Source organism: Cyprinus carpio, unplaced genomic scaffold, assembly GCF_018340385.1.
Source record: "Cyprinus carpio isolate SPL01 unplaced genomic scaffold, ASM1834038v1 S000006716, whole genome shotgun sequence".
Classification (NCBI taxonomy): Eukaryota; Metazoa; Chordata; class Actinopteri; order Cypriniformes; family Cyprinidae; genus Cyprinus; species Cyprinus carpio.
This window is the reverse complement of record NW_024879322.1, coordinates 54,028-126,116: the sequence shown is the minus strand read 5'-3', so window position 1 is coordinate 126,116 and position 72,089 is coordinate 54,028. Positions and strand designations below refer to the sequence as shown.

The window sequence follows — 72,089 nt, the reverse complement described above, 5'->3', positions numbered from 1 at the left end:
ACAAAATAAATGGACAATGTTTGAAACTCTTTCACTGTGTGCTTATGGAGCTGAATGTGTTTTTCTGGTCCTGCCATGTGTGGGGGAGATCGCATGTCTCAGAGTCTGGACCGCTAACCTCAGAGCAGCCTGACCATTTGGCATGCAGCACCACAGCCGTCCCTGCTAACCTCCGCTAACCCCCACCTCCAAGTGTGAAATCCGTGCAGCTCTTGCCAGTTTTTGGCCAGAACTTATCAGCTAAATGTGTAGGATCGATTTTCTGCGTGGTTTGGTTTGTGCAGAGAGTGATGTCAAAAGAGCCATCTGCTGCTGTGAGAGAGGCGTGAGGGGCTATGGGAGTTTGAGGACTCGTAAACATGGATGAGATCATGGATGGCCGTCTGTCGGCTCATGAGTGCAGTGAGTCGCTGCTCATGTTGTCTGGGTCATATGGGGATGGAGGTCTGCTAGACGGCAGAAAGACAGCCTGCTGGAGATGAAGCATCATCACTGGTGCTCTCTACCATCCAGACTGCTGTTACCTAACCAGCACAACACAGCAGGCCACCAAGGAGCGAGAAAATGTACTGTGGGGATAGTCTTTCCTTCCAATGTAGTGGTTAAATACTATCTGTGCATTTGTACATTCCTGCTTGAAGTGTTGTTTTCTGTCACCAGTTACATCAAAACCAGTTCTGACTGCCTATAGTAACTGTCCACTTTGTTTTGTGAAAAAGAGCAGCTTTTACATTCTGCACAGCATTTATTATTATTATTATTTTTATTTTTTTTCATTGGGATTATACTGCATTCGAGACTAAGGCCCAATCCCAATTCTACCTATTAGCCCTTCCCCTTTCCCCTACTCCCCGTTTTGCGCGTTCATGTGAAGGGGTCAGGCTTTCTTGGTTCTCTTTTGGTTGGAGGGGGAAGGGCCAGATAGCCCTTCAAATGAAGATTTTTCAGGACCACACTTCAAATGAAGGGGGTATGAATTATCTCAGCGTAAACTGGCTTCAGCAGCAACATGGCTGCCCAATCAAACAAAATACACATAAATGTAAGCATTTTTGGCATTAATAAAGATTTTTTACAAAAAGTAATCATTTGTTTTGTTACATTCAATCGTGATTTCATATTTACAGTCATGTTGCTCAAAGAAATGTTTGCAAAAAATCGCTAAAGTTTGCTAACGTCATATCATTACAGATTGAACAATAGTGCCGCATCATACAGTAGGTAGACAACCAAAATGGGTAATACCGCCGCGTGTACCGCCGCCGCTGCCGCCACAGGGCACTGCCAGAGCCCTACAAAATGACCTCCAGCAGGCCACTGTTGTGAATGCCTCTGAGAAAACAATCAGAAACAGACTTCATGAGGGTGGCCTGAGGGCCTGACATCCTCTAGTGGGCTCTGTGCTCACTGCCTGGCACCATGTAGCTTGACTGGCATTTGCCATTGAACACCAGAATTGGCATGTCTGCCTCTGGTGCTCTGTGCTTTTCACAGATGAGAGCTGGTTCACCCTTAGCACGTGTGACAGATGTAAAAGGGTCTGGAAAAGCGGTGGAGAATGTTATGCTGCCTGTAACATTGTTCAGCATGACCGGTTTGGTGGTGGGTCAGTGATGGTCTGGGAAGGCATATCCATGGAGGAAGACAGAGACCTCTGCAGCCTAGACAATGGCACACTTACTGCCATTAGGTATCGGGATAGAATCCTTGGACCCGTTGTCAGACCCTACGCTGGTGCATTGGGTCCTTGTTCCTCCTGGTGCACGACAATGCCCGGCCTCATGTGGCGAGAGTATGCAGTCAGTTCCAGGAGGATGAAGGAATTGATACCACTGAATGTCCCCCACGCTCGCCTGACCTAAATCCAGTAGAACACCTCTGGGACATTATATTTCGGTCCATCTGACATCACCAGGTTGCACCTCAGACTGTCCAGGAGCTCAGTGATGCCCTGGTCCAGATCTGGGAGGGAATACCCCAGGACACCATCCTTTGTCTCTTTAGGAGCGTGCCCTGATGTTGTCAGGCATGCATACAAGCACGTGGGGGCCATACAAACTACTGAGTACCATTTTGAGTTGCTGCAATGAAAATTTCATCTTAATGGACTAGCCTGCTGCATCCTTTTTTCACTTTAATTTTGAGTGTCTTTGAATTCAGCCCTCTGTAGGTTGATAATTTTCATTTCCATTAAACAATGTGACATCTTTTCATTCCTAACAAATTACCCAGTCCATATCAGTATAGATATCCTGCATGATATTTTTCCCCATTGAGATCTGATGTGTATATATATATATATGGATTAAAAGCTAAATGTTTTCATTTCGGTTCATTCTTGGTAATATATATATATATATATATATATATATATATGTATATACATATATATATATATATATATGGATTAAAAGCTAAATGTTTTCATTTCGGTTCATTCTTGGTAAAAAAAAAATAATAATAATCTTCAGGTTCCATTTTCAGAGCGAAATGAGAACAGTCCAGCATTTACAAATAATTCTTATTAACTCTGTTATTATTGTTGATTTTTCAAAGTGCTAACACTTTGCATTTTTTAATTATGCCTTTACTGCGTGACCAAAAATTGTAAATTGACTTTGATCGCGCTGGTGCCTCACGGCACATATTCACTGGAAACAGCAGTCATTCACCGAGCCATGTGGCGCGAGCAGCGGTCCACTTTGGCATATTTTCTCACAATAATATTTTTCTTCCGTCGATACTGAAACACATGTGAAATCCAAAGCCTATTTTACCTAATGAATAAGAGTTTAGCTTCAAATGGGCAACATGTTTGGATTTGTCCCAAATGAGAGAGATAAGCCCAACCATACCTTATGTATCGCTTAAAATAATTTTTAATTATTATTATTATTTTTGTTTATAAGCCTATATTATTATATACTGCAATTATATTTATCCATTAGAATTATATATTTGTAATTCTTGTTCTGTTCTGATAAATTGTTAAATTTAAAGGATTTATTGTAAAGTGAAAGGAACTAAAAATATCCTGTTGGTACATTAGCCTATAGCATTATTAGGTCTGCCGTTATTATTTCTGAATGTAATAAAATGCAACTCTCACAAACTTATTTATTTATTTTTTTGCTTGTTTAAAAACAAACAAACAAACAAAAAACCGACATGCAGCAAACGAAAATAGGCGATTAATCAGTTAAAATGTGTAAGGCCTATTGTGGGTTAACAAATTTATATTATATACTTAGGAACACAGTATGGGCCTAATCTAGGCTATTAACTATTAACTGTTATTAACTATTTACAAGTTTCGTGTATGTTTTTATCCAGCTTTATTTTTCCATTGCATCTGAAAATTACTTAGTGCATCACATTCACTTCGCGCGCTCAATCTGCGTCTCGCGTTGCTCAGCTGTGGACGATTTCAAAATGTTTGATATAAAGCTTGCTGTCACTTTTTATATAGGAATTGTTCATTTAAAAAACAGTCAAAATATATTGTTAGTTTTATGCTAAAATGCAATCAAGGTCTTCGGATACTATACAAGATACAAGTTCATTTAGGCTATTTAACATGCACTGTGACATTTTACCGTTCCAACTTATAAACTCCTTAAGATTTTAAAGTCAGTTTAATAGTATTGAGATTCAAATTGAATCTAGTATAAAAAAAGGTTTTAATTACTTAAATTATTTCTATGAATTAATAAGTTAGCATGACTTTTTCATCATAGCATTTTTTACGAGCTGTATTCGTTTTCTGAAACCAAGCACCCACTTTTTTTCTTTTTTAAATCTACTAATTGCTTGCATATCTCCTACAACCTCTTTTTTTTTTAAGGAAGGTGCAGTGAGGGAGTCAAAAAATAATAATAATAATAATAACAATGATAATAATAGATTTTATTTGTAACACACTTTTCATTCACAGAATCTCAAAGTGCTACAATAGAATAACAAAATCTAAAAAACAACCACAGAATCTAAAATATCACAATCACTAAACATAATATCTCAGCAGTTGTATGCTTTCCTAAATAAAAAAGTCTTCAAGTTTGCTTTAAAAGAGTCCAGACTCTGTGTGACTCCTAGCTGGACAGGAAGATGGTTCCAAAGCTGTGGGGCTGCAGAACAAAAAGCTCGTCTCTCCATAGTACGAAGCTTGGTGGAGGGTACTTGAAGGAGCATGCTACCTGATGATCTGAGAGTACGATTTGAGAGTTGTAAGTTAATCAAATCTTTAAGATACAAAGGTGCCTGGCCAAAAATACATTTATAGGTTAACAGGAGGATTTTATATTCGATCCAGAAAGAAACAGGGAGCCAATGGAGTGATTTAAGGATGGGAGTGATATGTTCAAATTTCCTTACTTTCATCAGGATTCTAGCAGCGCTATTTTGGATGTATTGTAACTTTTGTTAATAATATTAATAATATCATTAATAACATCATCATTAGAGTTGCCAATTAACTTCAGAAATGGAAATTAAGGGCTAATAGAGGTTCTTTCTTTTATTATTTATTTATAATGTTTATTCTTGAAGAAAATAAGTATTTATTCTTTAACAAAATAAGGGACAGAAAAAGGGACAATCCAAATATTTGTAATGATAATATATTTTTAATAATATAGGCCTATATCTGCCTGCAGTTAAAAAGTTATATTTGTTTTGATTCACCCATTTATGTAGGCTACAATTATTCTAAAAATAAAAATAAATAATGTCATGAAAAATGCCATCGGCCTGAATAAAATTTACCATTATAGAATTGGGGTAGTAATTTAGGAGGTGAAAATACAGTGAAATTACAAATGGCATGGGATTTTAAAGCATAACAACTGAAGGTCTATGAAACATTTCTATAACAATGGCACTTAAAGTTTTCAACTAAAATATTATTTCAACCATATAGCCTGTGAATAAATAAAATCCATACTTTTCAATGAAAGAACACTGAGAGTGTAGGTTGCTTCTGGTGTTTGGATTTGCACTTCAATATAATGAGATCCAAGTTTAAGAATAGGCTACACTAGTTTTTTTTTTTTTTTACTCTCTATTTAACTCTCTATTTCACAGCATTAACTTAGAATGAAATACATCTTCCTTCAGGCAGACTGAATGTTTTCCTGGCTTGCTAAATGTTGGGCTCATTATCAGTAAGTTGTATTCGCTTAAACTGATTTTGCAAAATCAAAACTTGTTGGCATTGAAGCTGGGTCAGTTTGCACGCGTTGCTCTCGCTATGAAACAGGAGCAGCTGGCGGAGGATTCCGCTTGGTCTTAAAGCCTGCCTCAAACGCCTACGTTCACAAATAACAATGATTTTCGCAAAAATAATGATTAATTATGAATTGATAATTTGTTATTATTGTGGTCTAGTGAAAATAATAATATGGGCTGCGAGAAAATAATGAATAAAAAGAGTAGGGCTGCTGTGAGTGCAGGCATGTTTCAACCCAGTAACACATCATTCCTCGCAGCCAAAAAACAGACCGAATTCAGTTCAGCTGGAGGGGGTTGGGGGTTTTGGGGTAGTTCTGTATAGCTTGTGGGGGTCGAGATGAAGGTGTGAATTTCTTGCTCTTTCATATGGACAGTGTCTTATGAGGGTTTCAAACTTGCAGAACAGGTTTTAGGACATATTGGTTTTAGAACAACTTTGAAGAAAGGTTTGATCCACTTCAAATGTTGACTACTGTATAGCGCAATAAAGTTATAATAAAGTCAATAAAGACATAAAAGAAACAAAAACATAAAATATTGATTTTATTTCAATTTTCGTATTTGTGTTTAAAATCAGTGTTAAAACATCTCTCCATTACAGACCGTTCTGAAAGAAGCATTTATGCAAACGCGTATAAAATGTTTTAAAAACTTTAACAGAGAAGTCTAGAGGGTATTTAATAGATCTGCCCCCACGTAAGATTTTTCTAGTTACTAGTCGTACATTTGTCATTATTCAACTAATCGCAGGTTTATATTAAATTTACATCTATAATCCATAATGAGCCTTAATATATTCCGCACTCAAGCACATGCATTAAGTTTGCCACAAAGCACAGGCAGAAGTAGCCCAATAATTGTGATAAAGGAGACATTTTAATTATTTATTAACAAACAAATGTTTTCTTGTCGGCTGCAAGATGAAATTCACAGTGCTGGCTCTCTCCACATGGACACGCCTTTAGAGTGAAATGCAACCTTCACAGATGACATAATGCTTTCGTTTTGAATTGATTCATTTAAAAGACATTTCAAGCGTTCTGTAGATATATTTCTCATGTATGTGAGACACCCCAATTTTCAGTTATTTCATTATTAGGAAAAAAATCACGTGATCGAGAGGGCGCCTCCCTGTCATGCATGCACATTAATAATTTTCACACAAACACTTGAATATGAATAATAATTCACATTTTGCATATGCATTACAAAGTAAATATTTTTTTTTACATGCAATTATCAAAAATAAAACCAAACAAGATTTGTAATGAAGATAAAATATGTAGACAAATAAGATCATGCGCGCTGAGCAAATCTTGCACTGATATTTTACGGAATATTATACAAACCTGCATTTAAATGCGGGTGCAATTTATTAATTTTTTTATTTTTAATTTTTTTACTTTACTGAAATTATATGAAAGCAAATAAAGAAGACTCACTGAAGTTGTCGATTAATGAAGTTCTTTTTTACATCGTGTGCATTTTGTTGATTATAATGAGAGAGCTTGAGTTTATACATGAAGACGTTTTATTAATCAGTCCATTCTTTAGATTTTCAATGATTTAGTTAAATCGTGCAGGTTTAATTTATTAAACCACAATTTCAATAAAACCTAAATAATGGGAGCGAAATTATACAGTGCCTCACGTTTTATTAAAAAAAAGAAAATAATTTATAAAACACGCAAGCCTAGCTCACAATAGGCTACCACTTTTAATGCTCCGATGCCAAGTAAACCACAATTTCTTTTGAATAATATAACACATAATTCATATTATAAATAATACTGCACACTATTTACATATGTCAAATCTAAAATATGGTGTAGAGAAAATATAAGCACAGGCTCATAGGCATGACATTTATCCTGCTTGAATTCGTTCTAAGAAATGCACATATCTTCATAAGGACTAAACTTTCATCTGTGAATATTAAATATTTTAACTAGCCTACAGTGTTTTTCTTTCATTTTCCCTGATTGCAGTCAAATATAACACATCGGTGAGGCAAAGCTGCCGGCTATTTGTGAAAATGTGCTTTGATGCGCTTGTTTGAAAACTTGTGATTAAAGTGCCACTCAGTGGTCAAAAGCTGCAAATGCACTTTGCAGATGCAGCAGCGGTGGTACGTGCGGCGGTAGAACCACCGTTTTGGATGGTCACCTAAAAAGACGCGTTTCTGTGCGTTTCTCTTTTAAGAGTGAGTTTACTTTAAAAACAGTGATTTTATCCTCTCTTTGCTGGAAAATATAATGTAGCGATTCGGTATTCAAACTGTTATTAATAAAAGTCATGGGGCAGCACCAACAAGTTTCTTTGCTTCTGGATGTGTGAGCTGCGTTAAATAAACCTAATGTTAAAGCAAAGGTTTTAGCATCAACATATTTCTACCTAGGTAAGTTTGAGTTATTGGCTCAGACACACATAGTTGTTTAGGTCATTAGTTAAATAAACCTAAGGTTACAGCACCCAGGTTCACATTAACTTATTTGGGCTCCATTAGCCCAGAAACACATTTAACCCAGGTCACTAGTTTAAGCTATCTGGTCAACCGATCAGGTACACAAAGCAATAGTTCACCAGTGTTAAGTCATTCGGCAAAGCCGGCCCAGGCTCACATAGATAGAAAACACATGGTCTCATGGCTCTCAGGAGCAGCAGCAGTACATTTGGGGGACTAGTGGGACATTTCAACTCAGATATTCTCACATCTGAAAGCGTGCCACTTTGCTGGCACGCTTCCATGGCAAGTCCAACTTTGCCGTGGCGCGATCCATAACCTCTAACAGCTCCACATATGGAGGGCAGGAGGATTGAGAAGGCTCAGCCTCAGCTTCTTCATCACCCTCAGACATCTCCTGCTCTTCCTGGGCAGAACCCAGCAGAGCACTAACTTCAGTATCAGAAAGTATTAATGACAACACATCTTCCTCCTGAAGTTCACTCTCGTCTGCCGCTGAAGAGCGCGAAAGGGAAAGTCCCGTTCTAAACTCCTCAGCGAGATCCATCTGCGATCCCCACGAGCTCACTCTCCTCCGTGCCTCAGCAGCGGCGGGTCCTGAACCGCGGGAAGCAGATGGCTGTCCCTCTTTCCTCGAAAAGAGAGTCAGACGAGAGCAGAGCTTTTTCATAGAAAAATGCTCGACATGCACGCAGATCGCCCCCTCAAGGACACTGCGTGCGTGCTCTTCACCCAAACAAGAGACGCAAAGACTGTGTATGTCATCAGGTGTCAAATAACACCGACACGGATGTACACACTGTCTAAACGCCTTGCTAGTGGATGCCATGATAAACAGAGAAAGATCGCTCTTACCGTGGTTGTTTCTCAGATGCACGAACAAACAAAAACAGACAATGAAGAAGAAGAAGAGAATGACGTATTCTCCTGGTGCTTATTTATAGTCGCACCGGTAGTGACGTTAGAGGCTGTAGCCGGCCAACTCGGTGGTGTTTTTTCAATGTATGCTTCAGACACGGGTCACGGCGAGGTGTTCCCCACAGCAGCCCCTAGAAGACACAGTTCGAAGTTCCCTTGAAAGGGAACTAGTGATAACAAGGTGCTCTGATTGTTTTTGTTGTAGAATACAATAGAGGATATATAGAAACGAAAATGATGGTGTATAAAATAGATTTTAAAATAAAAAATAGACGATAAAGAATTAACGTGACGGAGCTCAAACTCAAGACACATGGCAGCAACAAACAGGAAGTGATGGGTTTCTTCCTCTGTTCTGCCCGTTTGGGATTATTCTCACCACACCGAAGCTGAAGACTCCTACTGACAACGAAAACTGCTTTTATTAGCCGATCATTCCATTTCATTTGCCATCCTGTATTATCTTAGACAGTCTACCGCCCTGTTGTGCTTTCAGAAAGAAACATGAGAGCATTCAGAGGATGTTCATTTGGAAAAACATCAGCACATCAACTAATTTGACAACTTAAAAACCTTTTATAAGGAGTGAGGCAACCAAAATTAATTTTCAGCTGAACAGTTTTGGAGGGCCAAAATCATTGACTGAAACGGTGACATTGAATTAGCGCTTCTTCAGTGACCTGATAAACTACTACAGAAAAAAATGTCAGCTGTGTGGATATTAGGGCTGAGTTAACGATATAAATATCACGATTTTAAATAAAGTTAAATAAATCTGTGACAAAGTTATTTATTATATCATAAAGTTATTATTTGACTCCTAACCCTAAGGTTGTGGGTTCGAGTCTCGGGCTGGCAATACCACGACTGTGATGCCCTTGAGCAAGGCACCAAACCCCCAACTGCTCCCGGGGCGCCGGAGCATAAATGGCTGCCCACTGCTCCGAGTGTGTGTTCACGGTGTGTGTATACACTTTGGATGGTTTAAATGCAGAGCACAAATTCTGAGTATGGGTTACCATACTTGGCTGTATGTCACTTCATTTCACTTCACTGACAGCCATTGTGTAGCCTAAATGTTTATATTTCAATGACGATTTGGAGTAGAAACAAAAATAATAAGAGCTGATTTAAAACTACCTTTTATGTAATATCCAATATCAGTTTTTGTTTGTGTTGATTTATTACATTTGACTAATTGATCATTAAATAAACTTTATTTTTGTTTTAGAATATATCCGAATCACATAACTCTTACTCTACTTTTTTGTAAATATTCTTGAATGCTTGTAGGTTACAAGACTCTGTATCTCTATATAATTTTTATCTGAAAATGCACATATATTGATTTTTATTCTGTTTTATCCTGTTTTGTTCATGAGCTTTATCTTCTTAAGATAAATCTTTTTAGTGTGTGCTTGGCTGTGTTTGAAGTGTGATTAGTTTCTCCTCAGCAGACGCCTGAGACACAGCTCTCAGTGCACTCCAGTTTCAAACGCTCACATGATGGGGCTAAAGTGCTTTCAACTGTGCTTCAGATGAATATTCAGATTTTAATCATTTATTATTTATAATATAAATGTTAGATCTTTCTGTTGAATTCCTTTCCCTTTTAAAGACACAAGCACATGGGGAATCAAGTGATCCATATTTCATTACTGTTTTTCTCTAGATTTTGATCTGCTAATTGTTTTTTCCCTCCCACTGAAATTAGCTTCTGCACTCCATGATCTAGACATCCAATTTATGTAGCTCTCTCTGTCTCCAGGTCCATTAAAGCAGCACACATTTACACCTGTACAGACACTGAGTTTAGTATTTTATGCCCTACAGGTCAGATGGAGTGGTTTGTTTGCAAGCCTGTGCTAACAGGTCTTAAACCTTTACTCATGCATGGATCATGCACGTTTGTTGTGGTTTAGCAACCACTCTTAGCTGAGACATCAGCACTAATGAAACAGGGTGTTTGGCATTAGCAGCAAGGTCATTGTAAGATTTCACTTTCACTTCGCTTTGGATGAATCTGTTAGACAGGTAGATATCGTCTTGAAGTCATGTTCCTGGAGAGCTGCAGAGTTACGCTCCTACCCTGATCAAACACCACTGAAGAGATCTTATTCAGCAGCACTTGATAATTACAGACCGCTGTGTTTCAGCTGGATCTAAACTCTGCAGTAGGTGGATCTCCAGGAAGAGGACCAAACATTCCTGATATAAAAACAGGAGTGTTTTTCATGTAATCAGACTTTGATTAATTGGATGCCCACCTTTCATGTAATTGTGGTCCCATTGATCTCTATGGGTTTACTCTTCTGTTGGCTGCTTGAAAATGATTAGCCAAGGCTTGTGTGTTCAGAGCATGCAGGCATCTACATATCTGCTATCAGTACTTTATTTTATTCATTTATTTTTTATTTTTTTGCTTTCCCAGCACATCTCTTGATTGAGTTTCTGAGGTGGCAGCTGAGCTTTGTCCTGGCGGTGTAGTCACAGATACACAGTGTGCACTTCTCTTGTTCTGGGATTAAGGTAAAAAAAAAAAATAAATAAATGAGGGATCTGTAATTCAGAAGAAGCCAGCATTCACTGGGCTTTATTCGTTTCAAAATACTTTTATGCCTGCTCTTCCGGTCTCCTTTGTCAGTCCTGGAGTGTAGGTTGGATTTTCTGTTTGACCTTCATTCATAGAGTTCATTTACTCTTCTGTATGTAGTCATGCTCATGTAAGCTTTCAGTTCTTTGGTGTTTGCGGGCTCTCTTTATCAAGAAATGAATGCAGTGCTGGTATTTTCATGTGATTTGCATAAAACCCCTGGAGGCTGTTTGAAATGGCAAGAGGGCTAAATTCTGTTTATTACCCAGACCGTAACTAGTTTTTAGTTTTCTTGAATTTGCATCTCATTTGCATGGTGGGACCTGAGTATTAGGTGGTGACCTAAATTGTTTTAGTTTTTGAGAATAGGAAGTATTTTAATTTGATTTGACTTGAAGCAAACAGAAGGACACAGCTGGAACAGAACTGGGATGCATGTAGTTGTATGGCCCTATGAAATCTGTTGTGTATTACCATTTTTCTGGTAAATAATTTTACTGGTAAATATTACTTAAAAATAACGTTGTACTATGATTACATTAAGTAATATTTTTTCTGTTATTAGTTTATTCAAGTTAAAATTAACTTTTATTTTGATGGGTTGCTGTGAAGACATTTAAGTTTCTGTTTGTATATGATATGATGATATTTTTGCTCATGCTCATGAAGGGACTCTCAGAGCAGTTCTAGAGATGTACTCATTTTGGTGGCAGAGGCTGAAAACTCAGCCAGCATCATGTGCGCTTCAGTATGTGTGTAGTAAATGAAACTGTGTGTATGTGCCTTTCATTCTCACAGAGACATGCAGAACATGCAGGATTCATATTTAAATAGTATTTTTGCGGCTTAATATTCACAGACACTAGTCCATATTGTGTTTTTATTTGAGTGTACTGACATAGTTTTGATTTATTCATCCAAAATTGGGCAAATTCTGCAACATTCTGCATTATATTAAATTCCATTTTTATGACTGGATTCCGTGATTCAGTCTGCGATACTGCATCATGGAAATCATAGGGCCCTATAGATGTATTTCTGTGCATTCTTTCTGTAGTCTCGTTACAAGAAGTTGTGACAACTGTCAAGAAAATAGCTTTGGGCTTCGAGACTTTATTGTGACAGAAAACATCTTTGAGTAAGATTACCTTCCTTTACATGCAATTAATAGAGATTGACCGATTTTACCGATTATGGATTTTACCGATAGCTAGGTTTGACCACACTGGCCGATACTGATTAATCAACTGATTGTTTTTAAAATGGATACTGAACAAAAACGAAAAAAAAAAAAAAAATACTGAACCATACTTTGTAAATTAATAAAAATATTAATATTAAATTGTGCTGTCAAAATTAGTGCATTAACGTAGGTGATTAATTTTTTCAGCTTTTCTTTTTTTTTTCAGCAATTAACACAGAGGTGGAGCTTAGTTTGGCCACCCCACTCACAACTGCTGCCTCTGTCTCTTTTTTTTTGTTTGTTTTCTTGACAAGAATTGCATTTATTTAGACACAGAACATCTTTACGACCACATCCAATGGGACTCCAAATTCACTCCACTAGTCAAACAAGCTCAGAAAAGATATGGGTGACGAGGAGCTTCAGTAGAGCGACGATAAAATTTTTTCAGAACCGATACCAAAAATTCTGAGCATCGGACGATACTGGTACCAATCCGATATATATATATATATATATATATATATATATATATATATACACATACACTTTTTTTAATCAGTGTAGAATATCTATACCTCAGTGTGTGTGTTGACCTGATCATCACTCTTTTGTGTGTCTAATAAATATAAACTTCTCAGTAAAGAAAAATAACAAATTAAAAAATATATGATCACTAATCTATGAGAATAATACTATTATAAAACTTGTTTAGTGGATAATTCTGCAGCAAAGGTTACTCTTGAAAAAAGATGAGTGTACAATAATTTTATAAAATCTAAACATTTAGAAAAAAAATTATTTAGTGGGGGGGGATAAATAGGTGTAATCTGGTAAAATGTTACACATGTTGTAAAATACATTCATGAAAACAAGTAAATATATGCAACACATGATAGATAAGACAGAACAAGAAAGGCTATTAACAATCTTTCATTGCACGAAAGTATTATAATATGAAAGGCTCCAATACGGAGCGGCACAAAGTAACAGAGTCACAGCATGCAGATCCGCATAGAAAAGTTCAAAGCAAGGGAAGAGATATTGATGTGTGGTGTATTATATCGGTGCTATAGTCTTTTCTTTATCAACAGTTTTAAATTTCAGTTCCTGTACGTGTGAAGAATGATTCATGGTGCTCTCTACTCCAGTGTAGTGATCTAACAGACACCCTGTAGAAAGTAACATGATTTAGAAAAAGCTGATCTTTATCTACAGATCAAGTGTAATAATAGGAACATTGAATCATCTTGGAGAGTTTTTCATGTCTTGACTGTTGTAACTGAACGCGATGCACAGGAACTGGTGTTCAATCTCTGCTCTGTGAATTTTATAAATACAACAGCTAAAAGCTACATTATATTTCTCAGCAATGAGGTGACTTTTTGTAATTTAACCAACAAGCTTCACACTCGCTCACCTCTTCTTTCAAATTCATTTCAATAAATATCATCTTGGCGCTACTTTATTTCACTAAAGAATTCTAAAGAATTCTACCGAGCTGTAGATAAAATAGCCAAACAAACTAAAATTACCGTTATTTTCTGTTATATATCCGTTCAGTGAGATTTTGTGCTGCAAAACATCCATGACAGCCATGCTGGCAAGTAACAATGGCCACTCAACATGAATTTCGACATGAGAAATCAATAACTTTTGTAGCTTGAAGAATTAATCTTTATTTAAATTAGAATTTAGTGTTTGATAACTTTATTCAATTTCTGTAAATTTCCTACTTGCTGAAGGGCACAGCTAGATATGACTGTCAAACGATAAGTTTTCGTTTACGTAATATATGTGTGTGTACTGTGTATATTCATTATGTATATATAAATACACACATAAACAGTATATATTTTGAAAATAATTACATGTATTTACATTTATATATTTATATTCATATAATTTGTTATTTATTAATATATTTAGTATATGAACAACATATTTGTCTTATGTATTTGCATGTGTTTGCATTTATATATACATAATAAATATACACAGTAAACACACATATATATTACGTAAACAAAAACTTATTTTGGATGCGATTAATTGTTTGACAGCACTAATTATAATGGGTTTATGTGAAGATTGTTTTAAGTTCACTTAAATTAGAAGGTGTTATTTTTTAAGTCTAATAAATGTTAAAATCGATTGCTCTCAATTATACTGTAATGTTGAATGGCTATAATCAATGGTTAAATATTAGGAAAAAGAAAACAATTTAATATCAGTAGTAAAAAACATATTCACATAAATAGTGCTGGTGATACTTGCCTTCAGTGATAAAAAAAAGATGCCATTATTGCCATTAAAAGATGCCAATATTAAACAAATATTAAAAAATATATTTTCTTTGTTGTTTCTACATTAATTTGAAGATTGAATGTGACATTGCAATATAAAATTATATTTAAAAACTTTAATGTTAGGTGGGAATAATCACAATTAATATAAGAATTATTTTTTTTTAATTGAATGAAAGCACTAATATTAATTAGATATTGATAATTAAAGTTAGTTCATAGTTCATTAACTTATGTTAACAGAAGCAACTGTAAAATAAAAAAAGGATTAGTTAATGTTGAAATTAACACTACATGCTTTTATTAACTTTAATGTTACAAATGTACTCTTATTGTAAAGTGTTACCATTTCATTTGAACAGTCGTGATTAAAGATGGCTATTTTTAAAAGCCTACACAAGGCCATAGCATTAAAATTACATACATTTTGATATTGTATATATACTGTCACACTTTATTTGCTTCTATTCTACACCCTAAATTATCTAATCAAAATAACAAAATATGGCACACAGACAAAAAGTGCAGCGTCGCTTCTAGAACTCACAGCTATCAGGAATCACACAAACCAGATGGGTTCAGTTCAAGCAAAAAAAAATCTATAGATGAGTTTGAAGTTTGGTGTTTAAAAAAAAAAAAAAAAAAAAAAAAAAAAACACCACAGCAAACGGAAAGTGAAAGTGCAATCTATATTACAGCTCTCTATATAAATCGTTTCACTGAAAAATGCACAATACACAATTTTAGAGGCTAGGGTGAAGTCATTATTTAAAGGTAACAAGGATTTAGGACAAATATAATGTAATTTAATGTAAAACTATGTGAATGGCGGGATTTCTGTCACTGAAGTAACATGTCAGTCTGTTTTCCCATGTCACTGGTTTTAAATCTGCACCTTCACTGGCTAACAAATGCATTAATGTGAGCAGCTAGATATAAACTAATGCAAATAGTATTTTGGGTAAGACTGGGATGTGTTTTGGTCACACTGTTTTAACCATTTGAGGTGCTGCTAATGTTCGCGTCCTCTCAGCATTGATAGCAAACATACTGCTGTTCTTTCTCCACTAATGCAGCATCTAGTCAACAAATTAATTACTTTATAATGGCATGAAAACATGCACTACAGTATAATGTGTACACACTGTTTCATTGTCTGTTTGAAATCCGCATCTGCAGTGTCACGTGTTAAAACAAACCGTGCGTGCTGTCAGTGATTCTCCTCTAGAGGTCGCTCTCGCTCTCGTGCTGTATAATGACAGTGGAGCTTCAGCTGCTACAGCAATGAACGCAGCCCGGAAAAAACTATAGGCATGGATTTTTGGTGATAGCCAATAGCTCCAGCAATTGACATTCGGTGACGATTAATTGGCAAAACTGATCAATCAGTTGACCTCTAGCAATTAATTTTATTTACTGAGCATTTCATTATTCCCTTTTAAGTGGGGAAATGTGAATGTGGGTAAGATTAGTCTGACTGTGACAAAAAAAAAAAAAGCCCTTTACACTGCAGAGTTGAAATCGAGTGCCAGGTAATACGCATGAAAAGACTATCAGAGTCGACAGAACAATAGGACCCTAAACTCCTAGAGCTGACAGCGGCGCAAGGGCCAGTGAGGACCTTTGGCCCTGTCTGCTGTGAAGCTGTGTCTTGGAATGGAAGCTCTCAACTGTGATAGAGCTGAAATGAGACCCAAATACAGTACTTACTTTCTGTCATTGTCGACAGCTAGACTTCACCCAGGATCATAATCGTTCCTGATGTTGTGAAGAGGACGGAATCTGGCTCTCACAGATGCCGTCTAGCACATGCATTCGGATGTCTGCTCTCTTTATGTCTTTCTTTTTTGTTGACGTTGTGTTGGTTGTATTTCCAGTTCCTTGACAGCTGACAAGAACTGTCTTTAACTCTTTGGGGTCTTAGGGGGTTTTGAGGCCCTGAAGAAGTTGTGACATGCCCTGACAGTTGTGCTTTTTCTTATGAATATATTAATGGCTAAAGTCTGATTGTATTCAATAATATGTAATCAGCATGTTTGTACAAATTTTTATTTCTGAGAAAAAAAGGTTTATGCGTTGTTAGTGAAAAAAGTACTTAAGTCACTGAAATAAGGCCATGAAACACATACTGAAGATTTATTGGCAAGACTTTTGAGAAATGGATGTGGTAGACTAGAGTTTTTGTTACAAAATGATGTGAAAATTCTGCTTACTCATTCACAGAAAACATTATATTGATCTAACTTTTGTAAGACATGTTTTGTGTTAGAAAGGCCATATGCGAGGGAGTGACAATGGCAATGGATGTTTAGTGATTCACATCTGAGAGAAAAAGGACCCTCCCCCCATGGGCCATCAGTGTGACTGTGAGGCAGCTAAGACAGAATGTGGGGGTTTTGATTATTTATATTTTATTTACAACACAGTGTTATCAAAATATACATAATAAAGGTCAAAGACACCTTGTTGAGCACACTGATCTAAACACAGTGACTTGAACCTCTGTGCCATTCCTGAAAACAGATTCTGTTCAACTGTTGAAACAAGTAAACCATACCTGGTATTTACAATCTGTTTGCTGCTTCTTTCCATGGATTCAAGAAAAAAAGAAAAACAGCCCCATCATCAGTAGTCATGGAGCTTCTTTTAGCATATTCATGTAGAACATCAGCACAGTGTAGCTGAACATCTGATGTTGGTGCAGCACTGTTTTAGAGGAAAAGAAAAAGGTTTGAAAAGACAAAAGAGAAAATCAAGTGGTGGCACCAATGTTGTGCCTAATTTCAACCTCCTGCCAAATTATTGCCCTCCTCATTGAAGTTGCTGCCTGATTCCCTAATCCAAACCACACACCTTCTCCTAATCCTACTAATACTGAGGGAGTAAAAATCTCCGTCGAACCCAGGAGGTTCAAGGTTGTTCAGTCAAATCCTGACAATGTTGTTGCAGAATAGTAACAAATCCATTTACATTTAATCATTTAGCAGACGATTTTATCCAAAGCGACTTACAAATGAGAACGATAGATGCAATCAGACCAGCGAGAGAACAACAACATTATACAAGTGCCATGACAAGTATCAGCTAGTCTAGCACAGAACACATAGCTATGTTTTTTTTTTCAAGAATAGAATAGAATAGAATAGAATAGAATAGAACAGAAAAAAGAAAAGGGTTTTCTTTCTAGGGTCCACGTCTAATTAAATGAAATGTTCATCTATAAGTGCAAAATAGAAACACATTTGACCCAATGATTTACACTCTTCTACTCTGTCCCAGTTTTGAGCAGCTGTAGGCACCTGTACACAAACCGATGCTCTCAAACAGGTCCTCCTCCTGTGACAGATGAGCCCATCTTGCACCTGCTGGTAATATTATCACCCATAGGGAAAGATATTCCTTCCACTTTGTCAAAGCCACAATTTTGTGTCGTCGGTAAGCTGGACATCGGAGAGCATGCTGAGAATGCAGAGGTCTGTGGGGACGCATGATTTACTGGTGTGTGAGGGTCTTCTCACTCAGGCCTGATGCTTTCTGTCCTACTAATAAAATCATCTTTCTGCTCTCCAGTGGACCCATGAGGAACAAACCAGGGCTTTTTCCAAACTCCAGGGTACAGTGAGCGACGTGAAAGCACCCAGAATGTGATGACAGAAACTGTTTTGGTTAAGCAGGATAAAGATTCATTTCGCTCAGTCAGTCTTTCTTTTGAAGATCTGTCAGAGCTTAGCTCTAAAGTAATTTGCCATCAACAGAGTTGATCATTTACTTACAAACACTCGTGACTGTGTATTATCTGTGGAACACAGAATATTGTCAATACAATAATAAAATAATAAAGTATAAAAATGAATGAAGACTGGGGCTTTTTTGAGGAACAGACCAAGTGTGAATAGCTATGTCTGATTTGTGTATGATTGGTTATTTTCATAGTGATTCAAGATAATCAACTGATCTATTGCAAAAATGCAGTTTATTTAATAAATGCTTAAAGGGGACCTCGGTTGTCCGCATTTTCCACAAGTTGGTATGATTCTAGGGATTCTAGGGTCTTCATGAAATGTCTGCAACATACTTTGCCTAAAATCTCTAAATGGTCATGTAAAACAACACCCTTTTACCTTATCAAAAACAGCTCTGTTCACTGCGAGCCATTTCGGTGCATGTGTCTTTAAATTATAATAAGCTTCTGCTCACTCTTTTCCATTTTTTTGTGGATTTGGTGGCACGTAACCATCAAAAACAAAACTAATCTGCTGCATCCTCAGCGGCTCTGCTGTCGGGAGAAAATCAAGACTTTTATGTTCACTTTAACATCCAACTACAAAACACCTGCATTGCTTACGAGACATTGTTGCTACAGTTGCACGAGCGCAGAGAAAACAGCGGACAGCGTACAACATGTTGAGGGCGGAGATATGCTAATACAAGACAGTCTGTCAGTTGCCGTGGGTGGGGCTTGAGCAGTATGAAATCATATTGCTCAGAAAATCAAAACGGCTTGATAATTGCGACTGTTTTGGTTTCTTGGGGATTAAAAAAAGAGAAGTGAATGGATTTCTATCATCATAGGGTGATTGTGTCCACAGTGCTAAGACATTTATATGCAAACACCATGTAAAAGTAAATTTTGCATCCGATGTCCCCTTTAAATTTCGGTCTGTTCCTTACACAGAGCTCTCATATGATTTCACAAGATTTACAGATATAATTTGAATTTATGTACAATATAATTATTTTAAAGACTGAAGGCTTCAATCCCTGTTCATTGTATTTCAAGAGAGCAACAGCTTTTTCGAAGTTTCTCCTTTTATGTTCCATAGCAAGAACACAAGTCAGACAGGTTAGTAAAGACATAAGGAATAGTTCTCCCAGTAATGTAAATTCTGTCATTATCAGTTCATCCTTAAGATGTGAACATCAGGAGATTCAGGCAAACCTAAGGATTGATGGGCTACTTGTTTGTTTGGATGGCTTCCAGAACGGAAATGTTAACTCTTGTGATTGACTCTGGCCACATTGCACTGAGTGCTCTGGCTCTGCTGAGATGATTAAACACAATGGGATGGTCCTGACCTATTCTAATGGTGCTGTGCTGTCCCACCCCTGGCAATCCCAACACTGGTTAAATTAGACAACAGCTGGCATCTTTATTTATTGCTTGGTCTGTTTACTGAGCAAACTGACAGGTGTACTTTTTTATTCAAATCTCTCCTTTTGTCTGAATACAACCTGTCAGCACTTAGCAAACAAAAACCTAATCGTATACGCAGTGGCTTTGAAATGGAATGTAAATATTTTCAGTAGCTGTTATTGTTCCCTTCCTTCAACAGCAGGATTGTCACAATATCAAAAGAAGAGAGAGAGAGAGAGAGAGAGAGAGAGAGAGAGAGAGACCCTAAAGTGCACAAAATGATCAGGAACAAGGTTTCGTCTTATGCAGTTGTAAAGCCCCTCCTGAAAAAGAGCAATCTTGATAACACCATTTTGAGCAATTATAGACCAATATCTAATCTTCCTTTTATAGGCAAAATTATAGAAAAGGTAGTTTTTAATCAGCTGAACAAATACTACTTAAACTCAAATGGATACCTGGACAATTTTCAATCTGGTTTCTGACTGCATCACAGCACAGAGACAGCGCTCATTAAGATAATAAATGATATTCGCCTAAATTCTGACTCTGGCAAATTATCAGTGCTGGTATTGCTAGATCTCAGTGCTGCATTTGACACTGTCAATTATAACATACTACTAGAGACTGGAAAACTGGGTCAGACTTTCTGGGATGGTACTCAAATGGTTCAGGTCATACTTAGAAGGTAGAAGTTATTATGTGAGTCTAGGAGAACATAAGTCTAAGTGGACGTCCATGACATGCGGAGTCCCACAAGGCTCAATTCTTGCACCGCTCTTGTTTAGCCTATATATGCTCCCACTAAGTCAGATAATGAGAAAGAACCAAATTGCCTATCACAGCTATGCTGATGATACACAGATTTACCTAGCCTTATCACCAAATGACTACAGCCCCATTGACTCTCTCTGCCAATGTATTGATGAAATTAATAGTTGGATGTGCCAGAACTTTCTTCAGTTAAACAAGGAAAAAAATGAAGTTATTGCATTTGGAAACAAAGACGAAGTTTTCAAGGTAAATGCATACCTTGACTCAAGGGGACAAACAACTAAAAATCAAAGTCAGGAATCTTGGTGTGATTCTGGAGACAGACCTTAGTTTCAGTAGTCATGTCAAAGCAGTAACTAAATCAGCATACTATCATCTAAAAAACATTGCAAGAATTAGATGTTTTGTTTCCAGTCAAGACTTAGAGAAACTTGTTCATGCCTTTATCACCAGTAGGATGGACTACTGTAATGGTCTCCTCACCGGCCTTCCCAAAAAGACCATTAGACAGCTGTAGCTCATCCAGAACGCTGCTGCCAGGATTCAGACTAGAACCAGAAAATCTGAGCACATCACACCAGTCCTCAGGTCCTTACACTGGCTTCCAGTTACCTTTAGGATTGATTTTAAAGTACTTTTACTCGTTTATAAATCACTCGATGACCTAGGACCAAAAATATATTGCAGATATGTTCACTGAATATAAACCTAACAGACCACTCAGATCATTAGGATCTAGAGACAGTTAGAAATACCAAGGGTACCACACAAAACAAGGGGAGTCCGCCTTTAGTTACTATGCCGCTCGCAGTTGGAATCAGCTTCTAGAAGAGATCAGATGTGCTAAAACATTAGTCACATTTAAATCTAGACTCAAAACTCATCTGTTTAGCTGTGCATTTATTGAATGAGCACTGCAATGTCAGAATTGATTGCACTGTATTTTAAGTATTCACTGTATTCTATGTAAAATCATTTTCTATTTTTAACTGTTTTTAATTCATTTTAAATAAGTCAATTTTTAAATCATTTCCAATGTTTTAAAATTGCTTGTTTTGTTTTAAAATTGCTTGTTTTATTTCTGTTATTATTTTTCTTCATGATTATTTTACTTTCTTTTATGTAAAGCACTTTGAATTACCATTGTGTACGAAATGTGCTATATAAATAAACTTGCCTTGCCTTGCCTGGCAATACCCAGGGTGAATTTTTGATGCAACATTGACATGAGCAGTAATTTTCGAGCTCAGACGTTGAAAGTTGTGCTGAATGAAGTGTTTCGTTGTTGGATAGTTAAAAAAGTCTGATGTTGGAAGTTTTTGGGCTAATATAATTATGGCTGATGTGTGTCTACAACTCAATTACAACTCCTGCGAGCTCCCACTGCGCCGCTCACGCCGCCCGTTCCCCCTACACCACCGGAAACCCCCTCCCCGCCGGGAACCACGCCTCCCGGTTCCGGAAACCTACTCTGGTGAGCCCAATTTCTGTAGAGCTTTCCTAACACGATGCTCAATGCACTTCTCCCTTCAACCCAGGACCTTCTCCAACGAACAAGCCAAGGTGGCGTTCATCTTAACGCTGCTCACTGGGAGGGTGGCATTATGGGGAACGGCGGTGTGGGAGAATCAAGCCGCGGAGATGAGGCGGGTGTTCGATCGGGCCGTCGCCGGGAGAGAGGCGGCTAGGAAGCTAGCCGAATTACGGCAAGGAGAGGGATCAGTATCGGATTTCTCTATCGAGTTCCGTACCTTGGCGGTGGAGTGTCAATGGAACGAGGAGGCGCAGTGGGACATGTTCCTGCATGGGCTGGCTGACCGCGTCCAGAAGGAGATCTACGCCCTGGACCTTCCGACCTTGCTCAATGGACTCATTGAGCTGGCACTACGGGTAGATGCACGACTGACACGAGTAGAACGACGTAACCTACCCAATCTCACACCGAGAGCTCCTACTGGTACCCAGATCAGCGGTGGGGACGCGGCCAGCCCCCTCTACGATCACGAGACCATGCAGGTAGGGCGAGCTCGGCTTTCCCGGGAGGAGAAGGAGAGGCGGAGATCCCTGGGCCTTTGCCTCTACTGTGGTGGAACCGGTCATCATGCCTACATCTGTCCGGTAAAAGGCCAAGCCCGGTAGTAAGTATGAGGCTACTATCGGGTGGGATCTCCGCCGAGAAGACAGAGAAAGCCAACCAAGATTTGGAAAGGGTGTTGCGATGTCTGGTCTCCAAGAATCCTTCCTCCTGGAGCCAACAACTGTCAATGGTGGAGTACGCCCACGGGCCTATCTCCGTTCGAGTGTAGTTTAGGATACCAGCCACTTATTTTTCCCAGTCTGGAATCCGAAGTCGCGGTCCCCTCTGTTCATGCCTTTGTCCAGAGGTGTCACCGCACTTGGACTACTCCAAGTCGGGGCGCGCACCAAGGCTAAAGCTGACCGCCACCGGTCTAAGCCTCCCATATACGTCGTGGGTCAAAAAGTGTGGCTTTCTACCAAGAACATTCCTCTCCGTTCCATCTCTAATAAGCTTGCTCCCAAATTTATTGGCCCGTTCACTGTCACCAAGATCATTAGTCCGGTGGCAGTCCGCCTTAAACTTCCTCCAGTGTACAGGAGAATTCATCCCGCCTTTCATGTATCTAAAATAAAGCCTGTATTTCATTCTTCGATTAATCCGCCTGCACCGGTTCCCCCCCTGCCGCGACTCGTAGATGGGGAAGCTACTTATTCGATCAATCGTATTCTGGACTCAATACGGAGGGGACGCGGATTTCAGTACTTGGTGGACTGGGAAGGTTACGGTCCGGAGGAGAGAAGTTGGGTGCCTGCTAGAGACATCCTGGATCACTCTCTTATCGATGATTACACTCAACAGGTAAGGGAGTCTGGGGACGCCAGGAGGCGTCTCTAGGAGGAGGGGTACTGTCACGGTTCATAAATGCACTGTTTCCTGCTCGTCTCATGTTACGTCATGTTGATTGTTTCATGTTGGCGTTACCGCTGATCATCTTGATCAGCAGCAGCTGCAGCTCATTACATCAGCCTATTTAATGCCCTGTCTTTCATCTCTTGTTTGTCAGATAGTTGTTTGAGGTCCTCCGTGATTCATGTCTGTGTCCCAGCTGCTCAGCATTCCTCCTTGTGTCTTATTCCTGTTCGGTCGCTGTGGATTACACCATCATCACCCGGATCCGTCATTATTACTCACCTGCGCACTCAATCACCTTCTCACCGATCTGTGCTGCCATCGAGGTCCCTGCGCCACCCACCACCAACCCAGCCTGAAGTTACGTCTCTAAATAAAGACTGTTACTTGCAACTTGCTTCCTGTCCTTTATAATCCGTGACAATGAGGGTGAATGTTGTCATCCTCACCTCATTCTCCTTTGTCCTGTCCTTTGTCTCTTAAGCGAGCTGCTTATTCTGGAACAATTGTCTTAATTACTTCCGAGATGAGCACTCTTCATTAAATTGACTTGCACTGTCAAACAGGCTCTGGAAAAACCACACAATAAAGACCTGTGATGCCAAACATAATGGTGGGTTTATAGCATGTCACTAAAATCCAGATCGCTCTGAGCAAAAGCTCAAACTGGAGAGTGTAAGAGGCTTGACTTTAGGGCATTCACAGTGGTTTTGTCATGATACTGGAATTTCTAACTTCAAAACAATACTTTGAAAAATACTGATTTTCAAATTCACTGGGAAAAATTGCCGTAACATTAAGGAAAAAAATTTAGATCTTTCTTTTGACCATAGTCAAATCATTTTCCTATCAGCTGAAACTCCTGAGAGTTAAACCCTCAAGCTTTTTGTTTGGGTAGAAAACTGCAGGAAGGTTCAACATATTTACAGACATTTCTGAAAATTGTTGAAATTTTAAAAGTTATGTAAATATGAAAATGATGCAGCAACTTAACTGGCACACATTGTTCCTCCAAATGCATGTTAAACTGGCAGCACATGCAGAGATCTGAGACACTGGAAACACTGGATCATGAGCTGCACACGTAAACACAGCGACGCGCTTCAGTTTAAAACAAGCAGTACAACACTCAGCACACACATGACCGGGTTTGGGCCCATGAATACGGCATGTTAAAATACTCCTGTCCTGTGAGCTTATGGGCTGTTGGTAAGACAGACTCTCATGTTCTTCTATCTTCTAGAGTAGCTTTATCCTTAGCGTGAGCATGAATTTGAAGGGTTCTGATGGAGTGGAAGCTTTTAGTCATGATCAGATGTTTCAGGACAGATGATTCTCTACGCAAGCTCCACTTTGGCTGAGATGGGATGTAGATATTTTTGTGCATTTTCACTACTGACGAAAGCTTGGCCACCCCACTCAAAACTGCAGCTTTTTTCCCTTTTTTACTTGACAAGAAATGCATTTATTAAGATGTGGAACTGCCGTATTTCTTTATGACTACATCAAATGGGAGAATTTTCAGACGCGCACTTCAGCTTCACCTCTGTGTCAGGTGCGAGTCAAATGAGCAGAAAAGCTACAACAGCCAAATGAGCTTCAGTAGAACAACTGTGAACTGCGGTCTGATGAGATGTTTTTAGACTATATATGTCAGTAAAACCCACTTTCCTGTCCCATCAGCCGTGCTCACGGTGCACTCTTCAACAGTATGCAAATATGTTGCGCACAATCTATATTACTTCATAAATAACCCGCACAAGAAACTATGAGTGTACATTTCTAGTTCTGTCGTCAGCTAAGTCATGAAATTACCAAAAAGTCGATTAAAGCTGCAAACTGTGCACACAAGAACGTGTATCAAATGCATGTACTAACATATATGCTGCAATTCAAGATCACAATATAAGGCACAAGCAGACATGTATTTTTTATTTGTAATTTAATGCACAAATAAATGTGAGCACAGTGCACTTATACTAGAAAATATGCAAAAATGAAACCATTTAAATCCATAAAATAACTTTTTATATTTTGGCATTTATGTCTACTGTTGACTTCTGGCCTTTTTCACATATTTATCACTATGCATGTCTCATCCATGAGTATGCAAGGTTGGAGAGCAAGCATTTGGGAGTTTTGAGAAGCTGACTGAACAATAAAGCTATAGTGAGCCCCTTTGTTAAAATACCTGGAGGTGAGGAATAATACAAAAATTGTCATATTCAATCAGAATTACTTGATCTAATTCACAAATATCTCAATTACAGTTAAGTAGAAATTGCATGTACCCAGTTGTGTTTTAGGCACCAAAACAGTCCAGTACATTACAGTCAAACACATTTTTATATTGAAATAATAAAGATTTCTGTGCCACCCCAGACTGGTTGCTGGCCCTCCAGCATCCAGTGAAAACATCCTGGCTCCGCCACTGCAAACAGGAGAAACACTGTATGCAACGAGACTGTAGTAACACTCACTGCACCATGGTATTGTGGCAGAAATTTGGGATATTCACATTGGATTTTATTACAGGAGTAATGGTATATAATTATAGTGTGTATTTGTGATTAAGCTATAGCATGTGTGTGCATTTATATAATTTAGACTACTGTTTTTCATAGAAATGGGCTACTTAAAAACCATATAGTTATATTTTTTACCATGGTACTAAGGTGCTATATTTGTGGTTTGAACTGTGTTTAGCAAGATTTAAATGTATGATACTATGGGAGACCAATGCTTAATTAAAAAAAAAAAAAAAAAAAAAAAAAAAAAAAACCTGCTCAGATTAAATTTAACCGTATAAATCTCAGATTGCTACAATTTTTACAGATGTTACTGATTTAGATAATGAATAAATATTTACCTCTGCATCCTAACTCAAGCTACTATCAAATGTGCATTATTATTAATATTATTAGGCAACCCAAACCTGTTTCTTGATTTGAAACAATATCACTCATACAAGATGCAGTAACAAAGAAAAAAAATTCTATTTAGATATTTATTTTGTAAATTAATGGTTTGGTTTCTACAACTTTCACTTTGGAGCAAAAATATGGCTTTAAACTTGAAAGAAATAAAGATTTGACATTATCATGATAATTATAGATATCGACTGATATGGAAAAGATTATTGTGATGTAATTTATATAATATAGCACACACATTCCACTGAGCACATTAATGTTGCTGTTGTTTATTTTTCATGTAAATGTAATATAACATTTTTTATAGCAGGTATTGAAAATTATTTCACAAAGCATTTTATTTGATATTTCTATTCTAACCTTAAAGCACTTATAGGTTCAAGTAAGAAATGAGATTGGTAACCAGACAGAAACGTGCACACGTGCATGCGCTGGAGTCACTGCAGGATACAGTTTATTTATTTTTTTTTCGTTATGGAGACTCCATTAAGCGATAGCACGATCAGAGGAATCGCCAGAATCACACCATTCAGAGCTATGAGAAGAATAGGAGAAAATACCATAAGAAGTGAATGCAGGCTGATGCTGTCAGATTCAACATTTATTGCTTTAATGACTTAAACTCTTTAGTGATCTTGTTTTAGGCATCATTGAGCTGTTGGGAAATGGTCATTATGGCTTATTATGGTTTATGGGGTGGAGGATCCTCTGACCGCCTGACCTAGCACTTTTTCTCCACTTAATCCCATATGCCTTGCTGTGATTCTAAAATAAAGAAAAAAGCCAGAACCAATGCTGTAAAAGGGTGTGTCATAGTGATCACGCACGTTATCGTGCAATTCTATTACCAGGTGTTTTGAAGGCAGATCCCTAACCCTAACATTCGAGACAAGAAAATATATGCCAACTGTAATGAAGCAGACATCAGGTAGCTCCTCACTATCCGCACTGAAGATGAGATCGTTCGCCAGCTTAAGTGAAAGTTTAATGTGCCTAGCGTTTTCGACTCGTACATTACACGTCACATCCTGATGTTTTGTTTCATTACGGGACCTTTACGGGTTGTGTGTGAATGTACGCACAGATCACTGGCAGTGTGAAAGGGGCAAAATCTAGCGACCCGGGAACAATTGCAAAAACATTACATGTTATCTACTAACATGTACAATATGTTCAAATAAAGATTTGACAAAAAAAAAAAAAAAAAAAATATGAAATGATAAACCTCACATTTCAGTCTTTAACTCATTTTTTATAAAAGGATCAAAATCATAAATTCTAGGCATCTGCTCCATAAATAACATAGGCTACCTTATTCTCCAGAGTTTTGAGATTTTTAGAATACACATTAGCTTATTTTTAATCTGCCAGGTAAGATTTACAACAACAATTCAATCCAAATTTCTTATTGCTCTGAACAAAAAAAGGCAGACGGGTTGAATGAAAATGTAACTCCAATGTTGGACAGCAGGTGGCGCTGACGAAACAGCAGAAATAAAGCACTTTCCCCATTAACTGCTGTAACAATTCTGCATCAGGCTGGGCTTTACACGGGGAGAAGATGAAAAACAAATCATGCCACCAAAACTTTTCTGAAGACAGTCAGTTCTCCCTTAAATCAGTCAGTTCTTCTTTTTTAAAAAAAAAAAAAAAAAAAAATGCCACTAATTTTATATCATTGTGACTTTGCTTTCCATACACTTTAAGTACTTCTTCATATGCCACAGCAAAAACTATAGTCTGAGAAAGCTTAAAAGGCAAGTGAACAGTCAGTAAAAAAAGAAAGAAAAAGGGGAAAAAAGAACAAATACACAATTTACAAGCAAAGATAAAATAAACAGTAATATTCACGTACAGAAATGTAATAATTAAGTGTAAAATAACACTGCATTGTGTTCACTGTATGAATTAAATTTTTAATAATCTTTGTTATAGCTGTTTTGTTATTTGATTAACATTAGTCACATATTCAGCAGCACGTATTTATAGGCTGCTGTCCCTTTAAATCCGACTGCACGGATCCAGTATAATGATACACATCCAATTTCTTTTTCAGCTGTTTACATTCATTTAAAACAGGGGTGCCCAAACTCAGTCCTGGGGGGCCGGTGTCCTGCAGAGTTTAGCTCCAACCCCAATTAGACACACCTGAACCAGCTAATCAAGCTCTTACTAGGCATCCTAGAAACTTCCCACCAGGTGTGTTGAAGCAAGTTGGAACTAGTTGGAACTAAACTCTGCAGGACACGGCCCTTCAGGACCGAGTCTGGGCACCCCTGATTTAAAACATAACTGACTGCGTTTACAAGAATGATCGTCGAGACTGGTACTATTGACATAATTCTATGTATATGTGAGATGCAAAAGACGAATCAACTCAGTGTTTGTGCGCCATCTGAAATGCTTATCTCTGTGTGTGTGTGTGTGTGTGTGTGTGTGTGTGTCTGTGTGTGTGTGTGTGTGTGTGTGTGCGCGCGCTTTGTACGTGTGCGGCAGAACTGAAGAGCCACTGTGCAAGATGCGGCTTGTGCGCGCACTTCAGGTGTGAGTCAGACAGCAAGACGAGACGGCAAAGAGTTGTTTTCCGAAACTTATTGCACCTATCTCTTTTTAACGTCAAGCAATTCTCTGCTATATGCATCAAACTAAAACTCTGACCTTTGGCAATGTTTTGATTTAAGTAGCCTATTATTAAAATGATTCAGATATCACATGCCATTGCGATATGCATATCACAATATTTACATTTGCGATATTTTGATAATTTCGATATCAAGGCATTGATGTTTGCCTACAAAACCAGCACTGGCTCTGCAAAATTCATTACTTCAGAGTTATGTGCCTCTAGAAGCTTGTGTTCTGCAAGTGAACATCGCTTTATTTTTCATCCCAAAGAAGCATAAAATCACTTTTATGGACTTTTTCATTAAATGTTCCCTCCTTGTGGAATGACCTGCACAAATCAATTCGAGCAGCTGAGTCCTTAACCATCTTCAAAAATTGTCTAAAAACAAAACTCTTCCATCTTTATTTGACCCTCTAACTCTAGCACTCTCTGTTCTAATTCTATTCTTAAAAAAAAAAAAACTTGTCACTTTTAGACTTGCACTCTATTCATTTCCTGCTTGTTTTCTTAAAAAAACAACAAACACTAGCTTTCTATTCTATCTGTTTCCTTTTTATTTATTACACAATTAACAAAAGCAAAAAGACCTCTGACACTAGCTTGCTCTATTTTTTCTATTCTATCTGTTTTCTTTTTATTTATTATATTATTAAAAAAAAAAAAAAACTTGCTATGTGTGCTGCTTTAAGTTAACTGAGACTTGTTATAGCACTTGCGTATCATTGCTCTTTTGTTGATTTTGATTGCTTCCATTGTCGTCATATGTAAGTTGCTTTGGATAAAAGCGTCTGCTAAATGACTAAATGTAATGTAAAAATCGTGCAGCCCTAGTCCCAAGCCACTAGAGGTGCAGCGCCCTGTTGTTTTGTTCAAAGGATAATTATTATTATTATTATTATTATTAAAGAAGAAGAAAAAAACTGAGCATTTCCAAGAGGGTCACTGCACCGTTGTGCTCTGCCCCTCTTGGAATTGCTCAGTTTTTTTCTTCTTCTTTGCATTAATAGCATGTTTTAGCACTTAGCTAAGTGTTGCTAGTATGTTTTTTAATTAGTTTCGTAGCATGTTGCTAGCCTATTTACCATTTGCTGATGCTTTTTGATATGTTGCTAGGAGTCCATAACAGTGTTAAAAGTCACTTCCTGTTGCCAGCAGGTGGCGCTATGGCTATAACTGAATATGGGCATGGACGTGTTCAGGACAGAACTCCTATCAAATGTGTGAAGTTTGGGGCAGATCGGACATTGTTTGCCTGAGTTACAGCAACTTCCTTTTTCATGGCGAAACATCAAAGTTTGTCAGGCCGCCAGGGACACGCCCCTGGACGAAAACTCAAGATCTTCACAATTTAGCATTGTAAAGTATGAAATAATAACACTAAGTCCCGCAGAAAACTTTCTGCAAGACAATGACCAAAAGCCTATTGCTTGTGCATGGAAGGATACAAACTCATCAGGAGTGAAAAAAGTGACAAAGGACTGAACCCCATTCCCCCCTTTTTTAATACCAAAAAAAGTGAAAAGTAAAAAAAGAAAAGTGTGACACTTAACATCCCCTTTAACTTATTAACACATTTTTTTTAATTCATTTTTATTTTCAAACACATGTAATATTGCTCACTTTTTAGTTTTTCATTTTAGTTTGGTAATATATAATATCTTCAATTCATACCACTGCTATGCTGACGACACTCAACTCTACCTTGCCAAGAAAGAACTGCTTGTGGTTCCAGCAAACCCATATTTTCATCACAATTTCACCATCAAGTTAGGCACATCAACCATAACTCCTTCAAAAACAGCCAGAAACCTTGGAGTTATGATTGATGATCAGCTAACTTTCTCAGACCACATTGCTAAAACTGTCCAGTCATGCAGATTTGCTTTATTCAACATCAAGAAGATCAGGCCCTTTCTTTCCGAACATGCTGCACAACTCCTTGTTCAAGCTCTTGTTCTGCCCAGGCTGGACAATTGCAATGCTCTCTTGGCAGGTCTTCCAACCAGTTGTATCAAACCTCTTCATTTAATCCAGAATGCGACAAAAAGATTAATCTTTAATGAGCCAAAAAGAATGCACGTCACACCTTTGTTTATCAATTTGCACTGGCTACCAACAGCTGCTCGCATAAAACTAGAAGCTTGCATTCTGCAAATGAACGTTGCTTGATTGTGCCATCCCAAAGAGGCACAAAATCACTTTCACAGACTTTTTCATTAAATGTTCCCTCCTGGTGGAATGACCTGCCCATCTTCAAGAATCGGCTAAAAACACATCTCTTCCATCTTTAAAAAAAAATTTTACTTTTAGACTTGCACTCTATTCATTTGCTGCTTGTTTTCTTAAAACACAACAACAACAACAAAAAACAACTAACACTAGCATTTTATTCTGTCAAGTCAAGTCATCTTTATTTATATAGCGCTTTAAACAAAAAAGATTGCGTCAAAGCAACTGAACAACATTAATTAGGAAAACGTGTGTGTCAATAATGCAAAATGACAGTTAAAGGCAGTTCATCATTGAATTCAGTGATGTCATCATGCAGCTCAATTCAGTTTAAATGGTATCTGTGCAATAATTTGCAATCAAGTCAACGATATCGCTGTAAATGAAGTGTCCCCAACTAAGCAAGCCAGAGGCGACAGCGGCAAGGAACCAAAACTCCATCAGTGAGAGAATGGAGAAAAAAAACCTTGGGAGAAACCAGGCTCAGTCGGGGGGCCAGTTCTCCTCTGACCAGACGAAACCAGCAGTTCAATTCCAGGCTGCAGCAAAGTCTGATTGTGCAGAAGAATCATCTGTTTCCTGTGGTCTTGTCCCGGTGGTCGTCTGAGACAAGGTCTTTACCGGGGATCTGTCTCTGGGGCTCTAGTCCTGGTCTCCGCTGTCTTTCAGGGCTGTAGAGGTCCTTTCTAGGTGCTGATCCACCATCTGGGATGGATACATACTGGATCCGGGAGACTGCAGTGACCCTCTGACTTGGATACAGACTGGATCTGGTGGCTACGGTGACCTCGGAATAAGAGAGAAACAGACTAATATGAGCGTAGATGCCATTCTTCTAATGATGTAGCAAGTACATCGGGTGTTATGGGAAGTGTTCCCGGTTCAGGTTTACCTAATTAATGCAGCCTAAAAATCCTTTAACGGATTTGGATATTAGAAGTGTATTAGTATGTTATGTGTAAGCCAGGTTAAAGAGATGGGTCTTTAATCTAGATTTAAACTGCAAGAGTGTGTCTGCCTCCCGAACAATGTAAGGTAGGTTATTCCAGAGTTTGGGCGCTAAATAGGAGAAGGATCTGCCGCCCGCAGTTGACTTTGATATTCTAGGTATTATCAAATTGCCAGAGTTTTGAGAACGGAGCGGACGTGGAGGACTATAATGTAACAAGAGCTCGTTCAAATACTGAGGTGCTAAACCATTCAGGGCTTTATAAGTAATAAGCAAGATTTTAAAATCTATACAATGTTTGATAGGGAGCCAGTGCAGTGTTGACAGAACCGAGCTAATATGATCATACTTCCTGGTTCTAGTAAGAACTCTAGCTGCTGCATTTTGGACTAACTAGAGTTTGTTTACTAAGCGTGCAGAACAACCACCCAATAGAGCATTACAATAGTCTAACCTTGAGGTCATAAACGCATGGATTAACATTTCTGCATTTGACATTGAGAGCATAGGCCGTAATTTAGATATATTTTTGAGATGGAAAAATGCAGTTTTACAAATGCTAGAAACGTGGCTTTCTAAGGAAAGGTTGCTATCAAATAGCACATCTAGGTTCCTAACTGATCACGAAGAATTGACAGAGCAGCCATCAAGGCTTAGACAGCGTTCTAGGTCATTACATGCAGAGTTTTTAGGCCCTATAATTAACACCTCTGTTTTTTCAGAATTTAGCAGTAAGAAATTACTCGTCATCCAGTTTTTTATATCGACTATGCATTCTGTTAGTTTTTCAAATTGGTATGTTTCGCCAGGCCGCGAAGAAATATAGAGCTGAGTATCATCAGCATAACAGTGAAAGCTAACACCGTGTTTCCTGATGATATCTCCCAAGGGTAACATGTAAAGCGTGAAGAGTAACGGCCCTAGTACTGAGCCTTGCGGTACTCCATACTGCACTTGTGAACGATATGATACCTCTTTATTCACTGCTACGAATTGATGGCGGTCATATAAGTATGATTTAAACCATGCTAAATAGTGTCAATAGTGTCGAACGCAGCACTAAGATCCAATAGCACTAATAGAGAGATACAACCACGATCAGATGATAAGAGCAGGTCATTTGTAACTCTAAGGAGAGCAGTCTCAGTACTATGATACAGTCTAAATCCTGACTGGAAATCCTCACAGATGCCATTTTTCTCTAAGAAGGAATATAATTGTGAGGATACTACCTTTTCTAGTATCTTTGAAAGAAAAGGGAGATTCGAGGTCGGTCTTTAATTAACAAGTTCTTTGGGGTCAAGTTGTGGTTTTTTGATGAGAGGCTTAATAAAAGCCAGTTTGAAGGATTTTGGGACATACCCTAATAACAATGAGGAATTAATAATAGTCAGAAGAGGATCTATGACTTCTGGAAGCACCTCTTTTAGGAGCTTAGATGGAATAGGGTCTAACATACATGTTGTTGGTTTAGATGATTTAACAAGTTTATACAATTCTTCCTCTCCTATAGTAGAGAATGAGTGGAACTGTTCCTCAGGGGATCTATAGTGCACTGTCTGATGCAATACCGTAGCTGAAGGCTGCATTGTTACAATTTTATCTCTAATAGTATCGACTTTAGAAGTAAAGTAGTTCATAAAGTCATTACTGCTGTGATGTTGAGAAATGTCAACACTTGTTGATGCTTTATTTTTCGTTAATTTAGCCACTGTATTGAATAAATACCTGGGGTTATGTTTGTTGTCTTCTAAAAGAGACGAAAAGTAATCAGATTTAGCAGTTTTTAATGCTTTTCTGTAAGATAGGTTACTTTCCCTCCAAGCAATACGGAATACTTCTAGTTTTGTTTTCCTCCAGCTGCGCTCCATTTTCCGGGCTGCTCTCTTTAGGGTGCGAGTGTGCTCATTACACCACGGTGTCAGAATGTTTTCCTTAACCTTCCTTAAGCGTAAAGGAGCAACTGTATTTAAAATGCTAGAAAAGAGAGAGTCCATAGTTTCTGTTACATCATCAAGTTGTTCTGAGTTTTTGGATATGCTAAGGAATTGGGATACATCAGGAAGATTACTTACAAAGCAGTCTTTTGTGGTAGAAGTGATTGTTCTACCATACTTGTAACAAGAAGTAGAATTTACAGTTTTAGCTATATGAAGTTTGCACAAAACTAAACAAAGATAAAATATACCACCTTTCCATCCCCGAACAGAAGGCCATGGAACATCAATTCCATGTGACAGTATTAAATCTAGAGTATGATTTCGAAAATTATTAATTACACAGACGTGTTGTCTAACCCCAATAGAGTTCAGAATGTCTATAAGTGCTGATCCCAATGCATCTTTTTCATTATCAACATGGATATTAAAATCACCAACAATTAAAACTTTATCTGCAGCCAGCACTAACTCGGATGTAAAATCAGCAAACTCTTTAATAAAGTCTGTATGGTGCCCTGGTGGCCTGTATACAGTAGCCAGTACAAACATCACAGGGGATTTATCATTAACATTTGTTTCTCTGGATAATGTTATATTATGCTTTCTTTTCATTTGTTACACAATTAACAAAAGCAAAAAAGGCCTCTAACCCTAGCATGCTCTATTCTATTTCTGTTCTGTTTTCTTTTAAGTTATTATATAATAATAAAAAAAAAACTTGCTACGTGTACTGCGTTTAAGCTAACTGAGACTTGTTATAGCACTTGTATATCATTGCTCTGTTGTTGATTTTGATTGCTTCCATTGTCCTCATTTGTAAGTTGCTTTGGATAAAAATAAATGTAAATAATTAATTTGTCTCAAGTAAAAAAAAAATTTTTCACATTTTTATAGAGTAAAATTTATTTTAAAGAATTTCTGAAATTTTTTTTTTTTTTTTTTTACTTATAATTCATGGAAAATTTGCCATGCTAAGTGGAAGAATTCTGCCAAGATTTCACCTGGTAGAAAAACAAATACTATTAAAATGAATGTCATGATTCCCACTATGACCACTAGATGGCAGCAGAAGAACATTTATTGTCTCATTTACCACTTTCACTCTGTGTAGTTCTTTTCATGTTTTGCTGATGGATTTATATTTAGACATTGTAATATCACTATTATAGCATTTAAAAATCTCTTTTTTGTCAAAGTTCAGCATTGTTTTGTATTGAAGTATGAAGTAGCAAGAGTTTACAACTCATTGGATCTACTGGAATCACACAGATGGCCTTTTGAATTCAGAACAGAAATTTTCAGTGAAAGGTGGCCAGTTTGTGTCCTTGTTTACAATCTTCTCAGTTTCTCTCAAGTGTAAATCAAATTCCCATTCACAAACATGTGTTTTTTCCCCCGAGCAATAGACATATTAGACTGACGGCTGAAGGTCTGGAATTCATGGCAGCTTTCACTGGCCAAGGACCAGACATGTCAAACAACCAATTATAATTCGTTTTGTTTAGCATCACGTTTCGAGGTGTGGAAATGTCGCCACAATAACAGACTGGTGTGTAAAACTCTCAGACATATTTGAAAGATTATATGCCGCGAACTTTAAATATTTCACATACTTTTGAAACTCCAGTGTTTAGTTGATCCTGATAAGCGCTTGTCGTCACAGTTGTAAACACTATGACTTTCTTCTTTCGTGAGGGGGTTTGGCATCACGGAATCTTTGTTTCCAGGTGGAACGTTAAAGAACGCGACACAGACATCTCCCGGAAATCCTGTATAATTCAACCAATCCGACGATGACTTCGATACTCCTGAAGTGTTTCCACTTTTGTGTCCCATATGCATCAGACATTTAGCCAACGGTCCGTGGGCGTGACGTCTGAGACTGAGACTAGGAAGGGGCCAGCAACCAATTTGGGGTGGCACAGAAATCTTCATTATTTCTATATAGAAATGGATTTGATTATAAAGTACTGGACAGTTTTAGGACCTAAAACACACTTGAATGCAATTAATTTGTACTTAATTGATCGAGATAGTTTTTACATTTGAGTTAGAATTACATCAAGTAATACTAAGTGAATGACAAATTTTGTGTTAATTTTGTATTACCTAGGCTCCAGGTATTTTAATAAAAGGGCTCACTATAGCTTTATTGTGCACTCAGATTGATTCTGGGTCTTAAAACCACCAAAATCTTGTTCTCCATCATTGCATAGGCCTACTCATTGATGAGACATGCAGATAACTATAGTCAACCTTCACTGAATTTTATATAGGCCTAATCAATGAACTCTAATCAAGTCAATGTTTAACATTCTATTAGTTGTCAAAATTCATTGCAGCACTTTTGTCATACCTAAATCGAGCTCTGTACAAAGGAAAAGAATGTAAGAATGTAAAGTTATGGTTATGATTTAAATGGTTTTATTTTCTTACTTTACAAATTAACGAAAAATTAGGGCATATTTTCTAGTACAACTGCACTGTGCTCACATTTGGCCTAATTCTTCATTAAATTATTAATAAAAAAAATTACATATCATCTTGCGCCCTATTGTGATCTTGAATTGCAGAATATTTCAGTAGATGCGCGTGCTGTGTGTCTGTGTGTGTGTGTACCATAGACTGTATAAAAACATGGACGTAGTGTCCGTGACGTCACCCGTAGACTCCCGAAGAGCAAATTCAAAGCTCAAACACTCCACACCGGGCCGTCGCCATCTTGGCAGCCCGTCACTACGCGACTCTCCCAGATAATCAAAAATGGGCAAAAAGGCGGAAGCTGGTTGCTGAAGCCACGCCCACCTAGCTCGATGGCAGTGTCAGCAGCAGCAATTCACCTGTCACTCAAGTGGCCACGCCCTTAATTATGCAGAACTTTAAGGCTTAATATAATTTAAACGGATTAGTTATAAAAAAAAAAAAAAATTAAAAATCACCCTCCTCACAGTTGTCATGAAGGGCAAAATAAGCAATATAGACCAAAATCATTTTTTGAACCAGGCCGTAAACGTTTTTTTTTTCTGTTGTAAAGTTGGGCATTTTAACATGAGGGGTCTATGGGACGGACTCCCTTTTGCAGCCAGCCTCTAGCGGCCAGTCGATGAATTGCAGTTTTAGTCACTTCCTTGATGGCTTCATGAGAGAGAGCGGAGGCTGCCACTCGGTGTGTACCACTGATCTATAATATAGAACTGGATTGCTCATGACGTCAAGAAAGTAAAGCCGCCGCGCCGCCATATTGGTAATCCCTAGTGTGCGTAAACATTCTATTGAATTAATAGGAAATTGTATGATTTTAATGAGAAAACATCACCTAACAAGTCAGCGTTTATAAATCTGAAGTATTTCTGTACATTATTACAATGCAAACACCCTAGGCATGTAAACGGTTATTTTTTAAATGTCGGGAATTTCCCCTACTTATTAATAACCTGCGTTCATTACAGTAGTGAACATCATGAACATGATAAACATCAGACGAACATGACCTCAGCATATAAAACAAACGACAAAGTGCTCATTCTGAAATCTGAATTTATTCAGAGAAATAACTGACTATATACAGTACGGATTTAAAGACAAAGCTTTATTTCCAAGATAGTAAGTTAAGCTTTTCATTTCATTATAGAGCAACATTAACAACATAATTGTATTATTCGTTGTAATATATTCAAATCCATAACATATACTAATACATTAATGCTCAACAAACACACAACAAAAACGTTCAAAAAAAAATACTCTATATTTTGTGTTGGATTGTTACCTGTGTCATCAGTGCGCAGCAGACACACACCTAAACGGTTTAAATATAACGCTTATACTGCCCAAAAAGACCGTAAACACTGCAGATAACATCTGAAGTAAACATTAATTTACATACACATAACATAAAAACTAGTCCCGTTTGACTGATTTGCTTCAAATCAGGTGATTTTAGGACAGCAGTTTGAATGTGACTCAATGGTGCTCTCTGTCGGTAGGGATTAGTAAGATGGGGGATCGAACACTTCCGGTGGCTTTACTGCCTGTTGGCAGTTTAGAACGCGATGAGTGATCCAGTCATATAGACCCCTTAATCGCCTACGTCACTGTGACGTCACCGTTCTAGCTGGAGGCAAAACATAAGGAAGAACTCATAGCAGGCGCGCTAAAAGTTTGAGGTTTTGACTTTAAAATGTCGTCTTGTTGTGTTTTTGGCTGCCAGAATAGAAGGAACAGCACTTTTTGTTCAAAACTAAAGTTTCACCAGGTCCCGGCCGACATTCCTTCACAGAAATCAAGAAGACAATTGTGGTTGAATGCAATAAGGCGTACGGACTAGACAGAGACGATCATAAATAATGCTCGTCCCTGCTGAAAAAACCATCTTAAACCAGCCTAAGCTGGTTGGCTGGTTTTAGCTGGAAATACCTGGAAATAGCTGGTTTTAGCTGGTCTCCCAGCCTGGCCAGGCTGGTTAAGCTGGTTTTAGCTGGTTGGTCAGCTGGTCTTCCAGCCTGGCCAGGCTGGTTTTAGCTGGTCTCCCAGCTTGGCCAGGCTGGTTAAGCTGGTTTTAGCTAGTCTCCCAGCCTGGCCAGGCTGGTTAAGTTGGTTTAGCCTGTTTTTAGCTGGTCTCCCAGCTTGGCCAGGCTGATCAGGATGGTTTTAGCTGGTCTCTAATTTTTACCATATTTTCTATCGCCCTACAACTAAGCCTACCCATTACAGGAAATATTCTGCTATTTCAGATTTTCAATACACTCCATTATGTGTGATTTATAAGCTTGTTTCCTCATGGGGACCTAAAAAATGTCCCTACAAGGTCAAAATGCACTGGTATTAGGCTTACTATACTATACTATAATTACTATATTTACATTTGATCCCCATAATGTGATAAATACACACACACACACACACACACACACACACACACACACACACACAAACAGTGATCACAAAATAAAACAACACAAAAAATAGAAAAAGAATAGATGATTTAATAATAATTTAGTTAAGTTATTTATGTTCTAATTTTAAATGTTTATTCATGTAAATTCTGCGTGACTGTGACGTGTTTAAATGAGCGTGCGTGCTGAACATTCGAGTCTCATTCAAACACTGGAGCGGAGGGAGTTGCCATAGAAACGGAGCGCCAACACAACAACTGACAAGCCGGGAATCACTGACTTTTGCTGCTGTTTTCAAAGCTTTCGGTAAGTTTAGTTCCTAAAATCACACAGATATTACATACAAGTGTTCCTGACATTTCTCTTGCTTGTTTCTGACTCGCTTCTGTTGAGTTTACTTCATATAAATGGTTAATTTCTTCGAATCAGTCCTTTAGCATCAGAGGAGGTAACATTAGGCTTACTCCATAGACGGAGCTCTTTATTAAAGTTTGGGATTCTTATTACATCTTTATGTGTAGATGACAGCATTTGACAGGTCTGTGAAAGGTTTGCTGTGTTTTATTAATTAATTTATTTTTAATGGGTGATTGGAAATTGGCTCATTTATTTAACCTCAAGTTAAACATAAACTATACCGTTAATCGGTGACGTCACTGACATCAGCGCGACAATGAACTGAATCATGTGTTTTGATCTCTCATGGTGAACAAATATTGACAAAAACTATTGATTTCAGGAGAGAAAGAAACCTCAGAAACAGGAGAAGCTCCAAGATTTCACAATTTCTGAAGGCAGAAGAACTGGGAAAGCTTCTTAAATTTTTAAGAGGGCTTTGACATCCGTAAGTATAGCAGTATGAGCAATATTAAATAAGAAAACCTAGAAACAAATTCTGTTACATTAAGAAATAGTTTTCTTTATTTTCTTCTTTTTCTTTTCCTCTCTCCTTTAGCTTGGTTCCTCGTAATAAAACTGGTATTTTACACTAAATATGGTTGTCTCTGTGAAAAATTGCTTATGTTCCTAGATTCTTCAGTGCTAATGGCCTGCTGCACCCCAGAGTCCTGTCAGACAACATCTACAAAGAACACTGAACCATATGGCTAATAACCTAACCTCAAATATACACTATTGTTCAAAATTCAGTAAGATATTTTATGTTTTAACACAATTCACACATAACACATCTCATTACCGTGCACTACAGTTATATGTGATGAAATAAATAATCTTTTATGTGAAATAATACGAACAGCAGCTATGCTAATCTTTCTCCTTTTGGTTTCCTGTTTCTATCCCGGGATGCCCATCTCAAAGTCACTAGAGATTACGCCAGTTCCAGTTTGGATCCAGCCTTCAGAAGACACCAACACTCACGATGACTTCAGATGATGACAACTGTAGATGAACATACAATCTGGCAAATATTATCCTTATATTGTGATCATTGTTATTGATGTCTTTTTCTCTACTTTAGGGAGAACTTCTCAACAAATTAACTTCACAGCGCATCAATGGAAGGCTTTCCTATGTAACAAACATGGTTTTCCACTCTTGTATTTATCCATATCAGGTTTGTAAATGTATGGGGGGTTTATACTGTATTTTGCATCATTAATCTTGTATGAAAATTATATGAAAAAGAAAACATGACAAGGTCACTGGGCTTCTCACAAAATCCCAGTATTATACCACAAATATTTTCTACTTAGCTAATCTTAAAATTAAACTTGGATTGATAGTTTATAATACCAGATGTGATACTTCATAATGCAGGGGTCCGGTTCCTGAAGTTCTACCTTTCAGCAAATTTCAGCTCCTCAGGAGCAGTTGACAATTACAGCCAGATCAGGGTTCGATCTGAATTTTGCAGGAAGGCAGATCTCCAGGAAAAGGATTGGGCAGCCATGTTATATTGGTTATGTATGACTGATTTTTAACTGTACTATTTTTATTGCAGGTTTTCTGGGATGACAGTTGAGGACATCAGCACATCAGATGTTGGCCTGGACAGCTGTACCTACAGTACACCACACTGACATCTGCTTTTGCATGTATAGCTGACTACTACCATGTTCTGTGAAGGTATTATTATAGCAAAACTGAGCACCTGTGACAGTGGAATCTGCAGGTGTAAAGAATAGTCGCACATGCATATCAGTAAACTGAAGTCACAAAAGTTTTTTTTAGGAGTTGCAAATGTTTTATTTACTCTTTCTTTTTCATAAACACAACACAACAGTAACACCATTTCAAATTCTGAGGTGCACAAATCCTATTCTACAAATCACAAAATAAAGAAACCCATATGCTCACAGTTTGGACAGAGCTGCTGTAGTGAATGTGGGGCAAAACACACTCTTACACCCCAATCAAAAATGTGAAATCATGAACAAATGTTGCACATTTGTATATACAGTCGTCTACATAATAACTCGCACCCATCATAAACAGTGAAGTAAACCAAAGACGAAACTGTCCACAGAACGATAAATGAAATCACGCAAACATCCTCAAGCCAGGGGTGTTCAAACTCGGTCCTGGAGGGCCGGTGTCCTGCAGAGTTTAAGCTCCAATTTGCCTCAACACACCTGCCTGTACGTTTCGAGTGGAAGTTGCCTAGTAAGACCTTGATTAGCTAGTTCAGTTGTGTTTAATTCGATTTGGAGCTAAACTCTGCAGGACAGTGGCCCTCCAGGACTGAATTTAGACACCCGAGCCTTAAGCAACTAAATAAACTGTAAAAATATTGTTTTCTAAAACATCATGGACAGAATATTCCTGAGAGCACTGTACAAACCCGCAGCGCCACCTGCAGGACCGTTAAAAGCATTCAAATGCTTCAAAGCGCCAAATGTGATTAAGTGCTGAAGCGTGTTACTCGCCCGGTAACTTATATGAATGGTGGGGAGAATATGAGATTGCTTAATACTATCATAAAATTTGCAACCGATGTGGTGTAATTATATAAATAGAGGCTATAGTCTGACGCGCTACATGTGTGCTGTAACAGTACTGTTCGATTTACTGTAAATGCTGTGTTAGTGTAACTTTAATTTGCATTTGGGAATTCAACATTCGTCATTAGAATCGTCTATAAATCTTTTGTTGTTTACAGAGAGAAGTTTCAGTGTCACATGATCATTCAGAAATCATTCTAATATGCTGATTTGCTAATCAAGAAGCATTAACTATTTATTATTAGCAATATTAAAAAGAGTTTTTGCTGTTTAACTTTTTTGTAGAAACAATGATACCACTCAAATATTTGTAGTAAGATTTAAAAAAGAGAGAGAAATTAATAATTTCATTCATCATACATTAAAGTGCTGAAAAGTGAGTGAAGACATTTAAAATGTTTCAAAATATTTATATTTAATAAATGCTTTAACAAATTTAATAAATATATTTGATACATGCAAATAAATGCTGTTCAATGAACTTTCTATTTATCAAAGAATCCTGAAAAATATAATGTATCACCATTTCCACACAAAATATGATGCAGCAAAACATACTCGGTTACTAACGTAACCTCGGTTCCCTGAAATACGGGAACGCGTACTGCGTCGAAGACATATGGGAAAAACTAATTTTTTTCCTGAACTGAAGCCTTGTTTCACGCAGTGAAACTGCACGGCCATTGGTTCGGGCAGTGTTATTAAAACAAACCAATGGCTCGGCTGGGGTGCTGCACAAACCTATGGCAGCAAAGCCCGCCAAAATGGGCGGGGGATCTGGCTATATATTGGCCGCTTCGCCACAGGAATTCAGGTTACTTCGACTGAAGCGACAGATCCCCCGCCCATTTTGGCGGGCTTCGCTGCCATAGGTTCGTGCAGCACCCCTGCCGAGCCATTGGTTTGTTATTTAATAACACCAATGGCCGTGCAGTTTCACTGCGTGATTGAATAAGGCTTGAAAAAGGAGTTTTTCCCATAGCATTTTCGACGCAGTATGAGTGAAGTATTGAAAGGGAACTGTTTTCTAACATTGATAATTATCAGAAATATTTCTTGAGCATGAAATTAAATTGTAATGGCTTCTAAAGGACCACGTAACACTGAAAACTGGCGTAATGATGCAGAAACTTCTGCTTTGCATCACAGGAATAACATTACATTTTATAATATAATAAAATAGAAAACTTTAACACATTTCCACTTTTTTATTTTTATTTGTAGTAATATTTTACAATATTTTGATCAAATAAATTGCGGCCTTGATGAGCAGAAGAGATTTATTTCAAAATAATTAATAATTTTAATGTTTCCAAACTTTTGGCGGGTACTTTAATAATAATTCATTTATATTTTATTATTGTTATATAATATTATTTTCATGATTATGAAATGCTGTTTTTTTTATTTTTACACGATAATAGTATGTATTATTACAATATAAGATATATCTTTTAATGTGCAAATATATATATATATATATATATATATATATATATACACATATACAGTGGATACGGAAAGTATTCAGACCCCCTTAAATTTTTCACTCTGTTATATTGCAGCCATTTGCTAAAATCATTTAAGTTAATTTTTTCCTCATTAATGTACACACAGCACCCCATATTGACAGAAAAACACAGAACTTTATTAAAAAAGAAAAACTGAACTATCACATGGTTATATATTTAATAAGTGCCAGGGGGCGTGGCTCAGGGAGTGGTCATATTTACCTGCTTTTTTTCTCTAGCTGATCACATATCTGTTTCATTATTTTTTTATTTATTGAAATGTTTGATTTTTGTGATTATTATTATTTATTTATTTTTTTATAAAATATAAAAATGTAAACAATACAGATTAATGTTTTACAGGCTTCTTTGATCATATTTACTAAGGGTGCTAATGATTCTGACCACAACTGTGTAAGGGAAACAGGTCAATTTAGCTCAAAGGGAATCATTTAAGATTTTAAAGGGAATTTGAACAGAATCACTGTTTCACGGCTGATCACTGAAACGGCCAGCGATTCACTGAACGAGCCGTTTAACATCAAATCTGCGCTGGATATTAATATCCAAAGTATAGTGAAAACACTATTAATTAGCACAGTAACAAGATCGGCAGTTTAAGACATTAACTTGTAAGCACAAAACACAAGATACTTCTCTTTTAAATATGAATAAGGCTTTATTATATAAATCTAAGACATATAAACTAATCTAACACATAAGCACACGCACTCACACATTCACACAAGTTGCAGGAGGATAGAAAGTTAGGAAAGGATGAGTTTAAGAGAATGAAAATGTGAAATCCCAAGTTTACAGCAATACGTGAAATTGCATAGACATGAACAACCATCAATCATTTAATTAACCCTCGGATTGAGTTCATCAATGAGGTTAAAATTATATTAGATAACACCAGTACAGATGTGAGTCTGGAGGTTACTTGCGTTGCCTGTTTAATGGGGTTCCCTTTGTTGTCGCTGAAAAGGGGGTTTCCCGAAGTTGCTGATTGGCTGGAAGTTCAGTAGTCGTTGAAGTGACGTCTTGGGAAGCCCGTGGTTGGGCGTTGGCTGACGTATTTAAACTGGCCTTTTGGCCACACCTCAAATGTTGTCTTGACCAATTAGAAATTGTCTTTTCTCGTGGTGTTGCGATGTTTGTCCCACCCATTCATAAATCATATGTTATCTTATCAAGCACGAGGTCCGAATTTTCCCGCTCTTGCAGGGTATAATTTGGACATGATTCCTATAACAAGAATATGATACATTTGACAAATAACTGATGGTTAGAAACCTTTCAAGCAAGAAGATTCGAACACACACATATTAAACATGAATATGATCACTTAAGCTATTCAAGAGTTATTTAAAAAGACATACACAATAAGTGACTAGAAACATGATAGTCAAATGTGTGGGTTACATGTATGATATGTAGGTAAGCAATGGACTGATATCCATTTAGAAGTCTTTTTTGAGTTCATTTTGGTGCATATATGCATTGGAAGGCATTCTCTGTGCCATTCTGGGGAGTAAGGATATGTCCTGTGGAGACCAGAGGGGTTAACAGGTCTCCTTAGGAATTTCAGTCTAGTTCTGCTAGGTGGGGGGAAGTCAATCCAACGATCTTGTTTAGTCTCATGGCTATACATGTGAGGGTCAGACTGTCCATCTCTTTGATTACTTGCCCCAAATTAGACAATCTCTTCTTCGAATTGAAATTGTCAATAATTGTTCTAATGGTGTTAATGTTGAAAGCTGTTCTCTGAAAGAGTTGGTTAGTTATCTTGCTTCAGACTGGGGTGCTAGGAGTTGATTTACAACATCCTGCCTTTCTGTGGAATTCGGCTCATGTTTCAACCAGGCTCCCGATCGAATCTTTAATTTGTCTGGTTCACGCTACAACTGTAAGAATGAGAACTGATATGTGAGACCACACATGCATTCTTGCACTCTATCCAGTGATAAACACAGCATGTGGCCCTTGACCCATTTTATTTGACACAGAAAAATGACATGATCATGTCATTATTAATCAGTCGACACAACATCACCCTGAAATTACTTTGCACTGTAGAAATATGGTTTTGGCAAGAAATGTACAGTGGATGTAATGAGTGCTACTATTTCATATTCAATATTCTAGGCTAAATTAGAGGGATATAGGTCACTTTTATGGATATTTCTTTACAAACTTCATTTTTTTTTTTTTTTTTTTAGAAGGATATGGCCATGGTGATGATGGGTTTTGCCTGTCCATGACCGAATCCACAAATACCACAGTTAAATTTTAAGAAAGTCTGTAAAAATTTGGAAAAAATAAAAATTACAATAAATAAAAATGAAATATAATATTACAGATTATTCTGGATAAAAATGAAATATATCCCTGCATAAATCTGGTATAACAGCCTGTAAAGTTTTTAATTTGTAATTTGTAGAATAGGATTTACACTCCTGCAATAAATATTTTGAGATGGTGTAACTGTTTTGTTGTTTTTGTGAGAGAGAGAGAAGGAAACAAAATACAAGATTGCAACTCCTAAAACATTTTCTTGATGATATATAAAAATAATTGAAATATTCTCTACAAATACTACTGTCAGGTGCTCACTTTTGCTACAATAATTCTAGATACAATAAATGTACTGTATGCAAATACAACAAATGGACATAAACAACTGAATATTCAGGGATGCAGACTTATCATATTTAAGTGAAAATTGTAATTTTGAATCTAAAATAGATAATTTGCGTGATTTATGTAAATCCAAAGAGTTTTTGAAAATGTGTGTAGTAAGTAGTGATTCAAAGTAGTATCAATTAAATCTAGGTACCTGCTGAAAATGACTTCTTTCAAACGCTCCTGTGCGTATATTTGTGGTTTGAAATTCATAAAATGTGCTTGGGAAAAAGAAATATGATCAGAATATTCACTGACTATCGACTATTATGCAATCACTGTATAATCCATTCAAAATTAGGAGAACAGTGACAACCAAATTTACCCAATTACAGGAGTGAATCTGATCAAATGTTCCGAGTCACTTCTTAAATTTCTATGATTGACCCCGCCCTACTTAGTTACTGTTGCTGTGTCCGATAAGCCATGCCGCTCTCACACTCAGTACCGTCTCAAAAGCTGTGCCAAGTGTGCAACTGCACAGGGCCTCGCGCCTCTAAAGGGCCACGCTCCTGGCCTGCATTTTATGTCTAATTTTTATTACTGTTTTTCCACCCATTTTGTACTTTGAAAGACTAAAATAGTCATAGTTTATAGACAGTATAAGACTCTGTGTACAAGAATGAGTAAAGCTTTTTGTTGTTAGGATGACAACGTTTTTTAAAAGTTAAACTTTTAGGCTGGTCTAGAGCCCTGCATTTCACCCCGACTTTTTTACGGCCCTTGGGCCGGGCTTCGGGCCAGAATGATGATTATAATGAAAGAGGTTTTGTTTTTGATTAGTTTTATTTTGTAACACAGTAATTTAAAGCTTTCTAATATATATATATATATATATATATATATATCTATATATATATATATATACATATATCTCATGTATGTGAGGCATGTAAGCTGTTCGGTGAGTTTCGGTTCATTTTGCATTTTAACAAACTAAAATGCTCCAAATGTTTTTCTTAACTTATTAATAAAAAATAAAAAAAAACTATAAAATATACATTCACTTTGCCATTACATACAAAACTGAACTATTTTAATAGCTGGAACAGTAGTATAAGCTTTTTGGGCGAGGGGGGGGAATATGCACTCAGGCCAGTAATTCTGATAAGCTGTCGGACACTGGCATATTTGGTACAAAATAACATAATAGTTTAATTCTTAAGTAAATTCTTTTAATTTGTAACTTGAGACTATTTATATTAGCCTATAATTTACGTTATACTTCTTTGTGTGTATTTGAGTGTAAAAGCATTTTCGATATTAGTCTTTTAGAAGCTTTGTATACAGAAGGTTTGTATGCTCTAAACATATTTGTAACTGTATATTTTGTATAAATAAAGAAATTTTGACTAAATGTGATGTGTTTAATAAATTATTACTAATATATCTATTAGTAAGTATGTGAGATTTTTTAAAACAAGCAGAAAATCAACATTGTTTCAGTGCCTCGAGAAACATCGATTCTATGTTGTTTCTATGTCAGTTTGCTATCCGGGTGGTCTCCCAGCCTGACCAGCTAAAACCATCTTAAACCAGCTAAGACCAGCCTGACCAGCTTAAACCAGCTAAGACCAGCCAGTCTGACCATCTAAAACCATCTAAGTCCAGCCTGACCAGCTAAAACCAGCTAAAACCAGCTTAAACCAGCTAAGACCAGCTTAAACCAGCTAAGACCAGCCTGACCAGCTAAAACCAGCCATCCTGACCAGCTAAGACCAGCTAAAACCAGCTAAGACCAGCTTAAACCAGCTAAAAAAGTGGACAAAACCCCTCTAAAACCAGCCTGATAAACCACCAACTAACACTCATTTATACAAGCTAAAACCAGCCTGACCAGCTTAGGCTGGTTTTAGCTGGTTTTTTCAGTAGGGGTGTTTGCAGTGCACACTTCATATTAGGTAAAATAATCTATGCATATGTACTGGTGTGTTGGTTTTATCTAGTACAAATCAGCAAGTTTATGTTTTATAGGTGAAAAGTCGCCAACCTTCAGCGCACTAGCTAGCTTAAATGTTAAACAAACATACAGCGATAGATGTGTGTGCCATCCTTTGAGCCTTGACAAAATTCCCCAAACCACCCGAAAGTAATTCATATGTTGTCTAGGAAATATCCAAAACCTGGTTAAAATGTTTCCAATGAGAACAAGATACAAGAACTACACCAGGCTTAGCTAAAATAAATAAATAAATAAATTAGGCTACTGTAATGTTATCCACTCGTCATTATATTTTGGTCAGATAACCAGTTTGGTCAGTGAACTGAGTGATCAACTGAATTAATTGATAAATGTATGCTAACTCCCACTTTTTTCATTATTATTTTTTTTTGTCACGGTCCCCGCAGAGTCAGTGACTGTACATATTCGGACAGTTCCGAACCTTCTTCTGCATCCATGTTTAATAAATCCCTCCTAAAACGTGCTAGTTTACGCTTGTCTACATTGCGTCCGCGCCTCTTTTTGCCTCCAGCTAAGCCCCGCCCACCCGAAGACGTTGCAATGTTTACAAACTTTTAAGGGGTCTATATAGATCAGTGGTGTGTACACATACACATACTACACATACGCAACAGTTTCGACTTTATCTTATGTGATGGTGAACTAGTGTGGTATAAAGATAGTTATGCTTTAGTTCGCGGACATTCGCTTTCGCTTGACACTGTTCTATACAGTCGACAGCCCTAAATACATAACTAGCACAGTTTTAACAGTATGCAACTGCTTTATATCGACAAAATAATAATAATAATAATAATAATCATCATCATCATCATCATAATAATAATTCGAAACCGCCTTCGTGTATAGCAGTACATTTAAACCGGATAAAGCTTTGAAGCGCTATCAAAGCGCTTGATGGGTAAGGGACCAAATAACAATTCCACCAAATTAGTAAAAACGTCCGATGTGTTTTAAATAAAATTGATTTTTAACATTTAAATAGAACAATTAAGTATAACACACTGGCAAACTGTAAAGCTTGTATTACTATTGTTTTTACTATAGCCCTGCAGTGCAAACATTAATATGAATGAATTATTGAACTTCGTTTTTTACTTTAAGGAAATTTTGCAGACGGTCCCTAAAGCAGCCTAGACGATTATGCAGCTAATATCAAACATAAACTGACTTTGTTAACAAATTTCCATGATAAATGCAGACAAATGACAGGACATCTGACATTGTGGTTGAAATGTAGTTTTTAAAATAAAAAAGTATTATATCAAATTATGTATTTGGCCAGCGAAGAAAGTCGCTGCTGCTGGAGATGCAGTCGGAAGTGTCGCTGCGAGATTCCGATGCCGCATTTTGCGCCAGCCCCTGATAACTTGGAGGAGAATTTCTTTCGCAGAAATCAGCTAAAGCTAACAAATCATCCACAGTCCCTCTCCAAACATGTTCAGACTCCTCTGACATTTTGTGTCGCTTGAATCCGTCTTCATACTCCCGCTGTAATGACGTAAAGATTATCTCAATGTCCAATGACAGCGCGTGTTATATTTACATGCGAGAGGTTTTTTTTTTTTTTTTAACTCGAATGACAAATGGATAGAAAAAGCGTTTGGCAAAAGGACAAAGAAAAGCAATTGGCAAATAGAGAGATAAAAGCAACTGCCAAATGCATTTTTAAAAAGCAATATAAAATTTGCATTTAAAAATATTTTTTTAATGTACTTTTTTATTGTTTTATTAATCCACGTTTTAAAACATGAACTAAATAAACAGTTTTAAATTTGGCTATTTATTTATACATTAAAAAAGTGGTTTATTTATATACATTTTTATGTTTGAATTATTAAATCAATAAATTGATTCTTCATTTTAGTTTTAAGCAGCACACTTTGTGCACAAAGATTTGGTTTTTAAAATTACAGAGCAATGGAAGACAGCCCTTAACCCTTTAAACTCTGAGGCCATTTTTTGCCTCAATGAAGTTGGTGTTTTTCCTGAGTGACATACACAAAAATAATGACTCATAACTCGAAGACTGTAGCAAGGAGTGTCAAAAGGTTGGTATTGTGATAAAAATGATATGTATATGAATTATATAACTAAAATTAAATAACTGTAATTACAGATTTAGGTTAAATAAAGATATCATTCTTTATTTTTCTTATTTTTAGGGCAGCAGTAGCAAATCAACCATCCACATCAGAAGCTGCAGGACAGCCCACAAATCAGCAAACATTTCCGAAACAAATCAAAGAAAAAATTAACAAATACTACTGTTCAAAATACTCTGTATGTTGCTAAAAATATATATAATATACTGTGTATAGTGGAATTTTTTTTTTTTTATTTTATTTTTTTACCCAGACAGTTAAAAATAACACATTTTAGAGCTGTAACAACAGTACCATTATATTGTGAAACCGTGATATTTTTGCTTAAGGTCATCATACTGTCAAAATCTCATACCGGCCCATGCCTAGTGCAGTTCAGCATCAGTCACCAAGAGCTCTGAACTGAGGTGTTTGTTATATAATATGGATAATATAATGATTCCTGTAACTGTGGCTGTAGAGAGTCAGCAGTGCGTAGCTGTTGTCACTTAGATTTGGTTTTATAGCACGTCACAGATTCATGAGGATCTTCATTTAATTCTTATCTAGATTTATTTGGATATATATCAGGAACAGTATATAATCTATATAGAGAACCTTGTCAGCTGGTACATTACTATAACATTAAAGGTTAACAAGTAACTTCAGTCCAAAACTATGAAAATCAGTTGGTACTTAGAATAATTGAGCTGTTTTGTCCATATTATGAAAATGAATAAAGTCATGAATCATGAATCCTATGACTTGAGTGATGTATTCAAAGCCTTCCAATGTGGCACAATCACTTGTTTGATGAATAGATTGAGATTTAACTCTTTATTCACTGTAGGCAGATGCAGGAACCATTTGATGATTTGATTTAGTCTGTGTGTGTGCCTGTGTCAATCAGTGTTTGGATTTGATTTGAGAGAGAATAAAGGTTAAACTCTGTTCATCATTCAAAGTTATTGTGTTAATTCAAAAGACAGAAAGTTACCGTAATATTGATACCGGATCAAATTTCCCCCAGCCAGTCCTTTTCATCAATCTCTTACCTGTCCACCTTTCTTTAATATGTGTGGGAGACCAGAGCGTGGGTTTATGGGTAAAGCCGTCTGGGACCAGCATCTTATATGTGTACATCCCACCATATGTGACTGATTTATGCAGGACCCCCGCAGCACTATATCACATAAACAAATTGAAATTGTGTAAGGGTCGAGTTTTGCTCAGCTACGGGTGCAGAGACACCTGGGGAGCAATAGAGGAAGAGGACTTGCAAATCAAACGGGGGACAAAGAGCATTCATAACACACAACTTTAATCCGATTTTATGATTTGCTGTAAATTATGTCTGTTGGCTGCCGCTGGCCTCTTCTAGAATTCATGAATGTTAAAAGCGAAGGCTGATGTGCTGCTTGTGGAGACGCTGATCTGGGCTTTGTCTCTCCTCTGGATGACCTCAGGATTGCTCACACAGAGACCTGGGTTTTCATGATGCCCATTGAATTCCTGCCAGTATGATATTTTGAACAGTTGCCTTCCTGAAAGAATTATGGCTCCACTGCAGCTCTGGTGTTCATTCTACAGGCGTGTGGTTCCCGAGCAGTTCACAATCATTGCATACCGCACCGTTCTGCTAAGTTACTGCTTATCATGCACTGTTGCTGAATTATGATGATGTTAATTTTATGGTGTTTCTGTCATAAGATGTTGGTTATATGCATCCTGCAATGTAAGGAAGTGTGTTTTATTTCTTTATTTTCTTTTTTTGAATGAGCAGCTTTGTGTAGAAACTCAAAGACATTTCAAAATAAGAGTTCTGTCATATTTTGGGGTTGTTTACAATTCAGTTGGTACAATAATCTGCGATTCTGTGAACATTATTATTATATCAGTTGACCTCTATTTAATATGTATTGATATTTTTATATATATACTCAAAATATGTTTTATTCAATGTAGACGTGCATTAAATACACTTCAAAAGTAACTATTTATTTCTATAATGTTTAATACTTTTATCCTGTTTCTAGCCATGAAAATAGCCTTGTGTAGCCTATGCTAAATTACGATTCTACAAACGTTGTGAAGTTGAGGGAGCGAACTGTACTCTAAACTGCGCTGTGTTTCTCCCGCTGTCTGTCTCTGTCTCTGTCTGTTGCTGCCGGTCAGAGGTGCTTTGGACAGCTGCAGATCTGCTTTCTGTCGTTGTAAGATCCGGTCTCACTTCTTAACCTCCTAAAGGTGTTCAGCATCACAAATAACCAGATCAGTATAATGAGTGCTGCTGCTGCAGGTCATGGTGTCTGTCTGGTCTGGCTTTAGTGCTCAGCGGGACGGTCTGGCGCTCCTCCAGACGCCCCTCACACCTGCTGTCGTCCACTTTGCCTTTTCTACATAAGAACATCACCTCACTGATTCACAGCATCTCTAATGCTCGACGACACATGGAGGATTCCTCTCCTCCCTCGGGCTCTACGTTTAACAAGTATGGTCTGTGAAGTCGTTTGCAGATGGAAACTGGGGCGAGCGCTGCAAACGGAGGAGCTCCTCTTTCACATGGCTAGTGTGGAGCTTCAGTCCCAGTTGGCCAGCGTTTATCGGTGTGTGTCCGCATGCAGAAGCTGCTCCCGTTATCTTGCGTGTTGTGTGTGTGTGTGGTTGTGATGGGTTAGGATTGGATCGTGACAGACTCCATCAGCTTCAGTGATGCCGTGCAGATGTGTATTGTTCAGTCATCCACTCTTTCTTGCACCTGTGCGTGGGCTCATGTGTGCTTCTGTACATGCTTTTGCTCTCAAACACACACAGACTAATGAAACATGATTGAAGTGTCAGACCGACTCTCAGCCATAATAAGCCACTTGTCTAGGGTTGGGTTACAGTCATTTCATTTAACAGTCACTTTTTATATGCAGCTTACATGTTAAGATCGTCATGACAGCAGTTGTTCTCATAAACTTTGTTTGTGTCATACTGTTCTCTCCAGAAGTGAAAAGCAAAAGCACAATATGGAGCTCACTGCTCATAAATAACCTTTAGAATATGTGTGTGGCTTTATGTGTGATGCTGGAAATCCTCACTCAGCCTCCTCCTGTGTCCCTTCACCTTCCAGCTTCTCTCTCTCTCTCTTACAGGAAGAATAGATTAATTTCACTTAATTTAGGGCTTTGTAGTGTAGGGCGTCTTCGTGACTAGATTGTAACTATAACATTCAGAGGTAGGAGGCTAGTTTCACCCTGCACGTGTTTTTGGCAGTTTTTCTGTGGACATGAGAAGCATTTCTGCAGAACTCTGCCCCTCACAACCATATGAGGCTGTGGAGATTTTGACACTGGCTAATATTTTTGTCCAACTTCTGATTGGAATTTCGAAATGGATTTCCGATCTGAATTTGAATTTCACACTGGTTCTCAAGTTCTACATCCAAGGTATTTTTTTTTTAAAAATTTCATTTAGGAGATGAATTTGTCCATGCAGAGTCTCCTGTTGTTTCTGGTAGTGACGTCAACCTCATCCTCATGGGTGACATTTATCTCTTTAGTTGGGAGGCATGAAAACAAATCTAAAAAATGCACAAAAATGTATTTATCAAAAAAAGTCTTTACTGAAGTGTGGATTAGCTTTGACTCTTGCTGCTGATTTGAATGGTGATGATTCCCGTTTTAAGTGTCAGTTGATGGCCTTCCATTTTTAACCAGAAATGTGCACGCTGCTTTTTTTTTTTTTTTTTTTTTTTTTTTTTTTTTTTTTTTATTTATTTCAACAGGGACAATGTGCAAAAACATTAATTAAAGATGTTTTGCAAACTGTCCACCCAACAAATGTGTTGGAGGAAATGTGGCACTGTTGGTGCTAACCAAACGCATGTTTTCTGGGACTGCATAGAGATAAGACCTTTCTGGACCTCTGTCCATCTTACTTTTTGCAAAGTACTGAAGTATTCTGTACCTTTAACTTCTACAACAATGTATCTGGGCCTTTTGTCCAATGTAAAGAAAGAGGATCAATATTTGGTTAAGATTTTATTGTCGGCAGTGAGGAAAGCGATAACAAGAAGATGGCTCAAACCTGAGCCACCCAGTCATAGTGGATAGACATTGTGCAGGAAATATTCACCATGGAAAGAATGACTTTTATTCTAAGATTGGAAGAAGCAGAATTTAAAGGAAAATGGGAAAAATGGATAGCTTATAAAATGGCATTAGAAACTGTGTAATCTGAATGTTTTTATTTTTTTATCACGACATCCGGTTGCTGTCTTATGTTTAATTGTTCATTTTATTTTATTTTTTGCATTCTGTAAACATACTCAAAACTGAGTTCATCATGTTATGTGTTTTATCTGCTTAAAACAATAAAGATAAGAGTGAAAAAAAAAAAAAAAAAAAAATGATGTTTTGCACCAGATTTAGCTCAAGCTAGTTTCTATCTGCAGTCCCCGAGGAGATGAATTACAATACAAAATATACAATATAAAATGTAATTAGTCACTCAAATACAACTATTAATTCATTCATTCAACCATTCTCCATTACAACCATCAATCAGTAAATCATACCAAAATTACTACAATAAAACTTAACTAAAAATCATATTTACATATTTTCTGATGTTCATGGAGTTTTTCAGTGTCTCTTTTTCCAGTTGCCAAATTCTGTGACTTGAAATGTGATATTACTGTGATATAGTCTGATCCCAATAAAGTGTAAACACGTTATTTTTTTTTTTTTTTTTTTTGTGTGTGTACAAGATCTCGCTCAGGACGCGTACTGTCTGTGAAATTTTGGCACGGTGAATCTCTTATTTACATTGCATCTGCACTTTTTATTTGTTATAAGATGATTCACAAGTGTGTAGAACTACACTGAACAAAAACTAAAACGCCTCTGATTGGCCATTGCTTTCAAGAAATAAACAGATATGTGTGTAATTGGCTACAATGCTCAGCGCTGTAAAAACACATTGTAAATATTAACTTCTGACTCTTTCCAGAGTGCAAACACAAATACGCACTGGATAATTTCTCAGATCTTCAGTTGAGGGTGCATTTGCTTTGTTTGAGGGTGCTTGCCCATGTAGAACCAGGCCTGGGCTTGGCTAAACGCTCCTAACTGCAGCGGGACTGACATCAGGTATTCCATGACTACCTCTCACCAACGCCGATCCCCAACCTCTCTTTCATCCTCCTATGCTCTTATGTTTGTGCTCGGGATATTGAGCAAAAAGTCAAAGTCTGACCAAAGACCTTGCTAAAGTCACCATCCATGAAGCTGCCTTAAGGGACTGAATGATTGTGATACATGACCCTCAGGAAGCACACTTGCCCTCATCTTCTGGCTTTATAAGACACTCCTGATAGAAGCCAAGAATCATGGGACAGATTCTCTCTGAATGCATCAAGGTTAGGCTTCAGGAAGGCATTCTTTGTCTTTTTTGGACAGATCACAGGTCCTCGTGTGATGACAGTATGAGATGAATTTAAATTCCCTAATCTCTGGATAGAGCACAGCTTTGGAGACGTGGACACCTGCACATCTTTTTTTTACCTTCTGGACTGGTTACTGCTTTGGTTGGTCATCTCCATGTCCAGACAGAGGGGACTGAATATGGCAGCGCTGCTGCAGTTTCCACAGTTGACTGTTGATTGTCTGAGAGCTTATTTCAGTGTGAAGTGAGCCGAGAGAGAACAGGACTATCATAAAAATGCAGACCCTGTCCTCTCTGCCCACACCCCAGCTCTTCTTCTCCTGGCAGACACATTTAAATGGGCACGATTACCTCAGTCTGGAGCCCGGTCCATTTGAACACCCCGGGAGTCCAGCAGGAGGGCACCTTTTCACTTGTAGATTTCTTCTCCTCCTTGCACAAGGGCCCTAGTGAAGCCCACAGTACAGCCGTGTGAATCGTGTTGCCGCTGAGGCCTGTGTAAAGTGTAAAGCTCCTCAGTGCCGTGTGCAGTAATGGCCCCAGCAGCAGGTAGAATAATGGAGTGTGACATTAAACCCGGCGACTTCTCATCGTCCTCTGACAGTGCCTCGACTCAAACACACACCTAAATATTCGATCACTTCTCCACACTTATGAACAAATCTGACAGGAGACAACGATTCTCACATATTGAAGTATTCAACTATTGTCATTACTCCTCAAAAATCAAACAAAAAGATTCCTCTGGCTACACAGATTTAATGTTCCCTCTTATGAAGCATGTTTTCATGAAGCAGATGCAACATACCATTGTTTTTTTATCCTCTACTCTGTCTGAAGTATTCCCGCTGATGAAGCCTGTTGTCATGCAGCAGATGCAACATACCATTGTTTTTTATCCTCTACTCTCTTGCCTTCACACTCATAACTTACAGGCAAACCAAAGTGGTGCCAAACGCCAGACCTGTTAGTTATTGGAGGATCTTCTATTTCTGCTCTGGTAATCGTGTTAACATTACTAGCCATACAGAAACGACCTAGTCAGCGTATGTCTGACTGGAGTAGTGTGCGTACCGAACCAAAAGCCTCTTACCGAATGGTTCAATGTGAACACATGTATTGTTACATCCGTACTTAGTCCTAACTTAATAAAATAACTTGAACAATCACAACACAAACAATACAACAAAAATACACACAAAAAAAAAAATGAACAATGATTGTGTGATTGAGTGGATGTTTCGTGTCATTTGCTGTTTTGAAGATGTCAGCTGGATCAGAAAGCAGTTATTTCATTCCCTGGGTTTTTGGGTCATTATCACGGTAAACACATAATAATGTCTGAACAGAAGGTTGCTGGTGTCTGTATCTGTTTGTTCACATTCAGTCGCAGCTGAAGCTGCTGTGAAACATCTTTGCCCCAGAATAAGCTGAATGAAGGGCTGAGCTGTGCAGTGTGAGATGATGAAGTTAATGTGTGTGACGCTGACACAGTGCTCTGTTTGAGTGTGTTTGGCCGTTGGTGGTGGAACATCTTTTGTGACTCAGATAAGGACGGTTGCAGTTCATTCAACCGAAGACAGGTTTTACCCAAAACAGCCTCTGCAATTGTCTGAGCTCCACCCTACAGACAAATATATGCAAATGACTTCTGGAGAACATGAGAGCAGCTGTGTGTGTGTATGTGTGTGTGAGAGAGAGAGAGAGAGAGGGAGAGAGAGTGTGTGTGTGTGTGTGTGTGTTTGATTGTGTGTGTGTGTGTGTGTGAGAGAGAGAGAGTGTGTGTGTTTGTGTGTGTTTGAGTGTGTTTGTGTGTGTGTGAGAGAGAGAGAGTGTATGTGTATGTGTGTGAGAGTGAGTTTGTGTGTGTGTGTGTTTTTGTGTGTGTTTGAGTGTGTGTGTGTGTGTGTGTGTGTGTGTGTGTGTGTGTCTATATACTGTATATATGTGTGTGTGTGTGTGTGTGTGCATACGTGTGTGTGTGTGAGAGAGAGTGTGTGTGTGTTTGAGTGTGCGTTTGTGTGTTTGAGTGTGTGAGTGTGTGTTTGTACCTCAGATAAACACACTGCACAGAAAGTCACACTTGTGTTGTCAGTGATTCTGCATGTTTCTCAGTGGGAATGGTGGGAATTGACTCTTGTTCCTTCGTAATTCTGGTTAATTATGAATCCTGTTGAGGCTTGAGAGACGTGAGGCTCGTTTTTAATTTGACTATGCAAATATTTTTCCTAAGTGTCCATTGAGTGGCTCTGGATCTCTTCGGATTATGTAAGTGAATGGTTTCAGCTCCTGAGAACACAGTTCAGTGTTTGGTCTTCATGAAGCACTGATTTATTCCTGCTCCAGCATTCTTCAGGTAACTGGGAAGACCAGGATCAGGTGTTTTTTTGGACCCTTCTTGTTCTCCTCATGTCTCCATTCTGTTTGTTCATCCCTTACTTTCTGCTGTCTTTATGCTTGTCCTGTCCAGATTTACAGCTGTGTTCCCTGAAGGGCCCAAAAGAGGTTCAAATTGTGATTTAGACACAATGAATGGATAAGTACATAAATGTGTCATGTTTGTATCTCAGCAGCCCGTCTGCATTCACATTCACTGCATGCAAAAGAGACCCATCTTCTTTTATACGATTTGAAAAATGTGAGGATGAATTAATCCTTTATTCCTTTAAAGGTACACAGTTATTTGACAACTCATAACTGATAATGGACGCCTTTTCCTGCAGTGAGTGTCTGAAGTTCATCCAGTGTCCGGCTGGAGTGAAATCATGTGAAAACCAGCAGGTCAAACAGATCATACATTTTGAAAAGGTTCTTATGATCATGGAAAACGTCTCTAGGTTACGTATGTAACCCTAGTTCCTTGAGGGAACGAGACGCTGTGTCAAAACGCTTTGGGGAACGCGCTTAGCGTGAGCGACTCTGAATATTGTGTGTAATCTGTCTAATGGAAGAGTGTGACGTCACGGGCAGGGTGACGTAAGCGGCCAGGAAGCTATAAAGGCACATGCCGCGCAGCTGGCATCAGCTTTGAGTACCAGCAAGAGCCGGCAGGGGTGCAGGGGGTATGGCTCCGAGATGCAGCGCCAGACTAACAAACCCCTGCCTAGTGTGTATCCGAAGAGCACAGCTTAGGACGAGAGGACAGAAGCGCCTGGAGTAACTGGCATGTCTAAGCCATAAAATTTTCAAATGTAGAGGGCGTGGACCACCCCGCAGCGTTGCAGATGTCCAGCATGGATACACCTGCTAAGAAGGCCTTGGAGGCCACCATACCCCGTGTGGAGTGAGCCTTGGCTCCCAACAGCGGGGGAGGACCAGAGGACTCATAGGATACATTGATAGCATCGACTATCCAACGACTAAGAGTCTGCTTAGATGCAGGAAAGCCCCTTTTGGGGGGACCGGAGCACACCAGCAGTTGGTCCATCTTTCTCCACAGGGCAGCTCTGTGGACGTATGTGTCCAGCGCTCGAGCTCGATACATACAATTAGCTTCTTCTGGTCTGACTCCCAGAAGGGAGGAGGGCAGAAGGCCTGCAGTACTATCGGTTGTGGGGTGACAGAGGGAACTTTAGGAACACAACCCGCTCGAGGGTATAGAAGTGCTTTGGCCATGCCGGGCAAAAAGTGAAATGAGTAGGGGCCACTGAGAGGGCCTGAAGATCTCCAACTCTCCTCAGAGAGGTAATAGCCAACAGGTCAGATGTCTATCTGATATATCTTGGATCGGCTCGAATGGAGCTTTACAGAGCCTCCAACACCACAACCAAGTCCCAGGGGGGGAGACACGGGACCGTACTGGAGGCCTCAGCGCACCGCGGAGGAAATGTATCAGTAGGGAGTGTCTTCCCACTGATTGTCCACCGAGAGGGACATGGTAGGCTGCAATGACCGCCACGTAAACCTTTAAGGTGGAGTGGGTCAACCCTGCAGAGAACCTGTCTTGTAGAATCTCCAGAACTGTACCAACTGGGCAGTTTGCTGAGTCTAGCTGGCGATCTCTGCACCATGAGGTGAAGAGTTTCCACCTCAGGGTGTACAGTTTCCTCGTTGAGGGAGCTCTGGATTGGAGGAGGGTCTCAACAACCTTGGTTGAGAGACCGGATGCTATGAGCTGTGCTCCCTCAGGGGCCACACCCACAGTTTCCACAACTCCGGGCGAGGGTGAATTATCGTGCCCTGCGCCTGTGAGAGTAGGTCTGTCCTGATCGGTATCTCCGGTGGAGAGCCTGCGAGGAGCGAGACCAGATCTGAGAACCATACTCGGCCCGGCCAGAATGGGGCTACTAATAACAGCCGAACCCCATCCCGGCGTACTCTTGCCAGAACTCCCGGGAGCAGAGAGGAACGGGAAAAGGCGTACAGACGAAGCCTCGGCCAGGTCTGTACCATAGCGTCTAGTCCAAGAGGAGCTGGATGAACTAGAGAGAACCAGCTTGTACAAGGGGCACAAACCTACACCTCCCCCCTCTCCGATATAAGAGACCACCGCTGTGTTGTCGGTGCGCACCAACACATGGTGACCTCTCAGGTCTGGGAGGAATATTTTAATGCTCGATGCACAGCTAGCATCTCTAGACAACTGATATGCCATGTCGGATGGCGACCGCTCCACAGACCACGGGCAGGGTGGCCACTCATAACCGCAACCCAGCCGGTGAGGGATGCGTCCGTCGCTAGCGTTACACGGCGACAAGGAGCTCCCAACACCGGGCCCTGATTAAAGAACCAAGGTTTCTTCTACATGTTTAAGGCACGGAGGCATCGCCACGTGACCTTGATAGTTCGAAGTGGATTGCCCCTCGGGGAAAATCCCTTGGTCTTGAGCCACCACTGTAGGGGTCTCATGTACAGCAGGCCAAAAGGTATCACGTTGGATGCATCTGCCATCAGACCTAACAGTCTCTGAAACTGTTTGACAGTAAGTGACTGGCCTTCTTTGACTCTCTTGACTGACGTGAGGATCGACTTGATACGAGCAGGGGACAGACGTGCCTGCATCGTGGTCGAATCCCACACTACACCTAGATAGGTGGTTCTCTGAACTAGAGGAAATACACTCTTCTTGGCGTTCAGTCTCAAACCCAGCTCCCCCATGTGGGCAAGAACGACATCTCGATGTCGAACCGCCATCTGCTCTGATTGAGCTAAAATCAACCAATCGTTTATATAATTTAGTATGCGGATGCCCCGCAGTCGCAGTGGAGCCATTTGAGCAGCATCCACGCACTTTGTAAACGTGCTGGGTGAGAGTACAAGGCCGGACGGAAGTACTCGATATTGGTACACTTCGCCCCCGAAAGCGAACCTCAGAAACTTCCTGTGTTGTGGAAGGATGGAGATATGAAAGTATGCGTCTATGAGATCTGTCGTAACAAACCAGTCCTCAGACCTGATTTGTGGTACAACATGCTTTATAATAAGCAGTTTGAACCTCAGCCTCATAACTGAGCGATTTAACTGGCGTAGATCTATGATCGGACGCAACCCCCTCATCCTTCCTTGGAACTTGTGAAATACCGGCTGTAAAACCCCGGATTCCCTGTCTTGAGGAGAGACCACCTCGATGGCCCCCTTCCCTAATAGGGTATTCACTTTTTGTTCCGTAACCAGAGCCTGCTCGGGTCCGACCAACGTCGGAATAACCCGTTGAATTTCGGCGGTAAGAGCCGAACTGAATGCAATAGCCTTATTGCCATATGCAGGACCCATTGAGATACATTTGGCAGTCATTCAAATGCTGCTAAATGATCTACTAAGGGAATCAGTCTCTCGAGACTGACCTCTGGTGTAACTGAGGCAGCTAATTTGGCGCCTGAAGTAGAACATCATTCCCAGCAGCCGATCTAACTATTTTAGAGACCCCCGAAGGGGTTGCGAGCCTCTCAGCACCGCTACGCTCGTGGGCGGAAGAAACTGAGAGCAGGGCTCGCTGGAAACTGCTGCGGCCTGGAGCTCTGGCAGGGTTGGCAGATCGACTTCCCGAGGGCACTGAGGAGAGACGGGCACCGTGTAATGCGTGTAAACACCACTTTACCCCAGTAGGGGCTGCCCTCTGCAGTCGTGAACGATGGGTCAGGACTTCTTAGCCAAAGACCTCCCAGCCTGAAGTACGGCCCTCAGATCCAGTTTAGGCTGGGAAACCCTGGCCCAGAGCGTTGCTTTAGCCAAGTAATTGGCAACACTCTGATTCTGCGCCTCCCTACATGAGGAGACGGTACACCGAGAGGGCTGCTCCCGCCCAGCAGCCCTCCAGTATATATATATATATCTTCTCAAAGTGAGATAAATGTCATTATATTCCTCAGAATTTAATGCAATCACACAATCAGATAATTATACACGGTCTGGATTGTGATACAATTCATATCTAACTTCTCATAGTCAGATAAATACTGAATTTAATTCCTCAGAATTAAATGCAGCTAACCAGTCAGACTCGTAAACACGGTCTGGTTTGGTAAGATTCACATCAAAACTGGAAATGATGTCATACACGCGTTGCCTCGGCAGCGCGCGAGCCGCTTAGTCAAACAAACAATATTAATCTTCTCGGAAATAAATAGCTGTGAGTTCACGGTCAGAGGGGGAAGGAACCGCAGCGCGGGCTTCCGAGCCTCGAGAACGAACTCTAGATCTAGGGAACACGGGTGAGATAGGAAAAGCCATCTCCAGCCCGTCCCCAGATATGCGAGAAGCACAGTCAGCCCCCTTATTTTTCCCGGGAGCTGACTGCACGAGCTGTGCTCCTCATTAATGCTGCTCGTTATAATGTTTAGGCATAATACGCTTGTGAAACTGATGCTTGTGCAACTGATGTCTGTGCAACTGAGGTTTATGTAGCTGATGTTTGTGTAACTGCGAGCTCATCGACGCCCTCCGTGTCAATCTCCTCGGAGAAAGAAAGGCGGTGCGTCGCGGCCGTTACTCGGGGGGAAGGACCGCAGCTCGGGCTTCCGAACCCAGAGATCAGATAGATCTGGCGGGTGAGGTAGGAGATAGGGAAGCGCCTGTCTCCATTCCCTCCAGCAGATCTATCTGCGAATCCAGCGAATGCAGGTGCCGCTCCGCCTCGGCGAAAGCGGGACCAACACCACGAGGAACGCTGGCAAAGACTCCCTCTCGAGGAAAGCCCTCCAGAATCGAAGCGTCCGCACTGGCCGTACACAGTGCAGGCAGTCGGCTCCCTCAAGAGCTGAATCAGCGTGCTTTGAACCAAGGCAGACCGCGCACAGACTGTGTGTATCCCCACTCGTGATGTAGTGAGGGCAGGGAGGAACACACAATCTGAAACGCTGATCTGGATTCGCCTTTCAGATGTATCGTCTTAGCTTTGCTCTTTGACTATTGCTTACTCTTTGAGGAGCTAATAGTGACAAACAACAATAAATAAGACTGACAAGACAGAATGACATGCACACACAGAGCGCTTGCTGAAAGACGCGAAGCTGATGCCAGCTGTGCGGCATGTGCCTTTATAGCTTCCGTCACACTCTTCCATTAGACAGATTACACACGATATTCAGAGTCACTCACGCTAAGCACGTTCCCCAAAGCGTTTCAACGCAGCTCGAGTTCCTGAGGAGGAACCCATCTTCATCCTTCTAGTTGTACTCTGCTGTGCTTCATCAGGTCGATTCTGCTGTTGTGTGTCATGTGAAACATGCCTGTAATGCAGCAATATATCATGTGGTATGGCTCATATTTAATACAGTGACTTGATTATTTAAAGTCTGGATTGAGTCGTTGGATGTGCATGATTTACATTACAAATAAAAATATGAGCTTAAATCAAGAAGAAAAGATGTAATGACGTACAGTACCACTTTGCTTCTCTGCAGAAAGACTGATTATTATTGCGGTTATTTGACTATAGTGAAGCTGTTTTCCTGCTCTGTAGATCATTTACTGTGAATATAGAAATAGTATTGTGTATAGTATGAGCCACAGTATTGGTTTATGACTGAGTAATTTGTGATGGTGGCAGGAATATTATTATCTTTTGCTCCTGTCTGTCTCTGTTTCTCCAATGCTGATCTGTGGCTGCTGAACAGCTGCACAGTCAAAAACCTTGCAGAAGATCACTTCAGGAACTCCATCAAGTACGTTTCTGTGACACTCACTGCATGTGTGTGTATATTTATGGACTGGAAAAATAACAAATGAATTTCTGACTTTATGTTGTTAAGTCAGAAATTCATGTGTTATTAAGTTTTTATTATCCATTCATTACTGCAGGCGATCGATGAATTACTGTCTTGAATGGACTGTAAGTTAGTCTGCAGGCCTCTGCTTTGTCCTGCTGCAGAAACAATAGGAAACATTGAGTAGAACTGTTTGAGCACAGCGGTGAAGAGTTTCATGATGAGGGACTTTCAGTGGTTCATAATAGGAGCGAAAGAATCTTCGTTTGTGCTCTTGTTCCGTGAGCAGACACTCATTACAGGCATCACTGATTAGTTTAGACCATTATGTGTGGAGCAACAAACGCAGCGCACCGTACACCAAAATCAAGCTGCTCCACAATATAGCTAGACAAGTGGAGATAAGAAGTTTAGTGTTATTATAAATGAACTGTTTCACTATTGGAACTGTGTGTGTGTGTGTGTGTGTGTGTGTCTCTTTGTTTATTTTATGTTCTGAGTTCAACATTGTTAGCTAAGCAACATGCTAACGTCAATACTTATGAAAAGCCATTGTGAGTCTAGGATCCCACGTTTCAGATTGTTTTGTGCTGTGTGCAGTTGCTCCAGATAAGTCCCTTATCAGGTTCCTCTCAGCCGTGATGTTGCTCATGTAGATTCAGTTGAGGCTCATGTCCCTGTTTACTTTCAGCAGCACTTCCTGTCAGAGTGTGACCTTTGACTGGCGTGTTGAGGGCAACTTGGGCACATGCTCATCTGAGAGCAGGGCACTCTGGGATTAAGGTGTGGGTTTCTGTCTCACCATGGACCTTTTTCATAGTCGTAATTGTGGGGTAAACTTCTATAGTAGTGAAAGGGAGACTACCACATTTTTTTTCATTCCCATTTGCTCAAATAGCAAAAGAAAAATAGTGAGACTGATAATGGCAGTCAGTAGAGAGAATGATGTCAAATTCACCACCACTCAAACACAGACGCTGTGTTAGAAACACCCTGGCATTAACGTTGACTATTTTTTTGTAATTTGATGCAAAGTTAATATAATACAAGGTATAGTATTATTAAAAAAAAAAAAAAAAAAAAAACTTTGGAGGATTTACAATGCTGATGACCGTTAAAACACGTCAACACAGTCTTGTGAAAAGGGTCCACTGAATTCCACTAGGTAATTAATTCCCTTAAAAAGAGCTTTAACCATTCATTAGAGCACGCAAACGCTCTCACTAGAGCTGTACTCATGCATCTCTCCTTCTCTAAAGTGTTTATAGAGACACTATTTCACACTAATCGCTCAGGTGTGAGGCTGTCAGAATCTGCTGCTTTGACCATTTATTCCTTCGCTAACCAATGCGCCCTATACGGATGTCATTACAGCTGCTGACAGGAACGCCACCCTTCAGACTGTCCCGTCTTCTCTGATGTTTGTGGCTGTCAGAGATGAGAGAGACGTTCATCGCTTCTGGAACATAGGAACTGAGATGCAGCTGAAAACCCCTCAGATTAAAAAAATTAAATAAATCAGAGAATCACATTTTCTCATTTGCAAGGTTCGTTTTTGGGCAATGCACCACAATCGTTAATTCCACCTAATTTCTGTTGTTGTCTTTGTCGTCACAAGAGAAATACAAATTAACTTAAAAACCAAAAGCTCAAAGTCACCTTAATTGTAATGAATATGCAAATATTATTGAAATTACTCAGGGAAGAATGAGGCCTTTTCAAAACCACAGTCCTGTAGAAAAAAATGGAGAGAGTATTTCCATAAGAGGGAGATTTGAGAGTCATTGCGGTGATGCAAATGCAATTAGAACTGCATTGAGCTACACGTCTGACTGCTTGCTGGGTTCCTACCATTCATTTACATATTGAATTAGTGTGACGCCTTGCCAATACACCACACACACATTCACTGACAGACTCACACACACAGTTCATATCAGCATCTGTGGGCTCGGAGGCAAACACAAGTGTTACCGCTGAGTAAACGCAAATCATTTACAAAGGCCAAACAAAAATGGCAGCTAGTGCTGTGAAAGGAGCAGCCGTGCCAATCATTGCACACAAAAGAACAGACGTGCACATTGTGAACACGCATCGCACAGTTTCCTGTGTGCATACATAAACATTTCTCTCTCACACATTGTTCAGGGCATTGAAACCACTTTCGAATGCGCGCTCTCATTTTACTTTTACTTTCACTTTCGAGATTTGCGATCACACAGACTCTATACTATGGAGCGGCAGTACCTACCACACATTTTACAAGATTACATATATGTCAGTGGTGCTCAGTATCTGCAAATCATTCACCATTGTCCTATCAGCCATCTCTCCTTACTCTGTGTTTGTGGTAAGTGAACTTTCATGTACTGTAATGTTACTGTCTACCGCTAGCAAGCGGCTATCCATGTCCCTTTAGTGGTTCTGTAGAACGCGTTATTTTTTTTCCGTGCCTTACTGCATATGGATTCACGCTTCGGGCACACCCCCTGACCCCACCCCCAGATATCATCATCCATCACAATTTGGTAGACATTGCCCAACCCTATTGTGTAGAGTTATCAGACGTGATCAGACACATCAGTCTCATCTGCTGCACTAGAAAACAGGCACACGGACACTGATGGAGGTCCTCGTTGTGTGAAATCCTAGCCTAGCTGTATCTGTCCTCTTTAGAAAACCTTTCAGACATAATGCTCTTAATGGGAAAAAGATGCATCTGCCCTGTTAAATCAAGACATGGCCAAGCTGTATATGGAAGGTGTGGAATGGGCCACACTGGACTGACAGATGGACATTCACTGAAGGATGAAGAAGCACCAACAGGTCAATTTGTAGCTGTCCATAATTTTGGTCTGCCAAATTTTTGTTACAATCAATTTTTATCAGGACAAACTTTTAAGAAGGACACATAAAACCTTTTAAAATTTTATCCCAAATACATTTAAAGAATATTTTATACAGTTGTGTACACAATCTTGTCTTTTTTTTTTTGTGGCAATACATTTAAATACAGCAAGAAGTACAGAGGGAGCTCTCGCCTGAGTTTTGACTGTGAGCTCTTCTTCTGCAGCTACTTCCTGTTTGGCGGCCATATTAACTTGGCCACCACATTGCATCTTTGCAAAGTATTGCCAGTGTACCCTGCCTTACCAAGCGTTTGTTTCATTGTCTAGTTCTCCTGTGTATGACCGGTTTCTGTTTCTCTTGACTACTCTTTTGGATTGCACTTTTACCTATTTGCCTGTTCGGACTGCGTCCTTGTGTATGACTTCACCGCGTGGCTTTGCTAACACTGAGTTTGGATTTGTGGAACTGTTTAATAAACCCTGCATATGGATTCTAACTAAGCTTCTGCTTCAACAGAATACTTTGCCAAGAATGAATCCAGCGGAGGTTTCTCAGCTCCAAGCAGCTTTCGCTTATCAGAGCGAGTTGTTGAAAAATTACCAGGGTCAACTCAACAAACTGCAATCCACAAACAACCATTTAACCCACTACATTCGATTGCTTCCCTCGCCCTCCAACTCAGCGGTAAGACTGGCGGTGCCAGATAAGTTTGATGGTTCAGCAGGACAATGTCGTGGGTTTATTCATTAAGTCTGTATCTATGTGGAAAGCCAAAGAGACCAGTTTTCTTTTGAGGGAAGTAAGTGCACATTCTTAATGTCTTTGTTATCTGGCAAGACGATTGATTGGGCTTCAGCGGTTTGGGAGACGGATTCACAATTTCGACCATCTTTTGAGTATCTGTTACAAAAAAATTATTATCCTGAGGGGGGCAAGGATATTTCTACGCATTTGCTTCACATGTCACAAGGGAACTGCACCGCTGCAGATTTCGCCAATGAATTTAAAACTCTTGCCGCTCAATGTGGTTGGTATGATGTGTCATTGAAGGAGCTTGAATTTGGAGCTTCAGGCTGAGTTAGCCTGCAAGGGTGAGGACTTAACATTTTCTGAATTCATCACCATGGCCATCAAGATTGATAATTTGCCGAGAAACACACCCAAGACAGCCATTGTTTAACTCCCTAACTGCACCCTCTGATCACCAAGAGCCCATGCAAATAAATTATGCTCATTTATCTGATGAGGAGAGAACTCTACGCCGTCAACAGAATCTGTGCTACTACTGTGGTGAAACAGGCCATCGTAATGCTGAGTGCCCACACAAAGCCCGGTGGTCCATCTCTGCTACCATCCGGGTGAGTGTTGATCAGTTCTCTCTACCCATCTCAAAGCCATTTCTCATACCTGTTCGGCTAACTACTAAAGATGGTCCCATTACTTTGACAGCGTTGATTGACTCTGGTGTCGCCTTGAATCTGGTCAACAAGGATATCGTCAAGAAGTACAGTTTAACCACACTACCTCGTGTGCCCAGCATTCGCATCACTGGCGTCACCAGACAAACTGCACCTGCTTAGTTACAGATTGGATTGTTCCACAGAGAAAGCATCTCTTTCTATATCATTGATTCAACCCGATATGAAATCATCCTAGGATACCCCGGGATGTCCTCTTCCACTTGTTCCTGCCCCACTAGAACAGCTTCGAGAGGCTAAGATTTACACCAAGCTATACTTGAGGAGTGCTTGTAATCTCATTTGCATCAAAGAAGGTGATGAGTGGAAGACAGCTTTTCTCACCACGGGAAGTCACAATGAGTACTTGGTGATGCCGTTTGGGCTAGCCAATGCCCCAGCTGTGTTCCAGTCATTTATCAATGAAATCTTCAGGGACATGTTGAAGTATGTGATTGCCTACACCAGTATGTGATTGCCTACATAGACGACATCCTTATATATTCCAAGTCTGAAGATGAACACAATGAACATGTTCGAACCATCCTTTCTCATCTTCAAGAACAACAACTCTTTGTGAAAGCAGATAAATGTGAATTCCATGTACAGCACACCACTTTCTTAGGATATCACATAAGTCATCATGGAGTTGAGATGGATAAATCCAAGATTCAGGCAGTTAAGGAGTGGCCTCAGCCATCGACAATTAAATAACTTCAACGATTTCTAGGTTTTGCTAACTTCTATCGCCGTTTCATCAGAAACCACAGCATGATTGCATCACTGTTAACATCTCTCCTGAAGGGGAAACCATCCAAGTTGAGATGGTCAAACGAAGCTACTGCCGCTTTCACAAAACTCAAAACAAGCTTCACTTCGGCCTCTATTTTGAAACACCCTGACCCTAACCAGCCATTTGTACTAGAGGTGGATGCTTCAGACTGTGGAATTGGGGGAGTACTGTCACAACGTCATGGCCAACCAGCTAAGTTGTATCCATGTGCTTTCTTTTCAAGGAAACTTACTTCTGCTGAGAGGAACTATGACGTTGGTAACAAGGAGTTACTGTCCATGAAAGCTGGAATAGTGGAGTGGAGACACTGGCTGGAGGTAGCCATTCTTCTGTATCAGGTTATCACAGATCACAAAAACCTTGAATATGTAAAAAGTGCCAAAAGACTAAATACACGTCAGGCCAGATGGTCATTATTCTTCTCAAGATTCCAGTTTACTGTCACATATAATCCAGGAACCAAGAATAGTAAAGCAGATGCCCTCTCCAGGTGCCATGATCCTCCCCTCCAAGATCATTCACCAGAACCCATCTTGCCTCCTTCATTCATTATTGCCCCTGCAAACTGGGACATAATGGAGGAAATTCAAAGGACCACTCAGCAAGATCCTCCACCTACCAGGTGCCCACCCAACAAGCAATACGTTCCCCAGGTACTACGACAGCGGGTCATGCAATGGGTCCATACATCCATCAACTCAGGCCATCCAGGTATCTCTTGTACCATCAAATTGATCCAAAATGCTTTCTGGTGGCCAGCCATGAATAGAGAAATAACAGAATATGTGAAGGCTTGTCAAATTTCTGCACAGTCTAAGACCCCAAAGGAACTTCCATCTGGTCTGCTGCAGCCACTACCTATTCCTCAAAGTCCATGGTCCCATCTGTCAATTGACTTTGTGACTAATCTGCCCCCCTTTCAAAGATTTCACAACCATTCTGGTCATCATTGACAGATTCTCCAAGTCTTGCCGCCTCATTCCCCTCAAAGGTTTACCCACTTCCATGGAGACAGCTCAGGCGTTATTTCATCAGGTCTTCCGAATCTATGGTTTACCCAAAGACATTGTCTCTGATCGAGGAACTCAGTTCACCTCCCAGGTATGGAAAGCCTTCTGTCAACAATTGGACATTAACGTGAGTTTGACGTCAGGATATCATCCTCAGTCAAACGGTCAAGTTGAGAGATTGAATCAGGAGATCGGTAGATACTTGAGATCTTACTGCAGCCGGGAACAAAACCGGTGGGAGGAATTTCTACCATGGGCGGAATACACTCCAAATTCCCTCACTCATGCCCCTTCCAATGTGTGCTCGGGTATCAACCCCTTTGTTCCCATGGTCTCGGTCCTCAAACCGGTCCACCTGAATGCCGACCCCAACACTGAGTCCCAAGAGCGATCACCTCCGCTGGACATAGAAGGAACGCCAGCTTATAGGGTGAATCTGCTGCTGGACTCAAAGCGTAGAGGGCGTCAATACTTGGTGGACTGGGAGGGCTAGTGGAGAGATCATGGATACCTGCTTCTGATATTCTGGACCTATCACTCATAGAGGAATTTCATCGAGCCAGGCCCGACCATCCCACGCACCATGACCTACAATTTTGATCATGGTGATCGCTTGATCTATGTCATGGTAGTGCAGAGAATATGAGGCTATTAATGCTGGAAAACAGGGAATTATGTGGAGCTGATAGATCAATTATCAATTGCTTTTTTCCTGAAAATTTCCTGGTAGCCACTCTGATAGGGCTGAATCGAAATTTTTTAAAGGGGGGACTATCGAAAGGCCCAATAAGTAAAACCTGACTCGACTTCTTTTTTGATTAAATTATCTACTGTATCTGGCTCTGCAAGTGCGGATTGGAGATGATGTTGTGTGAGAGCGGGCATATAGTGCCAGGATTAAATCCCTGTTTGAGGCCAGACAATAGATAATTGGTAAAGTTAGTGTCTGGGTGATGTGTAAAATTCAGAAAAAAAAAAAACGAGAAATATTGACTGGAGTCAATAAGTAGTTTCTAGATTTTTTATTGGTGGCTTTCATGACTGGGCATACTGTACAGGCATGAGCCCCGCCACAGTAATTACAGACATGGAGAAACTTGCATTGCTCACGCATCTTCCTCTGTTGAAGTTTCCGCAGACCTGTTGATTGCTGGCAACTGAGAAAGATTCTCTCCTGGAATCCGATATTGGATTGACAGTTGCAAAACGTGGGACGTAGCTGGTAGATTTGACTTGTGTCAGTTTTGGGCAGGGTATTATAGTGGGATTAATTTGAGGACATGCAGACTGCGCATGATATATTGCGGCAACTGAAAAATACTCTGTTGTAGATATCAGAGTCCAGTGCGCCCCAATAGGGGCACTGATTCCACTGAACAACACGTGCATTTGGCTGAAAAAAATAATCTATGTCTATGTCTAATCTGTCTATGGGGAAAAGCTGAGCAAACTATCTCTGTGTAGGGGCCAAATGCAATAGTAAATTTGGAAAATTAAAGGGGGTCGGGATGAATTGGGAGTTTAATGTTACGGAGAAATTTCTATTTGTCTATCTATTTGTCAATAAGAATTGGTGGAGGCAGCCTCACACACGGATTAGCTCCTTGTGCTTGGGGAAGCCCATAGGAAGAGAAGGATGGAAAGGAGGGAGAGGCCATAACCATTTGCAGAGGCAGCCTCACACACGGATTAGCCCATGGTGCTTGGGGAAGCCTGTAGGAAGAGAAAGATGGAAATGAAGGAGGGGCCGTAACCATTTGCGGAGGCAGCCTCATGCATGGATTAGCCCCTGGTGCTTGGGGAAAAGCCCATAGGAAGAGAAAAGATGGAAATGAGGGAGGAGGCCAGTATGTTTGCGTTGCTGGCTGATGATGCCCTACTTGGGCATCTGCAGTGGGGCCTGCTGGCCATTGATGCGGAAAAGAAAAAGTGGAAGGGTAAAAGTAAGGTGGCTGAGGCAGCCTCAGGCTAGCATGTACAACAGGAGGTAGAGTGGAAAGGATAGGAGGTTCGAAAGCCACGCCAGTGGGCGATGTTGCATGCGGCGCGGCAGCTGAAGGTGCTGCAGTGATTGGTTGAGAGGAGGAGGGAGGC

The 72,089-nt window shown here is 39.3% G+C and overlaps 1 long non-coding RNA gene across 1 annotated transcript; it reads left to right on the top strand.

Moving 5' to 3' along the window:
* Positions 1–39,433: 39,433 nt before the first annotated feature.
* LOC122144542 lies at positions 39,434–41,393 on the top strand. Its single transcript, XR_006159751.1, has 3 exons — positions 39,434–39,946; positions 40,133–40,678; positions 41,066–41,393. It is a non-coding gene; the product is annotated as an uncharacterized LOC122144542 (long non-coding RNA).
* Positions 41,394–72,089: the final 30,696 nt, after the last annotated feature.